At 43.6% G+C, this 72,089-nt stretch overlaps 1 protein-coding gene across 1 annotated transcript; it reads right to left on the bottom strand.

Annotated features, from left to right (window-relative positions):
- Positions 1–37,992: 37,992 nt before the first annotated feature.
- Positions 37,993–68,468, bottom strand: LOC128903220 (amyloid-beta A4 precursor protein-binding family A member 1-like; the record flags this gene model as incomplete). Its single annotated transcript, XM_054187230.1, has 8 exons — positions 37,993–38,206; positions 39,479–39,619; positions 40,256–40,375; positions 42,999–43,211; positions 43,985–44,164; positions 58,635–58,820; positions 59,461–59,547; positions 68,386–68,468. Coding segments are annotated over 8 exons (1,082 nt in total), but the record flags the coding sequence as incomplete, so codon positions are not given.
- Positions 68,469–72,089: the final 3,621 nt, after the last annotated feature.

The following is a 72,089-nucleotide window of genomic DNA, read 5'->3' as shown; positions in this document are numbered from 1 at the left end:
GTCCAAGATGTTGTCAAGAGGGTACCACAACTTGTCAAGAGCACGGATATATTCTTATTCTTTCACGTGGACATGAATTACACTACAAGCCAGAACCCGGGCAGAATCAAGGAAGACTATAAAGTCCTAAGGGTGCAAGTGAAAAAAAATTGGTGCCCAAGTTGTTTCCTCCATTTTACCAGTTAGAGGAAAGGGAGCAGCCAGAAATGGACGGATAATGCATATCGATTCCTGGCTACATGGCTGGTGCCGTTGTGAGGGTTTTGGTTTTCGACAATGGGACATTCTTTGATGAATATAACCTGTCAGAGAGGGATGGAATCCAACTGTCTAGAAGAGGCAAAGGAATCTTTGGCAGCAGGCTGGCCAACTTGGTGAGGCAGGATTTAAACTGAAGGACTTGGAGGGCGGGGTCCAAAATGGCAGTGCTCACACCATCGCATCCAACTGGGGAATAAGCCAGGCCAACCAGAGCAGCGATAAATGTTCCTTAGCTGACTCCCAAGATGATAATCAGAAGGCCAACCACCTCAAGGGTGTGAATAGCTGTGGTGGATCCTCTTGCACCCCTCCAGGGAAACTTGCATGCTCGATTACCTCTCTGAAATGCCTGTACACCAATGCATGCAGCATGGGGAATAAGAATGAAGAACTAGAGATCTGTGTGCGGTCGCAGGGCCGTGATCTCATTGTAATTACAGAGACATGGTGGGATAGCTCACAGGACTGGAATGTTGTCATGGATGGCTATGTCCTTTTTAGGAAGACAGGCCAGTGGGGCGAGGTGGTGGAGTTGCTCTCTATGCAAGAGTGCAACTGGAATGTATCAAGCTCTGTCTAGGGGTGGATGAAGAACGTGTTGAGAGCTTATGGGTAAGAATTAAGGGGCAGGCTAATATGGGTGACACTGTTGTGAGTGTTTACTAGAGACCACTAGATCAGGAAGAGGAAGTCAATGAGGCCTTCTACAGACAGCTGGAAATAGCCTCACGATCACAGGCCCTGGTTCTCATGGGGGACTTCAATCACCCTGACATTTGCTGGGAAGACCACACAGCCAGGCACGCACAGCGCAGGAGGTTTCTGCAGAGCATTGACAATAACTTCTTGATACAGGTGGTGGAGAAGCCAACAAGGAGAGGTGCGCTGCTGAACCTTGTGCTGACAAACAAAGAAGGACTAGTTGGGGATGTGAAGGTTGCGGGTAGCTTTGGCTGCAGTGACCATGAGATGGTGGAGTTAACGATCCCGCATGGAAGAAGCAGGGCAATAAGTAGAATTACAACCCTGGACTTCAGGAGAGCTGACTTTGGCCTCTTCAAATACCTACCTGGAGGAATCCCATGGGGCTAAGGCTCTAGAAGGTAGGGGGGTCCAAGAGAGCTGGTTAATATACACTTCCTCCAAACTCAACATCGGTGCATCCCTATGAGTAAGAAATCAAGCAAAGGAGGCAGGAGACCTGCATGGATGACCAAGGAAGGAGATTCTGGAAAAACTCAGATGGAAGAAGGAAGTTCACAGAATGTGGAAAAACGGACTGGCCACTTGGGAGGAATATAGGAACATTGTCAGAGTATGCAGGGATGCAATGAGGAAGGCTAAGGCCTACTTGGAATTAAACCTGGCAAGGGATGTCAAAGACAATATGAAGGGCTTCTTCAAGTACATCAGTAGAAAAAGGAAGACTAGGGAAAATGTGGTCCCGCTGCTGCATGAGGTAGGTGCCCTGGTGACGGAGGATGCAGAGAAGGTGGAGTTACTGAATGCCTTCTTTGCTTCAGTCTTTACTGCTAAGGCTTGCCCTCAGGAATCCCAGACCCTGGAGGTAAGAGACAGAAAGTCCGGAGAAAGGAAGACTTTCCCTTGGTCGAGGACAATCGGGTAAGAGATATCGTTTAGGCAAACTCGACATCCAGAAATCCATGGGCCCTGATGGGATGCACTCACAAGTGCTGAGGGAGAGGGCCAATGTTATTGTAAAGCCACTATCCATCATCTTTGAAAGGTCCTGGAGAACAGGAGAGGTGCCTGAGGACTGGAGGAAAGCCAACGTCACTCCAGTCTTCAAAAAGGACAAGAAGGACGACCCAGGAAACTACAGGCCAGTCAGCCTCACCTCTATCCCTGGAAAGGTGATGGAAAAGCTCATCCTGGATGTCATCTCTAAGCATGTAGAGGAAATGAAGGCTATCAGGAGTGGTCAACATGGATTCACCAAGGGGAAATCATGCTCGACCAACCTGATAGCCTTCTATGATGGAACGACTGGCTGGGTAGATGCGGGGAGAACAGTGGACGTTGTCTACCTTGACTTCAACAAGGCTTTTGACACAGTCTCCCATAACATCCTGATAGGTAAGCTTAGGAAGTGTGGGTTAGATGAGTGGACAGGGAGGTGGGATTGAGAACTGGCTGAATGGCAGAGCTCAGAGGGTTGTGATCAGCAGCACAGAATCTAGTTGGAGGCCTGTAGCTAGCGGTGTTCCCCAGGGGTCAGTACTGGGTCTGGTCTTGTTCAACATATTCATCATTGGCCTGGATGAAGGGACAGAATGCACCCTCAGCAAGTTTGCTGATGACACAAAACTGGGAGGAGTGGCTTACGCACCAGAAGGCTGTGCCGTCATTCAGCAAGACCTGGAGAGGCTGGAGAGTTGGGTGGAGAGGAGCCTAATGAAATTCAACAGGGGCAAGTGGACCAAAGTTCTGCACCTAGGGAGGAATAACCCCATGCACCGGTACAGGATAGGGGTTAACCTGCTGGAAAGCAGCTCTGCAGAGAGGGACCTTGGAGTCCTGGTAGAAAACAAGTTGACCATGAGGAAGCAATGTGCCCTTGTGGCCAAGAAGGCCAATGGTCTCCTGGGGTGCATTAAAAAGAATGGGGCCAGCAGGTTGAGGGAGGTCATCCTCCCCCTCTACTCTGCCCTGGTGAGGCCACACCTGGAGTACTGTGTCCAGTTCTGGGCTCCCCAGTTCAAGAAGGACATGGAACTGCTGGAGAGAGTCCAGCGGAGGGCTACAAAGATGATCAAGGGACTGGAGCATCTCTCTTATGAGGAAAGGCTGAGAGACCTGGGTCTGTTTAGCCTGGAGAAGAGAAGACTGAGAGAGGATCTCATCAATGCTTATAAATATCTAAAGGGTGGGTGTCAAGAGAATGGGGCCAGACTCTTTTCAGTGGTGCCCAGCGACAGGACAAGGGGCAACGGACACAAACTGGAACACAGGAAATTCCATCTCAACATGACAAAAGTGGCTCAGGTGGATCTGGACTGGCAACATAAGGGTGAACTATTCACACATCAGTGGGCCCATGACATCTCAGCCCATCAAGGAAGAGATGCGACATATAGATGGGCTCGTGACCAAGGGGTGGACTTGACCATGGACACTATTGCACAGGTCATCCATGAATGTGAGAGATGCACTGCAATCAAACAAGCCAAGCGTTTGAAGCCTCTTTTGTACGGAGGACTGTTGGAGTGGGAGACGGACCCGGAGTAACGATGGAGTCTCAATATGAGTATGATCGTTCTCCCTTTATTCAAGTTTTCACAGAGTATATATAGACAGGCAATAAGAGCACGCGCTAGCGGCAGCTATATGATTGGCTTACAGTCTCTGTTCACGCGCTGTCCATGCAGTTCATTCACAGATCAGATTGGTTACAAGAATTCACATAGTAAATTGCTTAGTCATTAGCACAACATGTTTTCTACCTTCTCAGTTCCCGTTTTTCCCATGTACTAATTCCATCTTCTACCACCTGTTTTGCTCTTAATCTAATCTCTCATAGTAGGGAGGCTGGCTCACGTGACCATTTTCTCTCAGACACATTCCTACAATACCCCCTTTTTCTTCTTGAGCCAGCCAGACCTTATGCATGGCATTTTCTATCATGTCAGTCACTTTGCGGAGAACACACGAGGCTACCATAATCAATAATAATATAACCAACAGTAGCATGAGCCCTTGTTTTAGGAAGTCTGATAACCATCCCGTTGTTATACCCCATGAGCTTAACCAATCATCGAAACCATTTTTGACCACTTTTAATTTGGACATGTTATCCTTCAGCTCCCGTAACTGCTTATGAATGGATGATGAGTGTTCGGAAAGGTTCATACAACACATACCTTCAAAATCTTCACACCCATGACCCTGAGCTAACAGCAAAAAGTCAATAGCCGCTCGATTTTGCAACGTAGCATGCCGAATGCTATCAGCATCAGTAAGCAAGCTAGATATGATTTTAGTTGTAAGGTTTATCTGTTTACTTGCCCAACACCCTGTCTTATTCAACATATTTAATGCCGTTGCTGTTCCTAGCGAAGGAAGAATACTTATCCCTATTCTTTGTCCGAGATTTGAAAATGTTATATGGTCGTCACAGGATGGAGCGAAGGTATGAACTGTTCTCTTGGCTCTGTGGTTACTGTGTGCTCTGCTCACTGTGTCTTTGGCCGTACGCAGGCCTCTGCTCGTAGATCTGCCACATCTCCCCCTTTTTTGTTTAACACCAGACCATTTATTAACAAGGTCACCGTGACTTGTGCTTCTACTCGTTGTGACGCTCTTAGCAGGTTATATACTAAACACAATTAAAAACAGAATCAAAAAGAACCCTGCTAAGGCAATAAATACCCAGATTCCTAAATTTAGCCCAGAAAGCCAATTTCTTTGGATTTACCCACGAGAAATCCTTTTGTAATATTTCAAATACATTGTGGTTCATTAAGTTTTGAATCTTTAGTATTTGAGCTTTTAGCTGATCATGTAAAGGACGAATATTTTTTTGCAACGACATGTCAAGTTGTGATAACCAAGAGTCAAGGTCATCCTTTTTGATGGGGACACGTATGTGGCTTGGATCCATTCCAGAAAGCTGGTGACAGCACAAACGACCCTGGAAAAACAATCGTGGTAACATTTCAATCATCATAGTTACTGGTTTTGAAAAGGTATGTGGCAAAAATACCCACTCTAATGCAGTCAGGCTCTTTGCGAGTGCATCATCCCACTGTCCTATCAGGGCATAAAGTTGAAATTCTTGTAGGAAGGTGTTCAATGCGTCTTGCAGCAGTAGTAGACTATATCTTATCTTGCAACATGCTGTAATGCTTTCTGAGCTGTTGGGGTTAATGAACATAGAACTTATGGGGGGGGGGGGGGGCGGGGGCAGACACAGTGCTTCAGGGCATCCCCTGTACCTTCAAAGTGTGCTCATGTCTCTCTCCCCCTCTCTGACCCGAGACAGCCCCCCTACATCCTGCACTGGATTGAGTGGAGAAGTACAGGCTAGAGTCACTGCATGCATGGCCAGTGCATGCAGCAAGTCCCACCAGACTCTCCTGCACTGGACTGAGTAGAAAAGTACAGGCCAGAGTCGCTGCACACGTGGCCAGCGTATGCAGCGAGTCTCACCAAACTCATGATCCAGCTTTGCTAACAGCGGCTGTCTGATACGTGACTACATTGTTGTAATCCCTTCTTGTTATCTTCTTCTGTGAAGGTCGGGTTCTCATGGATACACACATAGTTTTTAGAGCAACATATTCTACAACTCGTACAAGGGTACGATGCAAAGCGGCATCTACAACTGATCGTATAATGCTTATTAAACACGGCAAACAGCATACTAAACATAACAGACAAATTCCTTCCACACAGGCAATGAGTATATTTTGCTTCAACCAACCCCATCCCCAAGTCCATCCAGCAAAGAGATTTCACCCAGTGGTCTCCACAAGTTGCTGGTTCGGTCGGTGCAGTTCTTGCAACTGGGCATGGATGGATTTGGAGTGCTCACTTAGATTCATACAATACAGTCCTTTAAAATCTTGACAACCATGTCTGTGAGCTGAAAGCAAAAAATCAGTAGCAGCTCTGTTTTGCAGCGTTGCATGTCGAATACTATCTACATCTAGCAATAACTCAGAAATAGCGGTACTAGTAGCATTGTTAAACTTATCCTTGGCAGCAAGAGAGTCCTTGTTATCACAAATCCTTGGCAGCAAAAGAGTCCTCGTTAGCAAGAGCGCATGCGGACTCCCTGTTCTTGCTGGTACTGTGCTTTGATCTTCTTCCACAACAGGCCAAGATTCTCAAGCAGCTAGATAAGGTGTCTGTGAGTCCATTACAGGCTTATGTCATCCAAATGTTTTTCTTGCCAGCACCCGAGACTGAATAACAATTGGTGTGATATATGTTTTCCAGCACCCAGGTGCGAGTCCCTTGAGTGTATTTACAATCCTCCTCGCCAATCTTCCGTTGCTTTCCCATATTCCACCCCCCCTGCTCAAGAGACCGCTTCCGCTGGGGTTCATTTTAGTCTTGCAGGGTATAACACAGAGCAATCTACTAAGGCATGCAATAACATATACGCATATAGGAAAAAACCAAAAACATATCTCTATGGTACTGCTTTGAATCAGGTGTCCTATTTCTCTTTTTCTGATGCTTTCTCGTAATGCGTATGGCATACTTTTGTGCTAACGTGGCACATTTCCCATCTAATTGTTCCTGTTTGGTTTTTTTTCCTCCCCTTTCCTCCCCTTTCCTCCCCTTTCCTCCCCTTTCCTTTTTCTTCCATCACTTATGACTGACATAAAAGTCTGCCTTTGCAACAAGAGCTCAGTTTCTCATTTTTCCTTAAGTTTCCATTTTCCTACAGAGTATCCTATAGATTTTGGCTCAACTCCTTTTCCCAATCAACCATGACCTTATAGACAAACAACAAACAACCAGCGATACGCCCTGCACGGGCGAGCCGTTCCCGAGAGTGTAAACGTGTCGGCTCGTGAAAACTCCCCCAATATTTCAGGACTTCCATCGGTTCTACAGCCCATCCTGGTGTATCTGCCTGGGGCGCGCTCGCCTTACGTCTAAACATTGTGTATATACAAACTTCTTCACTTGACGGAGTGTCAGCCCTAGTTGCATACGAGAACAGTACCACACCGGGCAGAACACCTGCTCAAGGGGAGTCACCTAACGACACTGCACACAACAAAAAGCAAACAGTAGCACACATGCTGACCAGCAGGTATAAGCTGGCGCCCGCACACGCTTACACAGCAGACATACAAAAACCAGCACTTCTATCTCAGGGAGACGACTGGGGAGGGGAGGGGGCGAGGCGGGCAATGGCAGGAGCAAACAGCTCCGGCTCTGTCCTTCTCTGCTGACATTCTGCCTCCTCCCTCGGCCTCAGGTGGAGCAGAGGGGATCAGCAGGGGATCGTCCCAGACCTTCAGACCTGGCCTGTTCAATCCCCCTCCCGTGGGTTGTAACGCTGCAAAAGCCCCGGCCGCCGTGGCTCGCTCCGCCTTCATATCTTGTAAGGTCGATAACACCAACCACCATGTCGTCGCTAACGGTGATGCCTCTTTGTCTCCTTTACTTATCACTTCCCACAGGTTTCTCCCAACAGCCTCCCATATTTCTGGTTTAAAAGCTGTCTGGGGCTCTGGTGCGAATCCGTTCCCTCTGCACCAGGTTAACAACCTTCGGAGCATACGCTCATCGTATTTCACCCCTCTCTTAGAGAGGATATGCAGGAGAAGTCTTAATATAGCCCCTTCTTTTGTTACTTGTTGCCCCATCTCCTGCCCAATTTAATCAGTTTGAGCAACGTTTTCGCTGGTGTTTCAATCCCTCTCTTAGAGAGGATCCCAGCGAGTAGCGTGGCCGCAGCTTCTGTTTCCATAGCTGCGCCTGGGAGGTGAGGAGCGACCTCACGCCGTTGTCTGCTCCCGCTGATGCGCCCAAGCAGCACGTCTCCCAGCCGAAGTTTCCCACTCCCCTCCTCTAGCTGCTTACCGCAGTCTCGGAGAACTCAGTCGCGCTGAACCATCCTCTGCTACCAGATGTTGGAGTGGGAGACGGACCCGGAGTAACGATGGAGTCTCAATATGAGTATGATCGTTCTCCCTTTATTCAAGTTTTCACAGAGTATATATAGACAGGCAATAAGAGTACACACTAGCAGCAGCTATACGATTGGCTTACAGTCTCTGTTCACGCGCTGTCCATGCAGTTCATTCACAGATCAGATTGGTTACAAGAATTCACATAGTAAATTGCTTAGTCATTAGCACAACATGTTTTCTACCTTCTCAGTTCCTGTTTTTCCCATGTACTAATTCCATCTTCTACCACCTGTTTTGCTCTTAATCTAATCTCTCATAGTAGGGAGGCTGGCTCACGTGACCATTTTCTCTCAGACACATTCCTACAGAGGACGATGGCTGAAGTATAAATATGGGGAGGCCTGGCAGATTGATTATATCACACTGCCACAGATCCGTCAAGGCAAGCGCTATGTGCTTACAATGGTGGAAGCAACCACTGGATGGCTGGAAACATACCCTGTGCCCCATGCCACCACCCAGAACACTGTCCTGGGCCTTGAAAAGCAAGTCCTGTGATGACATGGCAGCCCAGAGAGAACTGAGTCAGACAACGGGACTCATTTCCGAAGCAGCCTCATAGACACCTGGGCCAAAGAGCATGGTATCGAGTGGGTATATCACATCCCCTGTCATGCACCAGCCTCTGGGAAGATAGAACGATACAATGGACTGTTAAAAACTACACTGAGAGCAATGGGTGGTGGGACTTTAAAACATTGGGATGCACATCTAGCAAAAGCTACCTGGCTAGTTAACACCAGGGGATCTAACAATCGGGCTGGCCCTGCCCAATCAAAACTTCCATGTACCGTAGAAGGGGTTAACGTCCCCGTAGTGCACATGAAGAATATGCTAGGGAAGACAGTCTGGGTTAGTCCTGCCTCAGGCAAAGGCAAACCCATCCGTGGGATTGCTTTTGCCCAAGGACCTGGGTGCACTTGGTGGGTGATGCGGAAGGATGGGGAGGTCCGATGTGTGCCTCATGGGGATCTGATTTTGGGCGAGAATAGCCAATGAATCAAATTGTATGATGTTAATTGCTAAATAACTGTATGTCATCATTACTATAATTGCTATATGCCATATCAATGGTACTACAGCAAGAATTGTCCAAACTAATGACAGGTGGACTTTGATGAAACCGAGTAAAGTGCAGCAGTGATGGGACCAGAACTGACTTCAGCAACTGGTGCCCAGCAACTTCCTTGAGATCGACATCTTCAACCCGCAGACCTTGGGCATGGGCCATGCCAGATACACCAGCCATGAGCTCCGAATACAGCATGCAGCAGTCCATACACAGATTAGACCTCTGCCAGCTGATGAGAACTCTGACACCGACCACACGTGGAGACACCAGTGCATATCCACATTTGGACACTGACAATCTGGACATGAATCCCACCCACCGTGTCCTTCTAAGTAACTTCCCAGGATGGAAATCCTCACCAGGGTGCTGGATCAGGACCACCATGGGAAGTCCTGCCTTCTCAGCCTCCCCTAAACTTTTCTGATCTTATCCTCAGCTATTTTCTGCTTTCCATTGGTACCCTCTCCTCTTTCAGTTTGGCACACTTAAAGGTGAAGAGCAGTTTTCAGGTGAAAGTCCTATTATTTTTTCCCTGCAAACCAACGGGGAACACACCTTGCCTATGGATCTCAACACCGATGGCCTGAGAGGTATGGACCAAAAGAAATCCCTTTGCGAGAAGAGCTGAGATGGCAGGAAGTTGACTTTCTCCAAGGTACCATTGATGCCTTCCCTTTACTGGAAGAAGCCCAGAAATACATAACGCCTATTGGCACTTGCCCATTCCTAGGATATTTCTCAGTGCTGCAGAAAAAGGTACTCGGGCATCATCCTCCACTTCAAGCACCTGGAATATCGTTCTCCAAAGCATGTGTTGAAGTCCTTGGCAAGCCTGTGCTCCCTCAAAGGACAGCTCAGATTCATTTGCTGTCTCTCCGAGTGCCAGGAACAGAGGTGAGAGGTAGTAGATACATCATCACACACCTTTGGGGCACATTAGCTCGGGTCACCCGAGATGCACAGTGCAAGTTTAGGTCATTTTTTCTCTCTCTTGTTTGCACACAAATCCAGGTTAATCCTCATGTGAATTATGGCCTGTAACTGTGGTGGCCAAATTTCAGACAAGAGGTGGGTCCACACTGTGCACTTTTCCTCTCTGAGCTTGGAAGTTTGCAATTAAATAAAGAAATTAACCGCCACAATCAATATTTCAAAGCTCCGAAATCTGCTCTGTGGCTTTTATCTCTACAGTATTTGCCTTCAGCGGTGAGGAATGAGAGACCACGAGGCAGAGATGGGTCACCATGCCCTAGTACTGTGACACATGGCCCTGCCTGCCCTCCACCTCGGAAAGATTTGTGAGTTCCTCCTTCATCTCATCATCCTTCATTTTCGCCTCGTAACCTCCCCTGAACCCGCTATGAGTCAGCAGGACTTGTTTGTTAAGGCAAGATTGATGCATGGCTTCGGAGCAGATAGAGCATGTTCCTAGGTCAGCTAAAAGGCATTTAGGCGATATTAACCATCTCTTCTCTCATCCCCATATCCCAGAAGAGGGAGGGAGGGAGTTCAGGACCTGCACAAGGATGCTCCAGATGCCATTGCCTCGCTAACCCTTCCCCAGCCAGGCTGAGGTCACAGTGCGACTGCGCTGCAGAAAACCAAGAGCATCTTCCAGCCCCTTTGCACAAATCCTGTGTCCCACCCCTGTATTTTTTGGCTGCTGGAGAAATTTTCTTCCAAATAGGAGAAAAACAAACACTGGCGATTGGCGCCTATTAGGGATCGCATGGCTGGCAAAAATATTTACCCTGGGGTCCTGGCCAAACCCTTCCCACATGGTCACGTCCTGCCTCCCAAAGCTCTCCCAGAAAAAAAACATACCTAAAGTTGGTGCTGGAGTTTGCTTTAGAGGTGGGTATGTGTCAGGAATGAGAGATGTCTGAGAGCAAGCACTCCCATTTGCTGCAAAAAAAAGGCTGAGAGCTTGATATGGGAAATCAAATCCGTCAGCTTAAATCACTTTATTTCTTAAAAGTTGCCACTCTCGACGAATATATCATGGCCTTCATCTAAAAGAGGTGCTGCCTGCGAATGCCATTGCATCAGATGTGGATTGCAGTGTCTTTCACCTCCAGCAGAGGAGGGCTGCAGGCTGAGGTTTGAAAAGATACTTTTCTTTGGAGATGCCAACAGTTTCCTCAGCAGATTTCTCCCCCTCAGCCCCTCCCCTCCCACCCCAACCTACTTTCACAAAAGGGGAAAAAAAAACAAAACACAACCCCAAACCATAAATGGATCCTGTAGTGCCTGCAATGTAAAGAATTAGCTGAATGGGAAGAAATGAACCATAGTCTTTATGTCCTAGTTACAGTCAGTGCAAACATCACCGCTAATCCCTGTTGTTGGAGGGGACTGGGGAAGAGACATAGATAGATCCCACTTGGAACATTTTTGTCTCTCTCAATCTGCACTTGAGATCACATTTTTTGTGTGTAATAAGACTGAGTTGTATTAAGAGGCCTGTGGACAACATAAAGCTGGGGAGGGATATTGTTCGCCATCTCTTCCACGGAGGGTAGCACCTACAGTCTTCATATGCAGGGAGGTCTTAGCAACCCATTCATTTCAGGGGAGAAAAAGAAAGCTATTCATTCCCAACAAATCCCATTTTGCCATGGCAACCCCCCCTTCCTGCCCCTTGCACACAACAGTTGTTCACAGGGGCTGTTTAAAACAAGACAACAAAACCAAACTATCGCCCATCCAGCCCTGGCATTTTTCTGCTTGGAATTTCCTGGTGGCGTTCAGAACTCTGCACCATCACCTTGCCTTGTCCCCTGCCCTCCCCTGTGGCATCACACCCTGTGTCCCTCAACAGGACCCATCTCAGAGATGGGGTGTCCTGTACCCCTGGAGCTCCCCCGTGGGACAGCGAGGGTGACTGTGCCATGGGAAGAGTGGACAACATGGGGCACTTCTTTTCTACTGTATTTTTCCATAATACAATCATATAAGAACAGAAGGAACTATTGGGTAGCAAAATTTTCCATTTCTCTTTTGAACTTTGAACTCTACCATGCAACAGTTACTTCCCCAGGAAATAACCATCCAACAAATTAGCATCAACAGAACTTTTTTTTTCCATTTTGTTTTGATTTTTGGTGTGCCAGAGTCCTTGCAGGGGCTGGGGAAGGGAAAAACAGGAGAATTCCCATCTCTTCCCCCAACCTGGCAGGACCAGCCCTGTTTTCTGCTCTCCCTTCCATGGGCAACATGTCCATGGTCTCATCCCATCCCAGTTTGGGAGCCTCCAGCTGTCCTGGCCCCCTCCAGCCGTCCTTGGGCACAAGCCCCACAGCTCATAGCCCACAGCCACCAACAGAAAACTCCAGTTTGTGGTGCCCATGGAGCATTTGGGGGTTACTAAAGCTGTGTTCAAACTGCTGGGGAAGCCACAGGAGATGCAGGGCCTCTCTCAGCAGAACATATTCAGCTCAAGATCTGCCCCCCATCTCTCTCCCTTCCTGATGTCCCATGCAGGGAGGGTTGGGGTACAGAGATGGCACCCCACATGGCTGAGGGGTTTTGGGACACTAAGACCCAAGCCATTTTGATCTTGCACTCAAACCACATCTCAAATTACAATGTCAACCAGAGCAACCAAGACCACTGTGACCTGTCTACTGCCTCTTCCATCAAGACGTGATTCCTTGATGTAGGTATTACCTAAACAGAGACTGATGTCACGTTACAGGAGACTCATCTGGAAAGCAACGACACAGAGAAATACCATCCAAAATACAGCCGAGCAGCGTTGGGAAGACACGACCTCCTCAGCGTGTGCTCTGTGGGCTTTAAATCTGCAGCATTCCCTCTGCCCACAGCAGGACTTCCCACAGCTAAAAATCACATAAATTTTTGGTTAACCTAAATTCACATTTAAGAGCAAATAAGGGATTCCTGGATAAATATAATTTCAGTTAAAAAAATAGAATTAAGAACTGGTTTTGATTAAGAATTAACAGGTCGTTTTATTTTCATAAATGCAGAGAGAATGCAAAATGTCAGGAAATAAAAAGAAGTGTTTGTACCAGGTGTTTTTAGAATAAATCACAGCAATACCACAGATTTTTATCCTGCACTTTATGGTTGACTGAGGTAAATGAAGCCCTTCTGGTGACCCAAACTTTTCCCTGCTATGTCCTGGAAATAAAACCCTCCCTCTCCACAGGTAAACAGGGTTAGTCAGTTGGTCACACCACAGCCTATTAATATGTAGATATTTTAAACACCCTCCAGATCCTTTGGCAAATTGCTCTGTGTGGTTTCTTCAAAGTACACAACTAATTTCCTGATTTTTAGTGCCACTTCTCCTTCAAAAGTTTCTCATCTCCCCACAACACCTTCCCCTTCCCAGAAGATATGGAATTTATCACCAATTCTGCAGCCAAAAAAAAAGACGACTCCTGCCTTCAGAAAGCAAATTGTCTTTCTCTAAAACCAATAGCTAATTCAGCTGAACTGACCATTCCTGGATGCTATTCCTCTCCACTCACCAGAATGAGTATTTGACTTGCTCAGATATTTAAAATAAGTTGCAGTGAATCCCACCAAAAAGTCTCCCTAGAAATAAATCCCTTAACGACAGAGTTTGCCTCACACCGTACTCACGGCAATTGTGGGGTAGGGGGTGAGAAAAGGGAGGAAAATAAATCCAAAGGCTTCTCCATTCTCAAATTTTCCCTCAAAAGGCTCTGACATGAGCAAAAGCAGATTATAACTAAGCAGCTGGAGAAATGACAGCTCTCAGCTGTCTGTCCTGCCTCTTTCCCCTCCAGTGTCCCCATATATGTGACACAGACAGCCTGGCTCAAGCAACAGCTGTTAAACCACTGGGAATTTCACACAGATTTGGGGTTTCTTTCATATGTGAAGTGTAACCTGCAGCTGTTGGGCAGCTGCTCTGCAGGAGCTTAACCACCCGTGCAGCAGAGATGGGGATCCCGATCGAGGGGGAGGACAAGTACCTGGGGGCAACCAGAGCACCCACGTTTGATCTGCATCCATAAATCAGAGCTTGGCCCTTGGTCCACCTCAGAGCTTCATTTTGGCTCGGGAGGGTGCTTTTGGGGTCTCTGAAAGATCCCCGCTCCCTTGGTTTGGTTCCCAGAAGGGATTTGGCTCCGGGTGCACAAACCAGCTCAAACCCAACTGGAAGGTGTGTTGAAGAAGTGCTCTAACCTTGCAAACATGGACCCAGCCTCTGCATCCTAGGAGTCCTCAAAACATTCAACCATGTAATATTTAGATTGAAAGATCTGCATGACAAGGAAATAATAGGATGGATCTAGGAGAAGTTAAGAGCCAAACTCTCTGCTAGTTGACTTTTTTGCTTGGTGAGAACCATTTCTCATACCTTGGCTATGCCAAAGCCTTACACACTGATGGCTGCTTGGCTTTGCTAGACTCCTCCGGACTGAGTACTTAAAGAGGGCCTACAGAGAAGGTCCCTCTTGATCAGGGAGTGGAGCAATAGGACGAGGGGGAACAGTTTTGAACTGAAAGAGAGGAGATTTAGATGAGATATTAGGAAGAAGTTTTCCTGTGAGGGTGGTGAGACCCTGGCCCAGGTTGCCCAGAGAAGCTGTGGCTGCCCCATCCCTGGAGGTGTTCAAGGCCAAGTTGGACAGGGCTTGGAGCAACCTGGGCTGGTGGGAGGTGTCCCTGCCCAGGGCAGGGGGTTGGATCTAGATGATCTTTAAATTCCCTTCCAACCCAAACCAGTGTGTGATTCTATGAAGTCAGCCCTGGATTCAGCACAGGGTGTTCAGGAATGACATTGCGCAGCTACATGGGCACTGCAAGGACCCCGTTTGCTCCTTTAAGCCTCATTAAAAGCAAAGGTAGCTTTAGTATCCGGGGAACGCTGCCTTTAGACTTCAAAGGCCAGGCTGAAACAAAAGGTTGCATTGTTAAGCCGAAGGGCCACAGCCACACTGGGAATACAACGATTCAAGTGCCCCTCAACCAAACCAGAATGTCCACCACTGTGGCAGTGTTTGTAGCTCCCGAACCACCCGAGTGGCCAGCAAAGACCAGGAGCTACCCTGGGGGCTGCTGTTTCCACAACCTTGGCCACACTTGTGTCTTTGAGCTAGCCTTTTCCTACCCTCCTCTCTACACATTTCTCTAAGGCAGTGAGAAGATGCTCAGATGAGACTGTCCTAGGATCCTATGTTAACTTTAACAGATTAAGTATGCCCATCAATTTATAATATCAGACTCTTGATCAAGAACTCCCAATTTGCCACCATTCCCAGAAAAACATCTTCATTTCACCGTGGTTTCCTCAACCACTCTAGACAAGCAAAGAAAATGAAGCAGAACATCGGCAAAATGTCTCCTTAGAAAAAGCAATCAAGTAATTTCTGTATCCTGTCCATAGAGAGTGAGTTCTGGTTGATCCCATCCCATTCCCTATGTTTCCCATCGGAATGATCTTGTCCTCTCACCAGTCTCAAAAAGGAACTGCAGAAAAGCTTAAGACAAAATCAGATTGCTCATTGCTTCCGCTGTGTTTTCTTGATAATTACAAGTCATTCTTTTATTGATAACTACAAGTGAATTTATTTAACCTGTTGGTAGTATTTAAGAAATACTTAGGAGAAATGCTCCATGATCATTCCAGTGGTGTTTCACCAGTGGTTCCTGATGAGACAGACAAAACTGTACTGTCCACTGTCTGAAGCAAAGGGGCAAAACAATGAGGATTGTAGAATATTATTCTATATCCACTCTCTTGTGGGCTGTGTTTTTGCCGCACGCACTCATGTTGCAAATGCTTTCCTAATTTATTTGCGTGACATTAATAAAGAGTGAAATTCAGGCTGTACATTTTAAGCAGTCACATGCCCCACAACAGTTTCATTGAGGGTGTACATTAAATATAAATAAAACATTTGCCCTGGTTTGTTATTTCATACCAGCTTTGGACAAAAGACATCCTACTATCTGTAGGAATGTATCTGAGAGAAAATGGCCACGTGAGCCAGCCTCCCTACTGTGAGAGATTAGATTAAGGGCAAAACAGGTGGTAGAAGATGGAATTAGTACATGGGAAAAACGGGAACTGAGAAGGTAGAAAACATGTTGTGCTAATGACTAAGCAATTTACTATGTGAATTCTTGTAACCAATCTGATGTGTGAATGAACTGCATGGACAGCGCGTGGACAGTGTAACTAGCTAATCAGAAATAAGCGAGTCGCATGTACGGCTACAACACAGGGTATAAAAGATGACGATCTGTGCTTAATAAACGGCTTCTGTTGATTCACATTGGATCGTCTGGAGTCCAGTTATTTCTCCTCAGATGGTGACCCCGACGTGATACCGATCGGCGCTTGGCTTGAGCAACGGAATGCGAGGGGCGGAAGACCCAGAAGGAGATCCACCGGCTGGAGGACGGCTCAGCTGGACTCAGACCGGGCGGATTGGCCGTCAGTCCGGAATAAACAGACGACATGGCCACAGACACCCAGAGAGAGGTGAGCAGCCGGGGCAGGAGATGGGGCAACAAGTAACAAAAGAAGAAGGGGCTATATTAAGACTTCTCCTGCATATCCTCTCTAAGAGAGGGGTGAAATACGATGAGCGTATGCTCCGAAGGTTGTTAACCTGGTGCAGAGAGAACGGATTCGCACCAGAGCCCCAGACAGCTTTTAAACCAGAAATATGGGAGGCTGTTGGGGAAAAAACTGTGGGAAGTGATAAGTAAAGGAGACAAAGAGGCATCACCGTTGGCGACGACATGGTGGTTGGTGTTATCGACCTTACAAGATATGAAGGCGGAGCGAGCCACGGCAGCCGGGGCTTTTGCAGCATTACAACCCACGGGAGGGGGATCGAACAGGCCAGGTCCAAAGGTCTGGGACAATCCCCTGCTGATCCCCTCTGCTCCACCTGAGGCCGAGGGAGGAGGCAGAATGTCAGCAGAGAAGGACAGAGCCGGAGCTGTTTGCTCCTGCCATTGCCCGCCTCGCCCCCTCCCCTCCCCAGTCGTCTCCCTGAGATAGAAGTGCTGGTTTTGTATGTCTGCTGTGTAAGTGTGTGCGGGCGCCAGCTTATACCTGCTGGTCAGCATGTGTGCTACTGTTTGCTTTTTGTTGTGTGCAGTGTCGTTAGGTGACTCCCCTTGAGCAGGTGTTCTGCCCGGTGTGGTACTGTTCTCGTATGCAACTAGGGCTGACACTCCGTCAAGTGAAGAAGTTTGTATATACACAATGTTTAGACGTAAGGCGAGCGCGCCCCAGGTAGATACACCAGGATGGGCTGTAGAACCGATGGAAGTCCTGAAATATTGGGGGAGTTTTCACGAGCCGACACGTTTACACTCTCGGGAACGGCTCGCCCGTGCAGGGCGTATCGCTGGTTGTTTGTTGTTTGTCTATAAGGTCATGGTTGATTGGGAAAAGGAGTTGAGCCAAAATCTATAGGATACTCTGTAGGAAAATGGAAACTTAAGGAAAAATGAGAAACTGAGCTCTTGTTGCAAAGGCAGACTTTTATGTCAGTCATAAGTGATGGAAGAAAAAGGAAAGGGGAGGAAAGGGGAGGAAAGGGGAGGAAAGGGGAGGAAAGGGGAGGAAAAAAAACCAAACAGGAACGATTAGATGGGAAATGTGCCACGTTAGCACAAAAGTATGCCATACGCATTACGAGAAAGCATCAGAAAAAGAGAAATAGGACACCTGATTCAAAGCAGTACCATAGAGATATGTTTTTGGTTTTTTCCTATATGCGTATATGTTATTGCATGCCTTAGTAGATTGCTCTGTGTTATACCCTGCAAGACTAAAATGAACCCCAGCGGAAGCGGTCTCTTGAGCAGGGGGGGTGGAATATGGGAAAGCAACGGAAGATTGGCGAGGAGGATTGTAAATACACTCAAGGGACTCGCACCTGGGTGCTGGAAAACATATATCACACCAATTGTTATTCAGTCTCGGGTGCTGGCAAGAAAAACATTTGGATGACATAAGCCTGTAATGGACTCACAGACACCTTATCTAGCTGCTTGAGAATCTTGGCCTGTTGTGGAAGAAGATCAAAGCACAGTACCAGCAAGAACAGGGAGTCCGCATGCGCTCTTGCTAACAAGGACTCTCTTGCTGCCAAGGATTCTTGATAACAAGGACTCTCTTGCTGCCAAGGATAAGTTTAACAATGCTACTAGTACCGCTATTTCTGAGTTATTGCTAGATGTAGATAGTATTCGACATGCAACGCTGCAAAACAGAGCTGCTACTGATTTTTTGCTTTCAGCTCACAGACATGGTTGTCAAGATTTTAAAGGACTGTATTGTATGAATCTAAGTGAGCACTCCAAATCCATCCATGCCCAGTTGCAAGAACTGCACCGACCGAACCAGCAACTTGTGGAGACCACTGGGTGAAATCTCTTTGCTGGATGGACTTGGGGATGGGGTTGGTTGAAGCAAAATATACTCATTGCCTGTGTGGAAGGAATTTGTCTGTTATGTTTAGTATGCTGTTTGCCGTGTTTAATAAGCATTATACGATCAGTTGTAGATGCCGCTTTGCATCGTACCCTTGTACGAGTTGTAGAATATGTTGCTCTAAAAACTATGTGTGTATCCATGAGAACCCGACCTTCACAGAAGAAGATAACAAGAAGGGATTACAACAATGTAGTCACGTATCAGACAGCCGCTGTTAGCAAAGCTGGATCATGAGTTTGGTGAGACTCGCTGCATACGCTGGCCACGTGTGCAGCGACTCTGGCCTGTACTTTTCTACTCAGTCCAGTGCAGGAGAGTCTGGTGGGACTTGCTGCATGCACTGGCCATGCATGCAGTGACTCTAGCCTGTACTTCTCCACTCAATCCAGTGCAGGATGTAGGGGGGCTGTCTCGGGTCAGAGAGGGGGAGAGAGACATGAGCACACTTTGAAGGTACAGGGGATGCCCTGAAGCACTGTGTCTGGCCCCGCCCCCCCCCCCCCATAAGTTCTATGTTCATTAACCCCAACAGCTCAGAAAGCATTACAGCATGTTGCAAGATATAGTCTACTACTGCTGCAAGACGCATTGAACACCTTCCTACAAGAATTTCAACTTTATGCCCTGATAGGACAGTGGGATGATGCACTCGCAAAGAGCCTGACTGCATTAGAGTGGGTATTTTTGCCACATACCTTTTCAAAACCAGTAACTATGATGATTGAAATGTTACCACGATTGTTTTTCCAGGGTCGTTTGTGCTGTCACCAGCTTTCTGGAATGGATCCAAGCCACATACGTGTCCCCATCAAAAAGGATGACCTTGACTCTTGGTTATCACAACTTGACATGTCGTTGCAAAAAAATATTCGTCCTTTACATGATCAGCTAAAAGCTCAAATACTAAAGATTCAAAACTTAATGAACCACAATGTATTTGAAATATTACAAAAGGATTTCTCGTGGGTAAATCCAAAGAAATTGGCTTTCTGGGCTAAATTTAGGAATCTGGGTATTTATTGCCTTAGCAGGGTTCTTTTTGATTCTGTTTTTAATTGTGTTTAGTATATAACCTGCTAAGAGCGTCGCAACGAGTAGACGCACAAGTCATGGCGACCTTGTTAATAAATGGTCTGGTGATAAACAAAAAAGGGGGAGATGTGGCAGATCTACGAGCAGAGGCCTGCATACGGCCAAAGACACAGTGAGCAGAGCACACAGTAACCACAGAGCCAAGAGAACAGTTCATACCTTCGCTCCATCCTGTGACGACCATATAACATTTTCAAATCTCGGACAAAGAATAGGGATAAGTATTCTTCCTTCGCTAGGAACAGCAACGGCATTAAATACATTGAATAAGATAGGGTGTTGGGCAAGTAAACAGATAAACCTTACAACTAAAATCATATCTAGCTTGCTTACTGATGCTGATAGCATTCGGCATGCTACGTTGCAAAATCGAGCGGCTATTGACTTTTTGCTGTTAGCTCAGGGTCATGGATGTGAAGATTTTGAAGGTATGTGTTGTATGAACCTTTCCGAACACTCATCATCCATTCATAAGCAGTTACGGGAGCTGAAGGATAACATGTCCAAATTAAAAGTGGTCAAAAATGGTTTCGATGATTGGTTAAGCTCATGGGGTATAACAACGGGATGGTTATCAGACTTCCTAAAAGAAGGGCTCATGCTACTGTTGGTTATATTTTTATTGGTTATGGTAGCCTCGTGTGTTCTCTGCAAAGTGACTGACATGATAGAAAATGCCATGCATAAGGTCTGACTGGCTCAAGAAGAAAAAGGGGGTACTGTAGGAATGTATCTGAGAGAAAATGGCCATGTGAGCCAGCCTCCCTACTGTGAGAGATTAGATTAAGAGCAAAACAGGTGGTAGAAGATGGAATTAGTACATGGGAAAAACGGGAACTGAGAAGGTAGAAAACATGTTGTGCTAATGACTAAGCAATTTACTATGTGAATTCTTGTAACCAATCTGATGTGTGAATGAACTGCATGGACAGCGCGTGGACAGTGTAACTAGCTAATCAGAAATAAGCGAGTCGCGTGTATGGCTACAACACAGGGTATAAAAGATGATGATCTGTGCTTACTAAACAGCTTCTGTTGATTCACATTGGATCGTCTGGAGTCCAATTATTTCTCCTCAACTATCAACACTGAACTCCCAGGGTGGAAAATACTACTACTGACAGCATGACCCCTGCGAGACCACCCAAGCCTTGCACACATGCTTTGGGGTGGTAGATGAGAAGAGTTTCCAAAGAGAAGCAGTGGCAGTGCTGTTGGATGGACTGTTTCAATTTAGGGATGAAGCCAGGGCAGAACCTCAGATCTACCCGCCCTTGAATTTCCTGGAGTTTTTGTGTCTGTGTTATGACATGAGTTTGTCTGTTCTTGCCCTCTGACACACTCTCAAAACCAACAAGGCTGTTGAACTCCCACTGAGGAGCACTTACAGAGGCTGGCATGTTTTTCCCCTGAAAAAAAAACAAAAATCCTCCAGAAAAGAAACACCGCAACCAAAACATCCTCATCCCCAGGTACATCTACCCCCACAGGTACTGTGATGGGAGAGAATATACCCGTAGGTATATTCAGTGTGGGCAGAAATGATAAAAATTTCCCACTCAGGAGGCAATTTCCTTCATGCAGCATTCTCTCTCCACTCCTTTTAAAGAAAGGCTCACAGCTTCGGAATCTCAAGAATTGGGAATCAACTCCGATTATTTTTTTTTAGGTAGGAAATATTGCAATGCTAATTGACCTTTTTAATCAATGATCCTGAAATGAGTCTACATGACACCACTAATAAAATCTGCGGGTAATATTAGCGTTGGCAGGATGGCAACTATCATGGAGGGGAGGGCAGTTGCACAGGATGATGGGGATCCTTCAGCCAACCAAACATATTCAGACAAATCTCACTTCCACCAAGTTGTACAGAAAGTTGCAGTTGTAGTTGTTATCTACATGCTGGGAAAAGGTGTCCTGGAAGGTTTCAGCTGGAAAAGATGCAGATGCAATGGTATTGCATTGATGATGCATTGTAGATGCATCTGCAATGATACTGAAAAAGCCAGTAGTGATGGAAAAAAAAAAAAAAAAAAAGGATGAGAGAAATTATTTGAAGGTGGCAGAAATAATTTCAGGTCTCTACGCCAAAAGGAAGGACAAAAAACAAATGTAGCTGCATATTCATCCACCTTGGTGGGGGTTCACAGCTCTGGCTGGGGCTCCATTGTCCCCACAGCAGAGAGGCAGGGACAGAATCATAGAATGGTTAGAGTCAGAAGGGAACTTAAAGGTCATCAAGATCCAACCCCCTGCCATGGGCAGGGACACCTCCCACTAGACCACATTGCTCCAAGCCCTGTCCAGCCTGGCCTTGAACACCTCCAGGGATGGGGCAGTCACAGCTTCTCTGGGCAACCGTCTCACCACCCAGGTATGGTGAGACAAGCCTGGCTCCCGAGCATGACGGGGTGAGCTGCGGGTGCTGAAGCATGGGAGACTCCTTGCCAAAAAAAACACACAGGCACTGACCCAAACTGCCTCTACAGCTGTCACCCCAGACCTGCCATTTGAGGAGAGTGGGATGAAGGTCTCTCCTGAGCTGCCCACAGTCAGGACTGCTCAGAGTTGAAGCAGGATAGCCATGCATGCCCTCTAAGCTAACTGTTTTGCTCTAGGCTAACCAGCTAGCTAAGGAAAGGGGTTATTAAATTGACACCTGAGCTGGTAAGAGTTTTAGATATTGCACCGAGCTATAGGCGTTTGCAGGCCGAGATCTTTGCCCACTGGAAGGTCTCCCAGCAGATTCCATCCACCTTGGGGTCCAAGGGCACCCTCCTCTCTGGTTTAGCAAGAGGAGGGTTGAAGGGTGTCTTGATCACTGTGTATGAGAGCCTGGGTTGGGAAAAAAAAGTAAACGGGTACTCATGGATGCCCAGCAGCTGAAGCAAGACAACTGCAAATTAAGAATAAAGTGCCTTTTTGCAGAGTGTTTGATTAACCACATGGGGCAACTGTCATGGGATACTATAGATCTGCATTTCTTGATATCTTCATCTCCAGACAGTGCCTTTCTCAAATGTGCTTTAGCCAAATACAAGTTATTGTGAATAATGGGGGGAAAACAAGGAGGAACTGGATAATTTCCCTTTGCTTAAGAAGCCTTTGGCACCACAAATCAGCCTTTCAGTGGGAAGCACATCTAAAGGTTGAGCAAGTGAGAGAGCAGCCTTAGGGGGAGGAGAAAAGCCACTGAAAAACACTTAGCCCTCAAAAACAGTAGAAATGCACTTAACTGGAATAATCTGCCAGGGGTGCTCGGCAGGACTCAGGTTGATCAGCAGGGAGTCTCTGTGCCAAGGACAACCCATGGTGGTTCTAAGGTGGCCTCCAGCCACTCCTCAAAACAAGGGGTGCAGCCCACAGAGATGAAGGCTCCCAGCCTACAACCCTCCCTCTGCAAAGACTCCAGATGCCCCCAAGAAAAGAGAAGCAGAAAGTTGAGAAATTAAATCCATTTGGATAGGGGGCTCAAATTAGAGTCATATCTCTCAGGGTTTAGAAAAACAACGTGTCCGTGTCCTTACAGCCTCACCACTGTGGCCAGCTGCTAACGGCCATCACACCGGAGAGGGATGATCCATGCTGGAAGGTGTTTACTTGTTAGTAAATCCTTGGAGAAATTCGGGACAATTGATTTGCTCTATGTACAACACGATGTTTTCTCTCTAGCTCCTGGTAATGATAAACTGAGAAAGTTGAAGGGAAGCACCAACTTTGGATGTTGTGGGTTTTTTTTGTTTGTTTTGTTTTTTTTTTTTTTTAATTTTTTCCATTCTTAGAATTGTACAGTGTAAAGCTCATTTGCTCAACAGCCTGCATCGCAGGGTTGCCCTTCCGTCTGAAGGCTCCTCGTAGACACCTCTCAATAATTTTATGCTTATGAAATTGTTCCAACCTCTGCAGCTCGGCTCTCCTTTGAACAGTGCATTCTCTGTGAGGCCCTGAATAGAAAACATCAGCCCATATGATAGAGCTCCAGTTAGCACCCAGCCCTAGACATGGGATAAGAGTGCTTTTCAATGTGTACTTGGGGAAAAAAAAAATAAAAACATCTTTTAATGCTCACACAATACTCCTTTTAAAATGCTAATGCCACTTACAGCTATTGATAGGAAGAAGTTGGACTAATCTTAGCAAGAGGTTCCCATGACCTTTCAGTATCTGCAATACAGCAACTTTTCTTAAAATTATCTTTGCAGGGAAAACAATGTAAAATATACCAAAGGGTTTCTAGCAGACAAATGACTACTTGTTAAGAAGCCAAAATATTATAAGAAGAGATTTTTGGTGTCTTTATGGTACCGAGGCGAGCAAAATTTACAGTGATCAAGTAGGAACATTGAAGAGGAAAATAAAAGGGAGTCAAAGGGTTCAGCAGTGATTTCATACACCGTGGAACATAGCTGGGGAACTCCCTGCTCTGGGATATCATCTCAAATCAGACGTTAAAAATGAAGCAACGGGGATGAAAGATTGTGACCCCCCCCTTCACTTTCTTAACAACAATAAAAAACCCTCAGAAAAAAAAAGTTTCAAACCCCCTTTTGTTAGGAAGCAAACCCATGAAAGGTTGGAAGAATCAGCGGATTAGAGATGGTAAAATGAATCTTTAAACAAATTCACATCAAGCAGCGGCACTGGGATACCAGATCTAAAGGAAGAAGGAAAAAAAAAAAGACACACAGAAGGAAATTTCTCCTCCCTTATGTATTTGTGTACAGTAAACTGTGCTCACCAAGAAGATATTCAACACCTCTGCCAAACAAAGCTTTTATTCTGGCCTCTACATGTTGTAGCTTGTCAGGCTGACCAAAATCCTAAAGAAATATGACAGCTGGAATAAAACCAAAATCCTGGCAGAGCAAATACATCAAGATGATACAAAATGGTAACAGGGAGAAAAAAGAAACTTTGAGGGACCGGGAAATGATCAGAGGCCAGAATCAAAAAAAAATAAATAATGAAGTGCAAATAGGTTTTGTGGTGCAGGAAAAAAAAAATAATAAAAAAAAAAAATCACACTCTCGAAGTGTGTCATCTCATGACATGTTTTGGAGGAGTAATACTGAAAACCATCAAGCTGTAAAACAGTCATCTGTTTCCAAGTGGGAAGTGCACAATTTCAGAACCAGACCTTTTCCATATATACATGATGGGAGAAACACTTAATTCTTTTTATAGCACGGACCAAAAGAACAAACTCACCAAAAAATGAGAGTATCTTTGACTGCAATTGAAATCTGGTGATCAGAAGCATGCTCGTATCAGCCCGGCTCTGCTGGGACCCCTGATAATGACTCTGTACGGGCCAGTGCACGCATCCTGATGTGATCTCTGGGTTTTGCATTTCACAAGTGAACCTCCAGTGCTTAACTCAAAAACTAAAAGCCAGATTAGCTCCATTAGTTGGGGGTTTTCAGCACAGAAGTTTGCCACGGTGCAGGTATGGTTACTCCTGGGGGGATTGCAGTGGTACCCTTTGGAAAACCGTCCATAAACCTATGGTTTTTGCATGTATTTAAATATTTTTAAAGACAAACAAGCTGCTTTTTATGCAAGTGTGCAAATATATGCACAAATTGAAATAGATTCCTTCATTTCCATCAGGCCTTGGAGACAACACCACTACCTCTTTACAGGCTGTCCTTTTAAGATTTTTTTTTTTATATATATAGCTATGAGGAGACAGGCCCTGCAGTTTCTACTCAAGTAAAGCTCTTTCTGCTGTCAGTGAGTAGTTTTTTCCTAGTAAAAACAATCATTATTTTTACTAGCAACAGCTGTTGTCCTGGACTCAGCTCAGCAGCACCCATTCTCCTCATTAGATGTGGCTGATAAACCCTTCAATCTGTGAAACACCAACCTAAAATCCGACCTTTTTTCTTTAAAATCAGGTGCAGCTTTGCTTGCCCAGCCCTCAACCAGGGACAAGTGGGGCATGAGTCTGGCCCCTTGCTCTCAGTAACAGCTCAGTGACATTTGGCACCGCAGCATCGCTTTGTCAGCGGAAGAACCTGGGGGGGATGCAGATGGGTAGCAGTGCTCATGGCCAGGCACCGGAAATGGCCAGCCTACAGAGATGAGGTCTACAAAGCTGAACCAGACCATAACACCTCAGTGATGTTTGGCACCACAGCATTGCATTGGCAGCAGCAGAACCTGGGGGGATGCAGATGGGTAGTGGTGCTCATGGCTGGGCACTGGACATGGCCAACCTACGGAGATGAGGTCTACAAAGCTGAGCCAAACCAAAGAGCGCTGCTTGGGTGCCTTGAATATTTGCACGCGGAGCATTCTCTGTGTCCACACCACCCTCCCCGCTGAGCATCAATGGGATTTGGGTTCCTAAACCCCTTGGCATCACTGGGAAACTCTGAAAGAGAGAAAAAGGATCCTTTCCCTGCCGTTCGGTGTGTTGAAAGTTCGCAATGCCAGACATTTTGGCTTCCTACATTCAGCCTAAAGGCTTCTTTGTCTAATGTGACTTATTCATAATTACTCAAGCTGCTAATTTTACTCTTATGTAAATGATGTCAGGAGGCAAAGCATGAAGGCAGCTAGGCACGTACGGGATAATAGATGTCAGGAGGAAAGAACGAAGCTAGCACAACATGAGAGAGGCTCTGGGTGCTGAGCAGATTCCAGCAAACAGAAATTCTTTTGGGAATTCCCTAGAAATTCAGGTGGTACAAACAAGTTCCTTTTTCAGATTAACGACCAAAAAATTTGAAGGGTATAACGCTCCCTCTCATCTGGGGAAAAAAAAAATAAATAAAATCAGTTCTAGTGCCATGGTCCTCCCCAAATCAGCCCCACCACTGTTTATTTTAGTTCTGGGGTCTTTGGTTCAGCCATCCCAAAGGCACAGCCCTTGGAGATGGCTGGGGCAAGACTTCCGAGGGCATCCTGTCTTCATTTACTCTACTGGCAAAACTTCAAGTGAGGCTTTATAAACAAGCACATATTTTTTCACAGCATCTCCACCTGACAGCTGAGCAGCCATCTCCAGGGAATACACAGCATTTAGCACACAGCCATCAAGTGCTCACTTGCTTTTGGATGCAAAGTAAACACAAGGAAGATGCACACAGTAATTATCAGGAGGCTGTCCTAGGCACTTCTATTTCAGCACTGGTATTTACCTGAATAACCAGCACTTGTTTTCCATCTTAAACCTCATTACTCTTTTGTAAAAGGAGTTTACACTCATAGCACATGCCTTAGCTATCTGACTGGCTGCACCATATATTTTGCAAGCCATGAAGATGTCAAGAGAGGACAAGACTGGATTTCCACGGAACGCTGATGTTACTTGTCTCACATAATGCGGAGAAGTGCTGAAAAGCAAAGCTCAACCTTTAAGAGACCTACCAGAAGTTCAGCAAATTCAATGAGTCAATAGACTTCAGCACTAATCTGTTCAACTGTAAGCCTTCAGTTACGAACCACAGACATGGGCTGAGGTTTTCACATGTCTCTTAATTTTTAACATAATGGGTCTGGACCCTACAGCCAGCATTTTCAACTCTTATTATTTCCTGGGCCTCTGACTTTTTCCCATGGAAGGTTTGGCCTTGTGTACAGGAACACCTATTGCCAGCATGTTTCTTTTTCTTGGCTACCTTGCACAGACTCCCAATAAAGCACCCATGGACTTTGTCATATAGTGCTTCTAGGGAAGAAAAAATAGTTAAACTCAACTAACAAAGTCAGTATATTCTCAAGATATAGATAGTTTCATTGATATTACTGAACAGAGAAAGCAGCCAGAGACCCATGAAGTGCTAAGATGCAAACATTCACAGAAGGCTTCAGAAGGACTTCACCTCTCCCAAGTCTGTGTTCTGTCCCACTGCCCAGTCATGGAGAACAAGGCAGAGACACACACAACTAGCAGCGCTTGGGCTTGTTAAATGGAAGGGAACTTTGCTCTTGACCGTTTCCCCTTCCAGAGGAAAGGAAACAAAGATGCAGGATCTGTCTTAGTTACTGGAGGAAAGAGATGATTCCAGCTGCTTCTTTCCAGGACAAAGAGCAGTACGTGCCAGCCAAAGCACTGAGCCAGCTAAGCACCATCTCTGTAATTAAGCAAAACCTTAAGAAGGTACTTTCTTGTTTTATCTTCTTTTATCTTTGTTCCTTTACTCCAAATCTATGGGTTTAGCCTCACGTACTCTTTCATCTGTCTTGTCTAGTGGTACAGCTGAGTGAGCTGAGATACCACAAGATATTCTCCTCTCCTGAGGGTGATGACTCTTCAAACTGGGATACAGGGACATGATCCCCCAGTGCTACCTCCCCAAAGCTCTGCTTTGATGGGCACTGAGGTTTGATCAGACACGACTTGGGTCACAAGCTGCTGATGGTCAGGTGCGGGAGGGGGGAAAAAAAGTGTTCCCAGTGACCAAAAAAACCTCAAGAAGTGTCTCTGACCTGTAGCAAGATAGTTGTGTAATACTACTACAAATACTTGGTGTATTTGTAAAGCTCTTTTGCTTCCTTTTTTGTCTACTCCAGTTCTCGGGGCTTTATGCAGTGTTATAAATCAGCAACGGTCTCCAGTTAGTGAGCTTGGGGTATCAACAACAAAAGTAGACACGCAGGCAGATTTTATACTTGACTCCATGACAAGATGAGCCTCCCATTGGTTTTCTTCGCCCTCTCCTTTGCCATATGGAGCTGCTCTACTTTTAATGGGATGCAAACCCCTTTTGAGGGAGCCCACAGGTGCCCGTGCAACCCACACAGTAGCACCAAACCTGCTAAAGTGGGCCTGAAGATTTGACTCTGCTTCTAAAAAAACCCACCACAATAAAAAAAGCCAAATAATGAAAACAGGAAACCACAAGTGGTTTCACCCATAGTAAGTTAAGCTGTTAAAAAAACCCAACAAACAAACAACAAACCCCAAAATAAGAACCTAAAACATACAGAGTTGCATTTTCTTAAACAGGCTGTCCTGACCACCCTCTCATTCCTGGCTGTTTTCTGTCTCCCACCGTGCCCCCAAGGTATCACCCTGCTTTTCAGAGCATCACCATATCAGTACCCAAGTAGTAATTTTGCTCACAGTGAAGAATTCTTCTCATTTCGCTGTTATTGGCAACCCTACCCTGCAGCCAAACCTCCCTCCAAGGAGTCTTGCTAATAGACAGGAGAAGAGGAACTTCTCAGGGACTTTCACCCCAAGGGGATTTGGGCTAACCACCCCAGGAGTCCTGGGAGCTCTGAAGTCTCCCTGGTGCCCCTGAGAAGTCAATGCCTATCCCACCAGTGGAGAGACTGCATTGCTCCCATGCCCTGCTCCCAACCCACTCCAGTCCTCTGTGTCCATCCTTCCTTCCTCCCTGAGGTCTACCAGCCACATGCCCATGAAGGAAGATGGCAGTGGAAAACATTCTTGTGCAAGGAAGTTTGTTTTCACACTGGGGATTTAAAACCAACAAACAAGCTAGCATCCCCTCCCCAGCACAGAAAGTCTACCAAGAGGAACTTTCCAAACACCAAAAGGAGGAGAAAGAAGTAGCAAATTCTTGCTTCTGCCCAAAAAACAGAGGCAGAACACACATTGTCAGATATAACCCAGCAGAGAAAATCACGGGGCTTTAGGAGGTGACTGTCCTGCTTCCTTTGCCCCATCTCTCAGGTCATGTCAAAGGTCTCACGACCCTCTCCCTCCCCATGGAAATCCTTGCGTGATCAGGCAAGTGCTGGAGGGCACCTGACCCACATCCAGCTCCTTGGCCAGCAACCATTTACCCAACCAACACCGCCCAGTCTCAACTCAGGTTTGTACATAAAAGGCACAACTAGATCAAAATACAATAACGAGAAAGCACTGGTCCAAGTGATGCAGTCCAAGAAGGGAGGATGAAGAGATCATCCCTTAGCAGCCCCCTCCTGGTTCTCCACTTGCTGCCCCATTTAATGATTGCATTCCCTTTCTCCCCTAGCGTGCTGCCCTCTTCCTCATCACCACCTCCTCTCACCCTGCCTTCCTCCAGGAAAACATAGGACAAGGTCATCCAGTCAAAGAAATCATGTCAGCTCCATATGTAGAGCTCCAGGCATTAACACCGTGGTCTGAAGAAGACACTGATGAAAGTGGTGTTTCATCTCGCTCCAGCCATCGCCATAGGAAGCATCTCATCTACGGCCAGTAGGAGAGGAGCATTTCCAGAAGAGGGATGATCCCAACATAAAAAGCTACGTGTAAGAACATACAGGGGCAAATGACTTTAAGAAGTTGTGTCCCCACATAAAAAAAAATACAAGGAAACACCAAAAAAACCCAGCACAGTTGGGCTGGTCACTTCCTGAAGTTGTCTCTCTCCAGCAACTATAGAGAGAGATGGGATTACTAACTCCCCTCCTTCAGCAGCCAAGTGCGACAGTGAGACACAGCTCACCTTCACAATAGAGACCAGATCAAAGATTATTTTATCTTAAATACAATTTGTATCTAATAAAACAATGCTGCAAAATAGGAAAGGAAAACACGCAAAGGATTTCACGCAAGAGCGTGCCTTTACTCCCCAAATACCCAGGGATAGATTATTTGTACACAGAATGCTGCACATCAAGAGACTCAGTAACGTACAGCACTTCCAGGACCCCAAATAAGGAAATAACTTCATCTTTTTCTCTTCAAAAAAATCCCAGCTCTTCAGTTCTGTAAAGCTTCTGGAATTTGTTGTCTTCATTCCCTACCCTAGTGAGAAGAAAATTCTGCTTTTGCAAATACATTTAAATGGAGAAATCCATCAAATTGTAATTCTGTTAAAACTGAGCTCCAAATGGATGTTAATTTTATCAATACATTCACATAATTTAAAGAACTGATTTCAAAATTGAATATATATATCCATTATACATTCTGAGTATATTTAAACTGACAATAGCTATAATTTTAAATGATAATGGGAAACTTTGACAAAGTAACCATATGCTCAAAGATTAGAAGCGTTCATGGCGTATTAATGAATGTTATTTTTTCCCAAAAGTTTACTTAAAATTAAGAACTATCCCTTATTTTTCCACATGGTTCTTCCATATAAGAAAAATAATTATACCGTATCCTCTGACAATAACAACATGTAGATACATAAAATGAAAATGCTATTTTTAAGAGAATAGGTAAACAATAAAAATAAGAAAGCCAAGTTATGAATAATTCACGGTAGCTTGTTTTCCAAACATTATACTTTCCATGTCCATTACCATTCCAGTAGTTATACTGGACCTTTAGCCAGGAAACATTTCTCAAATGAGTCTGGTAACTGAGTAGAAAAGTGTCTCCAAAAAGAAAAAATCCCCTGATTCATTTGTCAATGTAAAACACTCTAAAGTCCCTAGAAAGGGGGAAAAAAATACAGCAATATCTTTGTTCACTAGTTTGCAGCCACAGCCTGTCAGAAACAGATGAAACGCAAAAAAGCCTAATTAACAGAGCTAGGGATACAGTATCCTTAGCTACACAAAGCTAATATCCAACAGCACACTTGTACAAAGGAAAGAGGAGAACACCCACCACAACCAAACAAGGGAACATCCACACGGCTGCTTGCACATCCATCCACGCCAGCATATCCTCCTCCCTTCCAAAATAGCCATCCCCAGCTAACCACAGCAACACTCATAAAGAAAATCAATAGAAATAAAACGCTTATCTTCCTTTGAAGTGAATGCCTCAGATAGAAATAAAGGTGATAGACCATCCTCTAAGCCATTGTAGGGTTTGAAGACACTACTGCTCTACTACCCATCCTTCTCCCGCTCTAACCTTGCTACCCAGCTCTATACAAAATTACCAAGGCAAGGACAACCTAACTTATTACCCCTCCCAGCTGATGGGGTAATTAGCAGCAGGGATGATTGCACTCTCTGCCAGCAGCAAGAGCACGTGTCCTTGCGGCCAAAGCCCCCTGAGAAACCATCTGTGCAGAAACCAATGCAAGTTTGTTGAATTTGGGCAGTGGTTTTGCTACAGAGTTCTCTTGACCTCCCATTCCCATTTTCCACCTGCGTACCTGAACCCTGGATGAACACATCGCTATGAGCTTGGGGAGCTCAGTGACATGCCCATCTGTAGGGACGTGTGATGGGGTGGATGTGCCACATCTCAAGCGAGGCTTTTTTTCCTGAGCTGTTTGATTGCATTTGGATTTCTGAAACAAAGCCGCATATCCCCTGCTGACAGAGAGAGACACTCCTCACTTGGCAGACTTTTTGGCAATTAATCGTAGATGTGGTCAGAAACAACCCACTGGTGTTTCTCCTTACAGGGGAGTTGCATCTTCTGGTGCTAATTCTGAAGATGTTCTCAGTGACAGAGGACACCTGCAGACAGACTGAGCTGAAAGGAGAGGGGAGCTACTTTACCCCGAGATAAGAGTGAATTTCTTGGCTGCGTAGCTCTGATGTGGGAACCAGCAGTGATTTATGGGCTGCTGAGACTGTCCAGATTTGTGTTAGTTCAGAGAGTTCCAGCAACTGGTGTTCCTCCTCCTATAGGAGGAAACACACAGGTAATTAATTACTCCAAGTTCTTGCAGGCACCTGCAGCAGCTTTGTCATTGCATAAATTGGTTGATAAGGAGAATTAGCTTCCAGGTGAAAGTGAAAACTCTGACTAATTCCTCTGAGTTAATTGATAACTGAAGTAATCCACCTGGAACTAACTGGTAGCTGGCTTCCTGTGGTTATTAGATGATTTTCATCAAAAAAATAAAGAATCTCCATTAAAAAATTGGACAGACTTTTTGAGTCCATCCCTCTGGCCAAAACCAGAACAGGTAGTACGTAAAGCCACGCTTCAGCTCTGCCCCAAACGGTCTCATGATGACTGAAATGAGTAAAAAGGTTTCCTCGTATCCTGCATATTTAACTTTTTCCCTTATGCAATATGGTATGATGTCCACTGCTTTCGCAATGGAAAATCTAAGAGGGTTTTGATCTACAATGCATCTTTGAAGAGCGCTTGGAAGTTCAGAACATTTCCTAATATCAAAGTATGTTTTTCTTCCCACCAGATTTTTAAACACAAATCAGTGTTGATACACACTGACCTCACTTTAAATTCATTCAAAAATGAATGATTTACGTTCTGCAGAAGCACAAAGGTTTGATCTTTTTGCTTGCACAAAGTGACTGGGAAGAAGGTGAAACAGGATGACACTAATTTTAGATGTTGCATTTTTTCAAAATCAGAGCATCATTCACATTTGACAGTAATAAACTAAAACCATCTTTGTTTCAGCCTTTAAAAAAAGCTAGAACAAGTGGAGTCGGTGGTAATCCCATGGGAAGAAAATACAACTCTTTCCAGATTTGTTAGGTTTAAAGATATAAATCATCCATCCAGCACAGGACTGTGAGGGGTGAACACACAGCTCTGAATCTGACAACATATTTCCCCTGTCCTTATTAGTGAACATCAGATGAATATGTCAGTATGAGCATGCATTCTCCAAAATCTCCAACATACCTTTATTTTGAAAAATAGCATCTTTTGACCTGCCCTCCCTGGCAGGAAAACTCATCAAGACAACGACTATATTAACGTCACGTGGCTTTGGTGAGCAGTCCCCAGAACTGTTCCTGGGATGAGCAGATCAAGTGTCCTGTGTATTTTTGGTGAATAATGGTCAGCAGAACCAAGGTGTCAGCATGAGTAGCAACGAGATTCAACCCAAGATGAGAGACACCTGAATTGAGGTGTCTCTGTGTGTGTGCTAAACACCTGAGCTCCCACCAGAGTCATCTGAAATATGATTGATGCAGGTGATCTGAGATACTGTTCTAAGAGATGGAGCCCAAAGTCATGGATTAAATGAACTCAACAGAGGGATGGCCCATAGACTAAGGGAACAATATCTGTGTGTATGCGTGTGTGTGAATATATATATATATATCAAAGACAGGGAGAAGTGGTGGTGATTCATTGGAAAGTGTAAGATCTGGGCATGATGTAGATGTTATAGAATAAGGGGTGGATAATATCCTGATTCCAGTGAGGATAGGATTAATTTTCACAGGAGGGAGGATGGGACACAGGAGGGTACTGCCAGGTTGGTATTTGATACCATGTGATGCCATGCCTGGTATATAGCTGGGAGAGGTAGCTGCAGGGGCCTTGCCTTGTGGCGTCAGGTTCCAGTTGGTGAGTGGCTGTACATTAATTGTGCTTTGTATATTCCTCTATCAGTATTATTGTCATTTTTCTCTTTCCTTTGCTGTTCTGTTAAGCTGCCTTTATCTCAACCCATGAGTTTTGCCTTTTTCTTCTGATTCTCCCCCTACAGTGGAGGGGTGAGCGAGTGACTGTGTGGTTCTCTGTTGCTAGCTGAGGCTAAATTATGACAATAGCCAATTCCTTATCCATCTAACAGTCCATCCATCAAACCAATATCTTGCTAGTGTAGCAACAAGAATGTTGTGGGGATCAGTGTCAAAGGCCTTACAGAACTCCAGGTAAATGACATCTGTAGCTCTTCCCTTGTCCTCTGATGCAGTCACCCCATCATAGAAAGCTACTAGATTAGTGATTAGTAATAGGAAAGAAGCTGTTTGTACTGGGTCTATATGGGACTGAGTTAACTTTCTTCATAGCAGCCTGTATGGTGCTATGCTTTGCATTTGTGGCTAAACCAGTGTTGATAACGCAGCAGTATTTTGGCTATTGTTGATCAATGCTTGTACAGAATCAAGGTTTTCTCTCTTTTTCTCCCCCCCCGCTCCTAGCAGGCAGACCGGGAGTGAGCAAGAGATGGGGAGGGAACACAGCTGGGACAGCTGACCCAAACTGACCAAAAGGCTATTCCATACCATAGGATGTCATGCTCAGCAATAAAATCTCAGGGAAGAAGGGACATTTGTGGTTATAGCATTTGTCTTCCCGAGCAATTGTTACATGTACTGAGGCCCTGCTTTCCAGGAAGTGGCTGGACATCTGCCTGCTGAAGGGAAGTAGTGAATGAATTCCTCTATTTGCTTTGCTTGCATGTGCAGCTCTTGCTTTCCCTATTAAATTGTTATTATCTCAATCCCTGAGTCTTCTTGACTTCCTTCTGTTTTCTCCCTATCCCGCAGGAGTGGGGAATGAGCGAGAGCCTGGGTGGGTGTTTTGCTGCTGGCCGGGGTCAACTCACCACACTGTTTTATAAGTGGAAAAACACGTTTAAAGTTAGACAGTGAAATAACACTTCTGCCATATGCATTGTGTATTTAGTGAATGTATTTATGGAAAGATCCACATATGGCAAGAATTATAAATGAAAGCTGGGACATAACCTTAGCTAAGTAATTGATATAATTTAGGAGCAGTTGTGTCACTGATTACTCTAAAACAATGCTGTTTTAAATACATAGTTAATATTATGTGTTTGATTCTGCAGATGCACGTATACATTACTGCAAATTAAATGACAGAAGAGAAATTTGGACACCTTCTTAGCATACGTTCATTCCGTTTTGGCAAGCCACTTCCTAAATTATTATCAGCAAACTCTCAGCCTTGTCTGAAGTATTTTTGTTCTGTATTTTATTGTTGTAATTCTTATAGACACTAGTGCTCTGCTAAATAAAGGAATGTAGCACAGTAAACAGATCACAACAAAATAGATAGCAACTCCCCCTCAACCCAAACTCTCCCCCCCCCCTCCCCGAAACCATTGCAGCTCCATTACAGAGAAAGGGTCAAAGACATGTGACAAAAAACATCAGAGGAATTACATTCAGATGTGCAGACTCACATTCTAGGCTCATTTATATATATAAAGAGAGAGATCACCAAGTTCAGTGTTTACAAAGAACAATATTGTTACAAATACAATACTATACTTTTCCCAATACTTTATAATAATTCCTATTCAACCTTTTTACAGAACAATAATACAAGAGAGTCTAGGCACTGCACAAAATATGTACAAGAGATCTCATGCACATTGCCATCTTCAGAAGCTGATCTCATTTAGAAAATTAATGAAACAACACACAAAAAACCCCAAATCTGGAAATTCCAACCAAATGTCAAATCAAAACAAGATTCAAAACAAGTGGGGAACTTGCTAATAAAAAGGATTTTTCATTCTTTATGTAAACATTGAAGCATTAATAAAAATGTATGAAATAGTGAAGAAGGAATGTAAAATGGCAGTTCATTCTGTTGAATTCATGGAGAATTCACACATCTAATCTAATAAACTACTGCACTACTGTACTGTACTATTCCTTTTGAGCTCATTTTTCTTGCAACTATCTTTACTTTTGCAAACTGAAATGGTGGGATTGTTTACAAGACTTATCAGGAGTGCACACTGTAAACTTCCCAGTGTAGAAAGCTTATACGCATATTAAAATTAATTGGAACAATGAAGATTCTTCACTAGGCTCCAATCCTACAAGCATTCGCATGCTTAGTTTTAAGCATCTGTTCACCATGAAGTCAGTGGGTTAGGTACTCAGGTGCTTAGAACTAGGTATAAGCTTGATTGCAGGAAAACAGCCTTGTTTTTAATGATTCAATTTTTTGCGTGCTTAGGTTTTCTTCATCTCCTGCTGAAGTCAATGGGAAGACTCCTCAACATGAGTTGGACAGAACCACAAAAACAACATGTGAAGTTGAGGGTGTAAAACACACCAGTAATCAGAAGTGTGATTGTCTTCAAGACTGTTGGGTTTCCTCAGGCAACTTATGGAAAGGCTTCACTGTATATAACCTATTAAATAGTATGTGGTTATATACCATATTTAGATAGATTACTATATTTATAAGAAGTTATGAAAAATTTCAAATTATCTCCATAAGCCAGATGTCTACAATTAAAAACTCTAATCACAAGTCATTCACAATTTATTTACATCAGTCTGATAGCAGAGGTAAATACTAACCTGGAATACTAACACCGTTTGCTTTCAAAATCTTCTATTTCAGAGATCAAGATTAAATTATGCAACAAGAACTGCAATAAATCAAGTCATTGTACGCTACTTTCAAACTAAAATGCATTCACTTACTACAATAGCTTATGCTCAGTTCCATTATCTCCCTTACTGCCCATTGAAATATAAAGCTTATTTTCTCTCTCTCTGTTCAGCTCATGTATGTCCGTGGTTTCTGAAAGGCAAAATAAACCTCTGACCACAGATGGAAACCAAGTTCTCAGATAAAAACAGTTTTCATGGGTCTCATCAACAGAAGTGTACATGTGTACACACACATCCATGAAATCTCTGGAATAAAGTCCAGGTATCATTACTAGTTTCCAAACACAATGCACTGCACGGTCCATTCCACAGTAATTGAGAAACTAATGGCTATAAGCATCACACCATTTTCAAACAAAAAGGACGGGCTTTTTTTTTTTCCCCATACATGTTCCAGTCTTGTTTTTAATCACACCGAGCCTTATGTCATAATAAGACACCAGAGAAATTGTTGCTTTGAGAAAATTTGAGGCATAAGTCTGGCCTAAATATATGGTTCAAATTCAGTGTAAACAGCAGTATGCAGTATGGACAGAATGTAGCTACACAAAATGGAATGTTTTCTTCTTGAGTAAAAAGAGCCATCAGCTACTTTATTCTTTTACTGTTTTTCCCCTTTGTTCCTGATATAAGTTATAGACCAATCAAATCCTGCATTTCATGCATCTATACATTTCTTCTTCATACAAATCCATGTAGTACTTACACATCCTCTGTCATATGAAAAAACAAATCACAAATTAACTTATATAACAAAATAAATAATTTTTTTCCCACCTTACCTTTACTTCTCCCATTTATCTATGTCTAAAGAAAAATGTCAATAATACTAGACATCTTTCAACAAAAAATACTTTTAAACTGGCTCAGTGTAACAAAATTACTTAGAACAGTGCGCAGACCTATTATTTTCAAGATTCATAAATATCAAGCACAATTTAAAAATGTCAGTATACACAAGCACACAGTTGTGTGCACCAAATCTGTAATTAAGAGCTTAGAATGTATAGCTTCTCAGCAGAGCCCCTCAATATTACTCTTGCTGGATATTTAGAGATCACTCCCCTCCTCCCTCATTTAACCTCTGAAATGGGCATATAAAAGACACATTGCATTTGAAAAATAAGTATTTTAAAAATTAGAAACCTGGGGGGACCTAACTGCAAAATAATCACATCTCCTGAATTATTTGCTGAAACATGTCAAAATTGCATTGTCTGTACCAACTCATGTAGCACCTTTTGGGGTGAAGAACAGAAATTAAAGGGTGTGCATTTGAACAATGGGGTTTATGACAGCATCAGTTACTCATTCTTGATAGGCATGTAAGTCGTCTTTTTGTGAATCTTACCAAGGACACTGCTGCTGCTATTTACTCTGTGTGTGGAATTGCATAAAGCTTTACTTGTATAGAGATGCAACCAAAAAGACTCATGGCTATATTTTCCCTCCCCCTCTATACACAGCAAATGTTGGGAAGAGAGAAATGTATCTGCAGACACAAATGTAGTACTAGAAACAGAAGCAGTAATGAAGAAAACTATCCTTCATGCATGTTGTGAAGGTGAGGTGTCAGCCTTAGATATAAACTGGTTGTTCTTGCGCAGTCAACAGTCTGTACATAGCAGCTGGCATGGTCTTCATATGAATCTAGAAGGTAATACAACATGTTAATCAATACTCCTATTAGGCATGCTACCAAAAACATGAGTGTCCATAGACATCCAGAGGGACCTGGACAGGCTTGAGAGGTGGGCCCATGCCAACCTCATGAAGTTCAACCAGGCCAAGTGCAACGTCCTGCACCTGGGTCATGGCAATCCCAAGCACAAACACAGGCTGGGCAGAGAATGGATTGAGAACAGCCCTGCAGAGAAGGACTTGGGGGTGTTGGTGGACGAGAAGCTCAACATGAGCCAGCAATGCACGCTCACAGCCCAGAAGTCCAACTGCATCCTGGGCTGCATCAAGAGAAGCATGGCCAGCAGGTCGAGGGAGGTGATTCTGTCCCTCTGCTCTGCTCTTGTGAGACCCCACCTGGAGTACTGTGTCCAACTTTGGAGTCCTCAGCACAGGAAGGACATGGACCTGTTGGAATGGGTCCAGAGGAGGGCCACGAAGATGATCAGAGGGCTGGAGCAACCCTCCTATGAAGACAGGCTGAGAGAGTTGGGGATGTTCAGCCTGGAGAGGGGAAGGCTCCGGGCAGACCTTATAAGCAGCCTTCCAGTACCTAAAGGGGGCCTACAGGAGAGATGGGGAGGGACTCTTTATGAGGGAGTGGAGTGATAGGACGAGGGGTAATGGCATCAAACTGAAAGAGGGTAGATTTAGATTGGATATTAGGAAGAAATTCTTTATTGTGAGGGTGGTGAGGCACTGGAACAGGTTGCCCAGGGAAGTTGTGGATGCCCCTTCCCTGGAGGTGTTCAAGACCAGGCTGGATGGGGTTTTGAGCAATCTGGTCTAGTGGGAGGTGTCCCTGTCCACGGCAGGGGGGTTGGAACAAGATGATCTTTAAGGTCCCTTCCAACCCAAACTGTTCTATGATTCTATGATTCTGTGATAGCCTAGGGAGTACTAGGGAAGAAACTAGCTGAGGTAACATAGGAGAGAAGCGAAAGGGAAAGACTGAGAATTCATATCCACTGGGGAAAAAGGTTTCTCTAAGCTGTTGAGTATCTATCAACCATCTCAATTTTATCTGAAGTTGTGGGCGCTTCAATAATAAGAAAAACCTTGGTGGATCTCACTCTCACTTCTAGTATTAGAATATAGTATATACTATATATATATAGTATATACTATATATTAGAATATAGTATATATAGAATATAGTAAATATGTTTGAACAGTAACAACCCAAAAGAGGCAATGATGATAAAATATGCAATACTGTCTAGGCACACTGTTTGCTCCTACCTCACCAACAGCATTTGAGAGAATGTGAACAATTTTCTCGTGAGATGTTGCTACAACACTCTGCCCATTGATTTCAATGATACGATGGCCAACTCGTACTCCTCCTCGCTCTGCTATACCTCCTCTCATAAGGCTACAGATCTGGAAGGGAAAGGACAAAATTATCACAGTTTTGATATGGAACAGAGGCTTTTGACCACAAATGATAATTCAGTATTTAAATACATGTGTTTGCAACAAAGTCTAAAATGTAGTGGATCACTGATTAAAAGTAATATTTATTAGCAATCGAGTACTACACATTCTCTTCCAAAAGCAAAAGAAAACATCCACCAAAAGCTATCTGTATTATACTTGTTACTTCATGGTTTGAAAATTTAAGAGTGTATGAAGAACCATAGTTTACAAAAAGTTCAAAGTGCATAAGCCTTGCATTAAGAGAGAATCAAAGACAGACTCTTTCTTTTGAGACCGTATACAATGGTGTGGTCAGAGACACAAATGATACAGACTGAAAGCAGCCTTCTCCATACACTTTTGTTTAACCTAAACCAGCCTTTTTGCTCCTCTGGTTCTGATGCTATGAAATAAAGTTTATTTTCCTACTTTTAACTGGGGAAAAATTCAGATGAATAACTTTGACCAGTTCAGCTTTTATATCTTAGACTTAAAATGTGTACTGAGCCCCTGCTGCAGTGAGGGAAAAAATACAATTCAGCACATATGTAAACTTTAACATATGTAAAAGCATCACCAGAAGGTCTGGAAGCTACTTACAATCCCATTCTGTACACTGAAGCCTAACTGGTATCTGAGGTCAGGTCTCCTGATCAAGACTGTGGTTACCGGAGGACATCTAACTACATTCAGTTTAACTTGGGCTTGATTTTTCAAACCCTGCAAAAAATAACCATCACCATGAAAAATGCTGACAAAGATGGGGTGAAAAAATTTAACATGAGCACTAGGAAAAACAATGCTTAGAATGTTAATATGGGAATAGCCCTAAATAAGCAGTTCTTTGAATGTATCATTATGAAACAGGATTCCTGAATACCAGACACAAGCAACAGGATGCTCAGTGAATTGAACAATGCAGTATAAACCTCTTCTTGTCAAGAAGCTGATGTGGTTGTTTTAAGAAATCTAGCTTCCTGTTGGCAATTTCTTCATTTGAGAACAGAAATTATTGTTCTTAAGGAAGCAAAGGAAATAAAAAGCAGGTCTATGCAGTTGACCAGAAAACTGCCAAGCATTCTGTCTGGGAAATGAAATTTAAAATATGCAGCTAAGAATAGATAGTTACACATAAGTGGTTTTCCTGGCGTAGTTATATTAAATTCTGTAATGCAAACGTCAAGTCCATGTATAAGCAATATTCACATTTATGTTACCCCTCCCTTCTAAACTGGATTTATCACATTCACCATTAAATCTTTGCTACCAGAAGAACTAAATGAAGAAGGAAAACCCAAACATAAAAGTGGAGATAAATGTAGAGTCTGACTGTTACACATATTCAAGCGTTCAGAGCTGTGTCTTGCAGATAAAACCAACTCCAATGTTACATTACTTTTTTCCATACAACATATAGAACTGAACACACATTACTCTGAAATGTTGGATTTACACACATTTAATGTTCAATAAACAGAACCCATATGGGAAAGAGATGCTATGTAGAGAGTATGGTAGCTTCAAGCTTCAATCATGTTAACATTTATCAATTTCAATGCCTGCTTTTGAATTTCTTCCATATGAACAAGGTCAAATATGGGTCCCATTGAAAACAATGGGTTGCCTGCCACTGACTTCAACAAGATTAGGATTTCATTCAGAAAAATAACTCCTATTACAGCTAAGGTAATATACTGGTGTCTCTATATGCAGTTTACTGCTGCTGATTTTGTTGAGCTTAACTCTAGACTTGGTACTGACTTGAAACTGACATTCTGCTAGGATGAAAAGTCAATGCTTCTAACTGCCTTCTAATTCCCTGAATCTGTTTCTGATAGTAGTTAGCACAAGATGCTTCAGAAAAAGACATAAGTAGCATAATACAATTAGGGAATAACTATCACATATGGAAAGTTTCTTCCTAGACCTGTCAGTTTGTAAATGGTTTATAGTCAATTAGCAGCAAGGCTTACATCTCTAATTTAAAAATAACCTTATGTGAAGTAATCGCAAGATATTCTCCTCATCTATATAAAATGCTTTTTTTTTCATAGGAGTCCTTATAGCACACGAAAAGTTTACAATCTTAGGATATTTCTGTAACACTGAAATATATACTTGGGTGACTGATATTTTATTTGGGAGTTCATTTGTGTTATCCAAAAATGTTACATAAAAAGTTCTAGAAGCATGGCTATAAAGACTACCTTCTTAACAGAAAGATAAATGGATAGCAGCCTCATGTATCCATGAAAAAGGAGTATAAAGGCCTCGTAAAGGCAGGAGACAGCAAAGCTAGATTTTTTATTGTTTTCATTTTCAGAAAGTACAGAAGATTCTTAATGCATCACAGCAAAAGTCCATCTATATGAGAAAAGTATACATCAGTTTTAGAAATAAAACTGATATGGAACTAAAACCAAGTATGACAAAGCTGATAACATGAAGGATGGTGAGCTTTGTTCCACTGAAGTTGGCACAGAGATATATAAGGGATTTTCCTGTTTCAGGAAAAAATAAAAAAGAGTGATGTTACCAAAGTTTTAATACACTGCATTCACAAGATATCATTTGAATTCACTGAATCCAGAATGGCTGGTCTCAGAGACTTAAATATCTATTACTTGTCAGTGCACGGTGTTTACATTTTCAGAAACCAGAATATCAGATCTTTATAGCAAATTTTTTAGTTCAAGCATTAAGAAAGGAATCCATGGGCAACAAAGACATACTTATTTATTTTGTGAATTACTAAACAAACATTTTTTTACTGCAGAACACCACTACCCAGCAGGGACACAGAAGGATTTCTATAGTCATATATAGTATTACATTGCATGTGTACATGCTACAATATGCAGCAGTTCTGTGGTGATTGACTTTTTCAATAGGTAACCCAGAAGACAATTTAGCTGAATTTGCAACATTCTCAAAGGTTGCATCTTTCCCCCTCCTGAAACACTGATGTTTAAATACACATTCTGTTGTATGTTGCATCTACCCCAGAGACTCTTCATTTCCAGTTGACTTGCTTGCTTTTTGCATTTACATGCTCTCATGTCAATTAAAAGAAAGTTCTTCCAATTAAAAAAAATCCCACCATTTAGCCAAGTTCAAAGAAACAATATACTTTCCAATACACTCAAGTTGCATAGCTCCCTTCTTAGGTCTCAGAAAATATGTAAAACAGAATTTGCCCTCTCCTTTAAGGTCATCAAAAGGAAACTGCTATAAAATGCACAAGATCAGAGTTAACAAACAACAAATAGTTCTATACTTTTTGCTCTCCCACTACTCCAATAAAGGTTTTAAAACATGTAATATCCAGGAATATTCTCTGTACCTTTATAATGCTCTGGCATGTTGAGAGTGGTAAGCCAACCAAACTGGTCCCATTAATTGACATGATCTGGTCCCCTATATTTAGTTTCCCAGACTTCTCTGATGGTCCTCCATGCATCATGTTGGCTATAATAACTGTAGGCAAAATGGATCCCCATCCAGATTCCACAATCACTACACCTAGAATTTCTCCCTTTTGCTTTTCAATGTAAACCTGAATCATAAGAAAGAGAGTTTCAAACAAAATCTTTTTTCTCATCTATGAAACTGATGAACACCCCCCTCTATGTTTCCATATAAACAAACACAGGCTTCTCATTTGCAAAATGCCTTTCTTATTCGAAGGGAAAACACAATAGGGTATATAGTTTAACACAGTTTAAATGCCTTCAACCATCAAATAACATTAAAACTAGAGATTTTTTTAAATTCAGAATCCCGCCCAAATAGAACTCATCTGTTCATATGGCTGGAGGGAGCTGGTACAGAAGAAACCCTGGCATGATGGACTTTGGTGGACAGAACTATATGTCAGGGAGGGATTTAAAGTACTTGTGACTGTGTTTTCGGAAACAATTACCCATGTGTTGCAGTGTTACACTACTTCATCTTTAGTAATAAAACCAGCATCAAATATATAGCCTTTTAAAATCTGGGGCCAACCACTCTTATCAACCTCAGTGCCTCCAAAATTTTTATACTGTCTACTGTATATTCACTTCACTGACATGTAATGTCTCAAATGTGAAAATTTTTTGGTAAAAAGAACACACAGAGTCAGTAAATCATTCAACTATTGATAAATTTAGGGTTCACTGCTTGCTTTTAAAACAGAATTGCCCACAGGATAAACCTACTGGGAAGGACAGAATTTACCTCATTGAGGTTATTTATTGGAAGCACTAATAGCTTTCTAATTGTTGCCAGTACAGGTCTGAACTCAGGATACATGAGCTTAATGGTGTTATGGAAAAAAAGCAGACATACATCTTTGCAGTTTTCAGATTTGGAAAAATGAATCAGGTCATCATTGTACATGTCCTGGGTATTGAGCAAGTCACTATATTCCTTCTGGCTTAGGTCTTCTGGATTGATTCCATTTGCCCTCAGAAATTCCTGGTAGGCCACACTAAATGCTTGACCTATAGACTGTGCAATCAGCTGTGCCTGTAATAATTCCCAAAGAAGAAAAGAACATCAAACATTCCAATGGTTTCATTCACTGACAATTTCTCTGTTATAAACATGCTACAAAATGGTTCATGCCTACAAGTTAAGGAACTGTCATAAATTTTTTAAAAAGTGAACCTAAAGAAATAATTAAAAAGCAAAACAGAATGTCAACATATTCATCCACACAGTGAACCCTGCTGAACAAGTAACTACACATAAGAAACACAAGTAAAGTTTTCCTTTCACAGCTAACTACTGCTAACATAAAGGTATACCCATTGCATTACTTGAAACTGAGACTCCAGAGGGAGAACTTGAGCTCTCACCTGTGATAGTTTTCTCTTCTGGCACAAAGGCAAGCCATCAATAAAAAGCCTTCTAGAAAACACATGACAGCATTTTAAAAGATGATGATGAGGCCTTTAAAAGAAGGCAAAAGTATCTTGGGCTGCATTAAGAGGAGTGCTGACAGCAGGTCGAGGGAGGTGATCCTTCCTCTCTACTCAACACTGGAGTCCTGTGTCCAGTTCTGGGCTCCCCAGTACGAGAGAGACATGGACTGGAGAGACTCCAGAGAAGGGCCACAAAGATGATTCGGGGACTGGAACATCTGACATGTGTGGAGAGGCTGAGAGAGCTGTGACTGTTCATCCTAGAGAAGAGAAGACTCATGAGGGATCTTACAGAAACATATAAATACCTGATGGGAGGGTGTAAAGAAGATGGAGCCGGGCTCTTTTCAGTGATGCCCAGTGACAGGACAAGAGGCAATGGGGACAAACAGAAACACAGAAAATTACACTTAAACCTAAGAACACACTTTTTTACTGTGAGGGTGTGGTTGAATACCGGAACAGGTTGCCCAGAGAGGTTTTGGAGTCTCCATCCTTGGAGGTATTCAAAACCCAACTGGACATAGTCCTGGATAAATTGTTCTAGTGGACCTTGCTTGAGCGGGGGGGGGGTTCAACTAGACAGTCTCTAGAGGTGCTGTCCCACCCCAGCTATGCTATGATGCTATGGTATTTCCTACTCTTTCTTCTTGTCCATGCTTTCCTTTAAAATTCTCACAACCGTGTTTGAAGTTACTCTCAGATAAAATATGTAAAGGGTGGAAACAACTGGCCCATTGATCAAATCCAGCCCTTAATGTGACTGGAAGCAGCCCACGATCATAGAATCATTCTGGTTGGAAGGGACCTCAAAGGGTCTCTAGTCCAACTTCCTGTTCAAAGCAATCAGCTATGAGGTCAGACCAGGTTATTCAGGGTTTTTAGTCAGGTATTGAAAAATCTTCAAGGATGGACTATATAACCTCTCTGGACAGCCTGTTCCAATACTTGACTGTCCTCATGATGAAAAAGTTTTTCCTTGTATCCATTCCTTTCTTGTTTCAATGTATGGCCGTTAGCTCTCATACTCCCACCATACACCACTGTGAGGAGCCTGGCTCCATCTTCTTGATCTCCTCATGGATATTGGAAGGCTGCTGTTAGGGCCCCCTGAAGCCTTGTCTTCTCCAGGCTGAACAAGCCCTTGTCCCTCAGCCTCTCCTCATAGGGCAAGTGCTCCAGCCCCCTGACCATCTTGATGGCCTTCTGTTGAACTCACTCCAGTTTGTCAATGCCTTTCTTGTACTGGGAGGAGACTGGGGACCCAAAATTGGATGTGGTATTCTAGAGGTGGTCTAATGAGCGTTGAGCAGAGAGGAAGAATCATTTCCTGCAATTTACTGCTTATGCTCCTTTTAATCCAGCCCAGGACGATGTTGTCTGTCTTTGCTTGCCAGGGCACACTGCTGGCTCATGTTCAGCATTGCTGTCTGCCAAGCCCCCCCAGGGCCTTTTCAGCAGAGCTCCTCTCCAGCTAGTCAGTCCCCAGCCTGCTTTGTTGCCAGGGTTTCTTACTCCCTAGGTGCAAGACTTGTCATTGGTCCTTGCTGAATTTCATGAATGAAGTTCAATGGGCTTCCAGCCCACTCTGCCTAGTCTATATGGCTCTCTCATATGTCTGTAGCTTGCTCTTGGCTGCTCTGCTCCTAAAGCTACTGGATGCTCCATAGCTTTCACTCATTGCTGCATTACTCCCTGTGAGCTGTTCTAGTGACTGGAGAAAAGGGAATATTGCACCCATTTTTAAAAATGGTAGAAAGGAGGGCCCTGGGAACTACCAACCAATCAGCCTCACCTCTGTGCCCAGTAAGATCATGGAACAGATCCTCCTGGAAGTTATGTTGAAACATATGGAAGACAGGGAGGCGATTAGAGACAGCCAACATGGCTTCACCAAGGGCAAATCATGCCTGACTAATCCAGTGGCCTTCTACAATGGAGGGACTGGATCAGTGGACAAGGGAAGACCTACGAATGTCATCTACCTGGACTTCTGTAAGGCTTTGATGCTGTCCCCCACAACATGCTTGCTGCTAAATTGGAGAGATATGGGTTTGATGGATGGACTGTTAGATGAATAAGGAGTTGTCTGGATAGCCATGTCCAAAGAGTTACAGTCAATGGTTCAATGTCCAAGTGGAAACCAGTACTGAGTGGTGTCCCTCAAGGGTCCATATTGGGACCAATACTGTTTAATATCTTCATTAATGACATAGACAGTGGGATCAAGTGTACCCTCAGCAAGTTTGCAGATGACACCAAGCTGAGTGGTGCTGTTGATAAACTAGAGGGAAGGGATGCCATCCAGAGGGACCTGGACAGGCTTGAGGAGTGGACCCATGTGAACCTCATGAGGTTCAACAAAGCCAAGCGCAGGGTCCTGCACCTGGGTCAGGGTAATCCCCAGTATCAGTACAGACTGGCTGCTGAACGGATTGAGAGCGGCCCTGCAGAGAAGGACTTGGGGATACTGGTGGGTGAAAAATCGGACATGAGCTGGCAATGTGCGCTTGCAGCCCAGAAAGCCAACCGTATCCTGGGCTGCATCAAAAGAAGTGTGGCTAGCAGGTTGAAGAAGGCGATTCTGCCCCTCTATTCCGCTCTGGTGAGATCCCACCTGGAGTACTGCATCCAGATCTGGGGTCCCCAGCACAAGGCGAACATGGACCTGTTAGAGCGGGTCCCAGAGGAGGGCTATGAAAATGATCAGAGGGGTGGAGCACCTCTCCTATGCTATGAAGACAGGCTGATAGAGTTGGGGTTGTTCAGCCTGAAGAAGAGAAGGCTTTGGGGAGACCTTATTGCAGCCTTTCAATATTTAAAGGGGGCTTATAAAAAAGATGGAGAGAGACTTTTTACCAAGGCCTGTAGTGTCAGGACAGGGGGAAACAGTTTTAAACTGAGAGAGGGTAGATTTAGATTAGATATAAGGAAGAAATGTTTTATGATGAGGGTGGTGAGACACTGGAACAGGTTGCCCAGAGAAGTTGTGGATGCCTGTGACGCAAATGGTAATGCAGTCTGACAACATGTTATAAAACATAGCTTTGCTGAGGCAGTAGGAAAGATGAACAACAATGCATCATTACAGAGACTCAGCTGATCACTAATAGCAAACACAGGATCATAAGTGATGCCATGGCTCTGGTGGACTGCCAGGGACACTTGGTGTCCAGGTCATCTGACAGCAACAGCCAATTGTGCAAATGCCTTTTGAATGTAAGAGTTGTGCTGTCCCATGGCTCCACCAATGGTAGTGTGATTTGAGAGAATCATACCTTACGTAAATAATGCGGGTGGCATTCTGCCTATGCTGCCAATGTCAGTCAGGGGGCAGGGTGTCGGCAGTCTGTCTACACTGCTGATATTGGTCAAGGGGCAGGGTGTCAGGAGGCAGAGTGTCAATCATTGAAAGTGTTCAAAGTCAGGTTGGAAGGGGCTTTGAGCAAGCTAATCTACTGAAAGATGTCCCTTCCCATGGCAGGGGGGTTGGACTAGGTGATCTTTAAAGGTCCCTTCCAACCCAAACCATTCTATGATTCTAGCTCCTACCACCTGCTACTGGTGGTAGAGGCGGGGATGGGTAGAAAAACAAAGGCATGTAAAGAGAAAGCTCTGATCTCTGTGCCATGCAAGGCAAGGAAGCAGCTGAAAATAGCAGACTAGCGGAATCCTTTGTTGTGAGGTGATTGAGGTAAACTTGGAATGATATACATATTGTTTACAAGTGGAAAGCAACATGGCATGAGGGCAGAGCTGATGGGAGCAGCGCAGGAACCTGTGTGGAACAGTGCTGTGTATAACCAGAGTGCTGGGTGCAGGAAGCACTGTGGGGTGTAGGGGCACTGGTCACAGTGCAGAATGAAACTGCCCTCTGGTGTGTAGTTCTGGTTAGGGGGGAGGGAAAGAGGATGGGAGGACTCCGTAGCCTACAGTGTGGGGATGTGCTGGGGATGTAGGAACACAGCTAAGCTGTTTTTTCACACGTAGTCCAATTCAGGCCCCAGTAAGGAAAAGGTTCCCAATCCCCCCAAAAAACCTTTTTGTATCTTGTATCTACTCAAGCTAGCTCTAAACCTGTTGATGACAAAAACATGATCTCTGGCACTGAAAAGGTCAACAGCACACAGAGTCTGTACTTCCATTATTTTGCAAACTTTCAAATCAAAACAATTTGATGGCAAGAACAATATGGCAAGAAGATAAGTGCAGTGCAATTCATTAGCTCAGCACGCTATCTGCAAGAGAGGAGATAAATATGGACTTGTACATTCAGGTGCATACACCAAGATGGACATCCAAGAAGAGATCAACTGCCATTTAGACACCCAGCATTTGGCCATGTTTTAGGAGTTGAGCTGTTCTGAATATTCAGTGACAACTATACTTGGAAAATCTGTTGTCATCGCGGTTTTTTTTAAGATAAGGACAGTTCCAAGCAGGGACACATTTTGGCTATCACTCATTTGAAGGCTTAAGACGTATCACAATCAGCTTAATTAGATAAATTCTGCTAGATACCCAGTTGTCCCAGAAGAAGAAAAGATGACAGTGAAATATGAGAGATTTATATATAAAAGAGACTCTACTACTCCATTGGATTTACAAGCTCTTTAGAGTGGAAATCTCTTTGCTGCTAACAGATATATTTCTATCTGAACTCTTTCCGAGTTATATTTTTTCCTACTAATTTGGATTTTTTAGAATGTTTATTTTTTTAACTACTCTATGACTGAGGAATGCTCATGTCCTGAAAATCCTCAGAATATATTCAGACTATTAAGTGATCAATGCTTTTTTTTAGACCTATAGACATGTTGTACTTTCCAAGATAATATTTTCTGGCACAGGAAGGATCGTGTCCGACACAAATATGAAATCATCTGACCAAACCACAGAAAGTAATGACAACAATCCTCTAATGGAAGCACACATTTTGAATAGCCAAGAAAATACTGAGAAATAGATCCAGGAAAGCTCTCATATTCTGAAAGAAAAGAAACCACTGCCTCTGGCATCTGACAATTTGATCTTTGCTTTTTGAACTGGCCAGTGAGAGAGAGTCCAGTAACATACAAAATGTGTGATTTGAAATACAGAAGCAACAGCCTCAAACTAGGCAGTACATCAGGTGATGTGATCACTAGTGATGTGCCCGCCCCCCCGGAAAGAAAAAACAGCAAACAAAACCCAAAACACCCCAAAACAACAAAATTTCATGAATACCAATACCAATTTCATTAAGGGCATTACAAGAAGAGTGGGTTATATGCTACTTTGCATAAAAATCAATCTTTAAGGTTTTCTGGCAAATTTGGTTTGGTAGAGGACTACCTCTAAAAAGGTAAAGCAAAAACACTGAGAATCCCAGCAGTAGGTTGCATATGTACCTGCAACCATAGAATTTATATGAACATGGTGCCTTCAGAACAGGCTCCCAAATACATAAACCCAGACACTTCTTAAAGGAAACTTTCCCATCTGGAATCCCTTACAAATATTTTTTAAGGCATTTAAGGTATTAGCGAGAAATTAATATTTTCACTTAAATTTTTATTAATTAGTTTAATATACTTTGAATTGTACTGCAAAGTCTTTTTGAAGCTTAAGTGAGGTGCAAGGCACAAGAATCATAGAAGTAGAAATAGGCTATTACCTCACCATCTGTAATTTGGGCAGGATGCCTTAACTGGCATGACTGCTGTACTCTTAAGCATTAATTTTCACATGGGAGTGATTCCTCTCCCTCTATAAGAGCCATCTTATGGGCATAAACATGGTGGTCACCATGGAGACATAATATCCTGTTATTTGGAGGGCTGAGCAATAAATGAGATTTGCTGGCTTGTCAATTAGCACTCTGCGAGATCATTTTATTTGGGACTAACCTGATTATAAGACTGACAACTCTATATCAGGCTGGGTGGAGAATGGATTGAGAACAGCCATGAGGAGAAGGACTTGGGGGTGTTGGTGGATGAGAAGCTCAACATGAGCCAGCAATGCATGCTCACAGCCCAGAAGGCCAACCGTATCCTGGGCTGCATCAAAAGAAGCATGGCTAGCAGGGCGAGGGAGGTGATTCTGCCCCTCTACTCTGCTCTCGTGAGACCCCACCTGGAGTACTGTGTGCAGATCTGGAGTCCTCAGCACAAGAAGGACATGGACCTGTTGGAGAGGGTCCAGAGGAGGGCCAGGAGTATGATCAGAGGACAGGCTGAGAGAGTTGGGGACCGCGGAGACCAGCTTCAGGGCAGGTAAGACTGCGCTGGGGAAGGGATCTGCAGCGAAAAGGGCCAACAAAAAGCTCTTTTTGGGGCTTTTGGAAGCCGGCAAAAGCCCTCGGCCTGTGCTGAGGGCTGTCAGCTAGTGAGCGGGCTGCTGAGTGAGCCTGGGGGCGGAGCCAGCACCTCCCCCAGTTGATCAAGCCACCAGGTTGTAAGAAGCCTCCGGAAGGGCAGGGACTAGTCCCTGACCACAGAGTGAGCAACCAGTGCTCACCCCAACTGACCTTCGAGTCACAAGGTGTCACTTGCGTGTAGAGATCCAGCCATGGTTGCTACCCGGTTGAAGGCTGCTGTTAAAAGAACTGTGGGCACCCAGACAGAGGCCCCACGCAAACATATGGGCGTCCAGGCCTCTGGCTGCAGAGAGTGCCGGAGCCTGGCACTTGCGATGGAGGGCAGCAGAGACAACACCTGTGCCAGATGTGAACAGGTAAATGATCTGCTCATTCTGGTGGCTGAGCTAAAGGAAGAAGTGGAGAGGTTGAGGAGTATCAGAGAATGTGAGAGGGAGAGTGACTGGTGGACCCACTCCCTGAGAGAAAGGGAACAGGTTGAGGCCCCACACAAATCAGAGGACCCCCTCCCCTCTCGTCACCAGGCAATAGGAGGGGATCGCAGAGAAGAGGGGGAATGGAAACAGGTCCCTGCTCGGGGAAGCAGGCGAATCCCCTCCCGGCCCCTCCCACCTTCCCAGTTACCCTTGCAGAACAGATATGAAGTCCTGCAGGAGGAACTGGCTGTTGGAGAGGAGGATGATACACCCAGGCCAGAAATGTTAGAAAAACAAAGTCCCCATGGACCCAGCATCACCACTGGCTCCAAAAGGAAAAGCAGACGGGTCATTGTTGTGGGTGACTCTCTACTGAGGGGGGCGGAGGGGCCAATATGCCGTCCTGACCCACTTCACAGGGAAGTCTGCTGCCTCCCTGGGGCATGGGTCAGGGATGTGTTGGACAAACTTCCGGCCCTAGTAAACTCCTCTGACTATTACCCCCTCTTAGTATTTCAGGTGGGTAGTGATGAAGTGGGTAGAAGGAGCCCAAAATCAATTAAAAGAGATTTTAGAGCCTTGGGGCGGCGGCTTAAGGGATCAGGAACGCAAGTTGTGTTCTCCTCTATCCCTTCAGTGGCAATCACGAATGAGGAAATTAACAGGAAGAGGCATCAGGTCAACTCGTGGCTCTGGGAATGGTGTTATTAGCAGGGCTTTGGGTTTTTTGATCATAGGCTGCTATACGAGACACCTGACCTGCTGGTGGCAGGTGGGATGCACCTGTCCCAGAAGGGGAAAAGAATTTGGGGGCAGGAGTTAGCAAGGCTCATTGACAGGGCTTTAAACTAGATATGAGGGGGGGAAGGGGAGATAACTGGGCCTGTCAGGAATAAACCCAAGGGAGGCATGCCAGGGCTTGAAGGATGGTTGACTAGCGAGGACTCTCACTCTGCCATTTCATTTGAGAGAAGGGAGAGACATTTAGAAATCATGGAAGCACCTGAGAGGGGTCTGGTAGGAAATGGGGCCCACACTCACAAAAAGGTGTTGGAATCGTTAGCGCATCTGAAGTGCATCTATACCAATGCACGCAGTATGCGCAATAAACAGGGGGAGCTTGAAGCCATGATGCACCAGGAAAACTACGACATAGTGGCTATCACAGAAACGTGGTGGGATGCCTCTCACAACTGGAGTGCCACAATCAATGGCTACAAGCTCTTCAGGAGGGACAGACAGGAAAGGAGAGGCGGTGGAGTGGCCCTGTATGTTAGAGAATGCTATGAGAGCTCAGAAATCAAGTATACTGATGATGGGGTGGAGAGTGTTTGGATTAGGTTAAGGGCCGATAAAGCTGATATCGCTGTGGGAGTCTGCTATAGACCTCCCAACCAAAGCAGTGAGGCGGATGAAGCTTTCTATAAGCAGCTGGGGGAAATCTCGCGGTCACTTGCCGTTGTTCTTGTGGGGGACTTTAACCTCCCGGATATCTGCTGGGAATACAACACAGCAGAGAGGGAACAATCCAGGAGGTTCCTGGAATGTGTGGAAGATAACTTCCTCACACAGCTGGTAAGTGAGCCGACAAGGGAAGGTGCCCTCCTGGACCTGCTTCTTGTGAACAGGGAAGAACTTGTGGGGCAAGTAAAGGTTGGTGGCCGTCTAGGGCACAGTGATCATGAGATGATCGAATTTCTGATTCTTGGAGAAACAAGGAGAGGGGTTAGTAAAACTGCCACCTTAGACTTCCGGAGGGCAAACTTTGACCTGTTCGGAAGACTGCTGGACAAAAGCCCTTGGGAGGCTGCCCTGAAGGATATAGGAGCCCAGGAAGGCTGGACATACTTCAAGAGAGAAGTCTTAAAGGCACAGGAGGAGGCTGTCCCCGTGTGCCGAAAAACAAGTAGGCAGGGAAGGAGACCGGCCTGGCTAAATAGGGACCTTTGGCTGGACCTCAAGAACAAAAGGAGAGTCTATGACCTTTGGAAGAGGGGGCAGGTCTCTCATGAAGACTATAAGGATATAGCGAAGCTATGCAGGGAGAAAATTAGGAGAGCCAAAGTGCAGCTAGAGCTCAACCTAGCTACAGCTGTTAAGGATAACAAAAAATGTTTCTATAAATCCATTAACAACAAAAGGAGGGTTAGGGAAAATCTCCCTCCCTTATTGGATGCAGAGGGAAACATAGTCACAAAGGATGAGGAAAAGGCTGAGGTGCTCAACGCCTACTTTGCCTCAGTCTTTAGCAGTGGAACTAGCTGTTCCCTGGGCACCCAGCCTCATGAGCTAGGAGACAGGGAGGGGAAGCTGAACGAGGTCATCACAATGAAAGAGGAAGCGATCAGTGACCTGCTACACTGCTTGGATGCACACAAGTCTATGGGACCGGATGGGTTACATCCAAGAGTGCTGAAAGAGTTGGCAGACGTGCTCGCCAAGCCACTTTCCATGATCTACCTGAAGTCATGGCTAACTGGGGAGGTCCCAATGGACTGGAGGGTAGCAAATGTAGCACCCATCTACAAGAAAGGCAGAAAGGAGGATCCGGGAAACTATAGACCTGTCAGTCTGACCTTGGTAGCAGGGAAGGTCATGGAGCAGATCATCCTGAGTGCCATTACAAGTCATATAATGGACAAGCAGGGGATCAGGCCTAGTCAGCATGGGTTTATGAAAGGCAGGTCCTGCCTGACGAACCTGATCTCCTTCTATGACAAGATGACCCGATTATTGGACGAGGGAAAGGCTGTGGATATTGTCTACCTAGACTTTCGAAAAGCATTTGACACTGTTCCCCATAGAATTCTCATGGAAAAACTGGCTGCTCATGGCCTGGATGAGCATACGATCTGCTGGATCAAGCACTGGCTGGATGGGCGGTCCCAAAGAGTGGTGGGGTTAAATCCAGCTGGCGGCCGGTCACAAGTGGTGTCCCTCAGGGCTCGGTGTTGGGACCATTTCTGTTTAACATCTTTATTGATGACCTTGATAAGGACACAGAGGGTATCATCAGCAAGTTTGCAGATGACACGAAGCTAAGCGGGAGTGTTGATCTGCATGAGGATAGGGAGGCTCTACAGAGAGACTTGGATAGATTGGACCGATGGGCCAATGCTAATGGAATGTGCTTCAACAAGGCCAAGTGCCGGGTCCTGCACTTGGGCCACAACAACCCCATGCATCGCTACAGGCTTGGGGAAGTGTGGCTGGAGAGCTGCCTGGCAGAAAAGGACCTGGGGGTTCTAATTGACAAATGGCTGAACGTGAGCCAGCAGTGTGCCCAGGTGGCCAAGAAAGCCAATGCCATCCTGGCTTGTATTAGAAATAGTGTGACCAGCAGAAGGAGGGAGGTGATTGTCCCCCTGTACTCAGCACTGGTGAGGCCACACCTTGAGTATTGTGTCCAGTTCTGGGCACCTCAATACGAGAGAGATATCGAGGTGCTGGAGCGAGTGCAGAGGAGGGCAACGAAGCTGGTGAAGGGCCTGGAGAATAAACCACAGAAAGAGCGGTTAGACACTGGAATAGGCTGCCCAGGGAGGTGGTGGAGTCACCATCCGTGAATGTGTTTAAGACTCGTTTAGATGTGGTGTTAAGGGATATGGTGTAAGGGAGAACTTTGTAGAGTGGAGTTGATGGTTGGACTCAGTGATCCCAAGGGTCTTTTCCAACCTAAATGATTCTATGATTCTATGTTCAGCGTGGAGAAGAGAAGGCTCCAGGGAGACCTTATAGCGGCCCTCCAGTATCTGAAGGGGGCCTACAAGAATGCTGGAGAGGGACTTTTTACAAGGGCCTGTAGTGATAGGAGGAGGAGTAATGGCTTCAAACTGTAAGAGTGTAGATTTAGATTAGATATTAGGAAGAAATTCTTTCCTGTGAGGGTGGTGAGGCACTGGAACAGGTTGCCCAGGGAAGTTGTGGATGCCCCATCCCTGGAAGTGTTCAAGGCCAGGCTGGATGGGGCTTTGAGCAGCCTGGTCTAGTGGGAGGTGTCCCTGCCTAGGGCAGGGGGGTTGGAACAAGATGATCTTTAAGGTCCCTTCCAACCTAAACCATTCTATGATTCTATGATCTCCCAACTTCATTTTGATGTATTCGTGTATGATTTTTCCCCTTGCTAATTTAGTTTAGTTTTTTTAAAAAATCAAACTACATAAACAAGTTACGTGGATTGATATTTCTTTCTTAAAATATTTGGGTTTTAATTAGTGAGGACAGGACATCAGGTTTGATAACAGACAACTTAGTCTTGTGCACCCACGCTTGGTAAAATGGCCTGGGTAAGAACAGACGATAAGATGCTAATGTGAGTAGGTGTATTTGGTCTGGCTGGGATGGAGTTAACTCTCCCCATAGAAGCCCTCGTAGCACTGTGCTTTGTATTTGTAGCTAGAAAGGTGTTGATAACACACCGGTGTTTTGGATACTGCTGAGCAGTGCTCCCACAGCATCAAGGCTGTCTCTCCAACCCTCCCTGCCCCCAAAGGCCATTAGGCTGGGGGTGGGCAAGAGATTGGGAGGGGACATAGCTGACACAAACTGACCAAAGGGCTATTCCATACCATATAACGTTATGCTCAGCAATAAAAGCTGAGAGAAAGGAGGAGGAGGGGAGGCATTCATTATTCAGGCATTTGTCTTCCGAAGCAACCACTACACATACACAGCCCTACTTCCCAGGAAGTGGCTGGACATTGCCTGCTGATAGGAAGTAGAGAATAAATTTGCTTTGCTTTGCTTCTGCGTGCGACCTTTGCTTTTCTTCACTAAACTGCCTTTATCTCAACACATGATTTTTTCATCTTTTATTCTCCCTCTGTTCTGCCGAGGAGGGAAAGTGAGAGAGTGGGTTGGTGAGCACCTGGCAGTCAGTCAAGGTGAACCCACCACAGTGGGTGAGTGTAATAGTGGGTGTGAATGGGACACCCACAACTGTCTGAGAGGGCATTTGCCCTAAATTGACAACAATGAAGAGGAAGATGACCATCACCTGATTTAAACAGCAACCAAGGAGTTATAAAGAGACTTTGTAATTACAAAGGACACTCTATTGGAATTCCCAACGATATTCCTTGGGCTTTTTTTTGGGAGGGAAATAATTTCAGCTACTCCTTCTGAACTCCATCATCATATCCAAAGGAAACCCAAACAAATGAAAAAAGCCCCAAATACCCCTTTATGGCATATATCACCAATCCTCATGGCAACATTAGGGAATGGAAGCTCCCTATGAAAATAAGTTTCAGTAGGTAAGCCAAGGGTTGGCATGGCATTGCCTGAGGGTGGAAATGCTTGTACACTAATGCACGCAGTATGAGAAACAAACAGGATGAACTGGAAGCATTGGTCAGCTCCCAGAGCTACGATATCATTGGTGTCAGTGAAACTTGGTGGAATGAGTCCCACAGTTGGAGTGCTGGGATGGAGGGCTACAGGCTGTTCAGGAGGGGTAGGCAGGGCAGGTGAGGTGGAGGTGTTGCACTATACGTAAGGGAGAGGTTTGACTGTACAGCCCTTACAGTTAGTGATGATGTGGTGGAGAGCCTCTGGGTGAGGATTAGGGGGATGGAAAAGAAAGGAGATGATGTAGTGGGTGTCTACTATCAATTGCCCAGCCAGGATGTAAGCACTGATGAGTTATTCTATAAGTAATTAGGAGAAATTTCAGAATTGGTAGGCCTTCTCCTTATGGGAGATTTCAACTTCCCAGGCATCATCTGGGAATATCACGTTGCTGTGATGAGCAGGTCCTGGAAATTCTTGAAGTTTGTGGAGGATAACTTCTTGTCACAAGTACTCAGTGAGACAACTTGGAAAGATGCCCTCCTAGACTTGCTATTTGTGAATAGAGAAGGACTCATGGGGGATGTGATGGCAGGTGGCTGTCTTGACCACAGTGATCATGAAACGGTTTAGTTTAGAATTTTCAGTGTAATGACAAAAAAGGAAAGCAGAGTTGCTACCCTGGACTTCAGGAGAATAAACTTTAAGCTGTTTAGGGAGCTATTTAGCAGAGTACCTGGGGAATCTGCTTTTGAGGGCTTAGGAGTTCACAAGTGCTGGCCAGTCTTTAAGAACCACCATTTAGAAGCACAGGAGCAGGCAATTCCACTGTGTCATAAGTCAAGTAAGCGGAGCAGAAGACCAGCTTGGCTGAACAGGGAACTCCTCTTGGAACTCAGGAGGAAAAATAAATTGCAGGATCTCTGGAAGCAAGGTCAAGCTTCGCAGGAAGATTACAGAGCTGTGGTTCGCATATGCAGGGAAAAGACACAAAAGTCCAAAGCTCATTTAGAGTTGAAACTGGCCAGTGTTGTGTCAGACAATAAGAAAGGCTTTTTAAAGTATGTTAATAGCAAGAGGAGGTCTAAAGAAAACATTGGACTGATACTTGTTGAAGATGGTCACCTGACTAATAGGGATGAAGAAAAGGCAGAGGCATTCAATGCTTTAATAATACTGATAGACCTTGGGCTGCCCAGCCCTCTGAGTTGGAGGACTACGACTGCGGGAACAGTGACTTTCCATTTGTGGACACTGAAATTGTAAGGGACCGGTTGTATCAGCTGAATGTTCATAAGTCCATGGGGCCTGATGGGATTCATCCCAGAGTGCTGAAGGAGTTGGCAGAAGCTACAGCAGGACCCCTCTCAATCGGCTACCAAAGGTCTTGGGAGTCTGGGGAGGTCCCCACTGACTGGAAGCTAGTCAACATTATTCCAATTTACAAGAAGAGAGTGAAGGAAGACCCAGGAAACTACAGACCTATTAGTCTAACCTTAGTACCTGGACAAATTATGGAGAAGATCATACTGTGTGGGGGGGGATAATTTCAGCTACTCCTTCTGAACTCCATCATCATATCAAAAGGAAACCCAAACAAACAAAAAAAGCCCAAAATGGCATATATCAGCGATCCTTGTGGCAACGCTAGGGAATGGAAGCTCCCTATGAAAACAAACTTCTTTGATGGATGTTCACTTTCACCGATCTTGAACTGGTATACGTAAACTGTGGCAACAGTGTTCTTTTAGAATTTGCCCCTCCCTGTCTCTAGGAAAGTATTAAATTTACTTGAAAAAAAGGAAGTTCTATAAATACTGACTTTGCAAGCAAAACACAGGGTTCCATCATGCAAAGAGAAAGCAAGTTCTACTTCGATGAAATATTTTTATGCAATTAACAAACAAGCCAAATAGGACCATTGGCTATAGACTTTCAAGTCTGTCAAGATGTGCTCACATTTTACCTCCTAGAAAAATCAGAACATTAAAAAAAAAATTCCTTACATCCTCAGACTCAAAGACATGGCAAATCATTTTGTATTGCTTTTTTCCATCTTGGGAGGGGTGAGATGCTTCCACATTGTCCCGGGAATTTGATCGCGGCATTCGTCTACGAGCCATCAGAACAACTATATTCCCTATATCCGCAATGTAAGAAATGGTCCTCAGAGGATGATCCATCATAGTTTCCTGTAGGATATAAAAAAAGGTATCAGATGATGTTTTAAGCAAATTTTTATTACACTTTTGGTGTTTTATAAAGAGATTAATGACAGTATGACACCTTTATTAAGAAAATGCCTACAAAAAGGAATAAATCTCCTTTATGAAAGGAGGTGCCAAGAGGAACCAACAGTCTCACTTTCAAAAAAAGTAAACCAAAAAAAAGCACATTTTGAAAATGAAAGTTACTGTGGAAAAGAACACAAAGACTTGGGTATCTTGGCCTGAACACACACAACATGCTGAGGACTAAGGACTTCAAATTAGTTATCACAACCAAATACTTTAGGCTTGTCTGGGGACAATTGATACTTATCATATTATGATACTAGACTGCCTAGAATGATGTATAATGTGAACAAAGCTTCTTATCTTTTGGGCTGACTGCAATTAGCATACCTGCCAAATCAGTCAGACAACTCTGATTAATTCCATGCGTGACATGGTTCTTCAGCATAGATTTCTGACCAGGAAGTCTTGGAGGGAACTATAAGAGCCAGCACTCCCTGAAAGTCAAATTTTGGCAGGTAGACAAAGTCTGTTTCAAATGACTATTATTGTAACACTGACAAGGCCTGACCTGGCAAAGGTGCTTCTTTGTCCATACCTGTGTGTCTGCATTCAATACTTTTATTCTCTGTGTAGAAATGAAGAGGTCCACTTCAGTCACAGGTTGAGATTCAACTTCTGGAGCCTGCAAATAAATGGAATAGGGTCAATAACATTAGGTAACACCCTTAATAATGATATTAGATCACAAACAAGACATAGTCACCAGAACAGCAATTCAAAACAAAGTATTAGATTGCAGAAGCTAAAGATAAACAAAAAAATATGGAAACACTGTACTAGATATGGAAGTCGGTTAGATGCAATTTGTAAAATTTTTAATCCCATAAAAGCCACTCTTACCTCCCTTCCCATACAGGGGCTTAACAACAGTGACTGCTCAGAATAATGGAAAACTGTGTATCACGGGTGCAGTTTTAAATAACTTAGAGTGCGGTTCTGGCAAGAGGGTCTTCACTGTCAGACAACATACTATTAACGTGCTAACTCCCTCCAGAAGCTGTACCTTTGTAAACAAAAAGCAAATGCTTGCAATTTTAAGTGCCTTTTAAAAAATCTGATAACTTTTAAGAACTCCATAATCATAACATATTACTAAAATATAGGTCAGTCAGCATATAATTGTGTGTCTATACTTTTTTCCTCTATTTGACACAGCTGTGAATGAAGCAAAACTCTCTATAGAGGAATAAAAAGTACTTTTTTTTTACAGTTTACAGAATAAAACCTTTGACACATCAGTCCTATTTCTTTGGTATGCATTTCCAGTACTACCTGTATCCCTTTGATAAGTCCAATCTTTATCCTATTTCTAACACAAAATGTCTAATGATAAGCAACGGATAGTGACGGCCAAACAGGCAATTGATTTCTGAGAAATGTTAACTGATATGGTAGCTCAGAAATAATCCTAAAAAAACTTGCTGGATGCAGAAAAGCAAAGCACCAAATAAAAAGGCAAAAAAATCCAACAAAGTAAACAAAAGAACAGACATAACATCAAGCTGATGGTGGTTGTACTGCACCTTCTTCCTGCCTTTGGCTATCTGGGCCATCTGTTTAGCATGCAATAAACAGAGATGAAAAATAGTTAGAGAATAACTTGCAAATACTCTTAAGTCAAACAGGAATCTATACACTAATGCCAGGGCTCAATCTATTAGCTGTTCTTGATTAGTCTCTGCTTAGATTAATTTCCTCCTCTTCTTTTTGGATAAAGAAAAAAAAAAAGCTTCACGTTTAACAGTTTTTAAAAAATGAAGAGAGATCTGCACCAGAAGAGTATATAAAAGGATTTTTTTCCCCATTTAAACATTACTCTGAAGAAACAGTTTCCTCCCCCACTCTCCAAGAGCCTTTCCTCATTTACAGCAGTACAAATTGAGAGTGGCTCCTCCAAAGTAAAGTCAGTATAAGATGGAAGAAAAGAATCCCACCCATTCTTATGCCAACTTTCTAAGATTTAAAGAATTTAAATACAAATTGCTTAATGGTTTCACACACACATGGAATCATAAATCCCAAAGCTTGCGATCTTTAATCCCGAACACAGAAATATGTTAAATTTTCTGGGAAAAAAAAATGGAAGTTATATCTGACTGAACCCTTCTGCCCCCAACTACATCTCCTCCTATGCAAATACACCCATGCATTTGGAGACCAGATTTTTCTGTGACACCTTCATAAGGATGTTTCGTCACATTCTTCCAAGAATGGGGAAGATAATATACTTCATAAACACGTGAAATTTTCTCTTATCATGAAGCAGTATTAGTGTAACTCTAACTGCTCTATACTGAAAGATATTTCATCCTAATCCCATGAAAACCTCTTATGTACTATTACTGTGACAACAATGATTGAAAATAAGCATCATTGCCATTCTATTGCTTTGCAATTGGTTTAAATATAAACCCAAGGAATCTAAAGACCTGAACTTATGGACCTGCTTATTGAAGAAATGCAAAATTCACCCTACTGGCAGATATCCTTTTTACTTCCAAGATGAATATCTTTTCTTAGATAATTAAGTTAACAGGTGTTCTGTGAGGGGGCAAGGGCCTATTATGCTAAGGTCTTTTATGCTCAAAATATTGTTTATAGTCAAAGAGGAAGCACACCTTTTTAAAAAATATATATATTCAAGAATTTATTGTTGGTATAATTGAAGTCTTAACAGTCTAACCATTATTAGTCCAGATCTAATTATTACAGAAAAAGAAAGAATAATAGTAAAGTTGAAATTGTTATACACCCACTCCTTAGTTTCTACCCCTGTTCCTGGTGTTGTGTTCACCCTTCCACTGCTCCTCTTGGGCCTAAAGTTTGTGGTTTCATTCTGGTGTGGGGGGGAAGGGGTGTGCTACAGCAATTTGTCAGCATCTGGAGTCCCTTCACCAGGAAGAATATGATATTCATGTTGGTGGCGTCTTCTTCACTCCAGGATCCACTTGGAGTAATACGTATATGTTTGCTAACATGCGTTTACAGTCTTTGCTCTTTCTTCATTCGTCTGCAGCTCCAGGTTACATCCGAATTTACTATATATGGTGGCTTTTTACAGATGCTAGGTACTATTTCAATATTCTCTGTTACCTATAAAATCAATTTTGTCCAGCTCCAGGTCTGCATTTCTTTAATTGACCACTGGTGAGTTTATAGCCATGGGGTATCCAGTGCCAAAAGTCTGTGCATTCTTATCATCCCATGCCTGTACTCCTCTACACTGCATCCTATGTCTCCAATTCTCAAGCCCCCTGCTACCATACCAGGCCTGTATTTCTCTACACTACATTATTATGCTAGAATCATAAAACCCATTATTATGCTAGAATCATAAAACCATGGTGGCACCGTACAAAGATAAACAAAATAAAATAATATTATCCATAGACACCTGATCAATTTTACTTTTCCGATTGTCTCCCCCATTCCACCAGGGGGGAGTGAGCAAGCAGCTGTGTGGTCCTAGTTGCTGGCTGGGGTTAAACCATGACACAGCTAAACCAAGTTAAACAAAGCTATGGGAAGATCAAGAAAAGTTCAGACAGAGCAGGTCCGACAAACTTCAGTCCTGAGGCCTTGCAAACTCAACACAAAACTGCCAATGGAAATACAGTATTAGAGGACTACAGGATAACACTTTATAGATAAAGATTTAAAACTAATTAGTATTAGGAACTGCAAACAAAAAGCCTGAATCATGGATGCATTCAACATTTTATGTTCGTGCTCACAACTTAAGTCTGCCAGATTTACTTTAAACCAGTGTGAAAGCAGCCACTGAAACATTAGATTCTGTTTCTTATTTACAAATAAAACCAAGCATTTTCATATTTCTAATAATCTTTTTCAAATAGAGAAATATGCTATAGTTTGCTATCACCAGGCTATTGCAAAAGCAATTGGAACTGGCTCATACTGAAGGCTCTCCATTAAATTAATTGACAATGACATTAAGAAATAACATACATATCCTGAACAACAGCTTCTGCACACACTGGTGTGGGATAATTGATTCCCATTTGACCACTGGTTAAAACTGAAACTGCTGTTGACAGCGATGATGAGATTCACACCACTGTGTGTACAATTCTGTGGTCACCGGCAGAATTGGAAAAATTACAGAAGAAATTCTTCAGGCGGTCAGGGGAATCGGAAGTTGAGTATGTGTGGCGAATTTCTCTTGCGGGGGGAGACAGAATTATGTTAAGTGAGGAGGAAGCCGGAGGCTATTGGAGACCAGGAGTACTTTTAATCACCATGCCAGGAGATCATAATTATTCCTTAACTGCATGAGCAGCATACTGGGCAGGTGGTATAAATCCCCAGGAGAGAGGGGAACTGCTGGAGATTAAAGCTACAGGCTACTCCGATCTGACCGAGGCAGTACAGAAAGCAGCCTGCATACAAGTGATGTATGACAGAGATGCGTTAAGGAAATCCCCAATGCTAGCTCCCATCAACCCAGCACGATTAACCCCTCTTATTTGCGGTCTTCCTGATTGTCTTAAGATGTTTGTAGCAAATGCTCAGGACCGCATACAAGCTGCTTGTGAAAATGCTGGTCATGGTCGTAGACAAGATCAGCAAGCCCCTATACCCACCTGGAGCGAGTTTGTACAAGAAATAGATAGGTATGGATGCCAAATGGGCTGGGTCAGTTCATCCAGTGGAAAAACCCCGGATCTTGCCTGGCAGGTACTAGCAATTCAATGGCTCTCTAATAAATGCTCTGAACCTACTATTACCATTCCCGTTAGACCCTGAAAAATATTGGTAAATTTTCTCATTGATACTGCGGCCCAAATCACTAAAGAAACAGCACAAGCCCTTGGCATAAAACCTGGCCAATGCAGGGTTAAAGTCACAGGAATCGAGGGAGCAGTGAAGGAATTCCCCACTGCAAAAGTAACTCTCTGGTTTCCAGGGGAGCGGAGATTAACCAGAGCAGAAGTATTAGTCGGTGCCACGAACACTGACATTCTAGGATTTGATATACTGTGTGGACGAATGTGGAAACTCCCAGATGGAACTGTGTGGAGTATTGCAGGAAATAAAAAAGAATTGGGCACAATGAAATTGAGACTGTTAGAAACATCTATACCCTTATCCCCCTCTAAAATCACTGATGCTTGGCAATATCCATTGCCAGCAGCAGCACTCATGGGGATTGACAGTGGTGACAGAATTGGAAAAAAGAGATATCATTAAAAGGACTCATTTGTCTTACAGTTCAATGGTGTGGCCAGTAAAGAAACCAACCAGGCAATGGCATTTCACAGTGGATTATCGACAGTTAAATGCTAACACTGCACCTTTAACTGCTGCAGTTCCAAACATCGCTGAGATAGTAACATTAATATAGGGAGCTGCTCATCCTTGGATGGCTGCCTTAGATGTTAAAGACATGTTTTTCATGATTCCTCTCATTGAGCAGGATAAAGCGCAGTTTGCTTTTACGTGGAGGGGGATCCAGTATAATTTTAACAGGCTCCCGCAAGGATATAAACATTCCGCCACTATGACTCACAATGCTTTGGCTAAGGTTTTAGTGGAGATTCCTGTTCCACCTGACAGTACAGTATACCAGTATATCAATGACATCCTGATAGGGGGGAAAAGCCAAGAAAGTGTAAAAGACACAATGGAAAACATTCAAGGAGCACTAATCAAATTAGGATTGGAAATTCCAGACTCAAAATGTCAGGGACCAGCACAGGAGATTAAATTCCTGGGAGTCTGGTGGATTAAAGGAGCTGCCTCTATTCCCCAGGACACCCTAGAAAAAATAGAACAGGGACAAAGTCCATCTAGTGTAAAGGAGTTACAGCAAGTTTTAGGAGCCTTAAGTTATTGGTGTAAACATATTCCTGTTTTTTCCATTATTGCTCGTCCCCTATACAATTTGCTCAAAAAACGAAAATCACAGGAATGGACTGAACAGCATACAAATGCACTAGAATTGTTGATAAAAGAATTAAGGCTATTCCAACAGCTTGGTCCTATACATACGACCAACCCTATCCACGTAGAATGGGGATTTAGTGAGCATGGTTCTCATTGCAACCTATGGCAAAAGGGGCCAGAAGGGTTGGAGAGACCGCTAGAATTTAGTTCCCACTCTTTCAGTGATACTGAAATGAGATATTCAGATTTGGGAAAAGGTTTACTGTCCCTAGTCAGAGCAGTGCAACAGGCAGAACGAATAAGGAGAGAACAGAGCGTGATCATTCGGGGACCCTTCCGTCTCCTGGATGTAGTCTGTAAAGGCACGGCACCGCCAGCTGACATTGCCCAAAAACCCATGGTTCGTAAGTGGTGTGCATATCTAGAAGGCATTAATGAAATTATGCCAATTACCAAGGGTAATGTTAAGATGTCTAAACTGCAAAAGGACATAGACAGTACTCTGTTGTTCCAACCTGCACCGAGAAAACTATCTCCCATTCAGGAAGCGCCTCTTCTGGAGGAAGACAGTGATCTCACTGGAGTCCGGTTTACTGATGCATCATCTCATAGGGAGAACAATGAGTGGAAATACAAGGCTGTAGCACTGGAAGTAGCAACGGGAGAAAGAGTGACCAAGACAGGTGAAGGTAGTGCACAGGTAGGGGAGCTTAGAGCAGTCCTGTTAGCCACACAACATGGTGCTAGCTATATTTATACTGACTCATATGCTGTCTTTAAAAGAGCCACCGAATGGATAGGCCACTGGGCAGACAATGATTGGCCAGTGAACAGAGTCCCAGTTTGTCAAACCAACAGTTGGGAGCAACTGTTAGAGATCGGAGAACAAAGGGTACTACACATTGGTTGGGTAAAAGGACATGATCATTCAAGCTCAATCACTGCCTAGTTCAAACAGTCACACGGCTGTGACAAATTGATGTCATGAATGATGACCAAGAATGGGAACGCTGACTCAAATGGCTACATGTTAAGCACGGCCACACCGGACGAGCCGATTTATATCAGGAAGGCATATCCTGAGGATGGCCTGTATCAGTCAAGCTATGTGAGCAAGTAGTGACTGCCTGTTCACAATGTCATTTACGACTTAATAAAGACCATCCAAGTAAAGTGCCTCCCCTACACATTCAGGATAAGAAAACATTGTGGCATTCCTGGCAGATAGATTATATTGGTCTGTTGCGACCATCAGGTGGGAGTAGAAGTTATATCTGGTCTCACCATGGCCACTGACTTTACATCGGCCACTGGGGAAAACACAGTAAAAGGCCTTAAAGGATGGTTCAGTACACTTCCCCTTCCAGAGGAAATTCAAAGTGACAACAGCTCATGCATTACAGCTACCATGGTACAAGACTGGGCCAAGGAAGAAGGGATTTGTTGGATATTCCACGCTCCCTATTATCCTCAGGCTAACAGCATCATCGAATGCAACAACGGATTGGTTAAGCGTTTTGCAAAAACTCGTGAATCTGGGTGGCATTTGCGATTGTATAATGCCATCTACCAGTTAAATAACAGATGGAGCAGAGATGGCTGCCCTAAAATGAAGCCTTTTGTGTATCTGCTAATACAATCACCCAAAAGTTCATACCAAGTCAGGACAATATCCTACAGGATTTTACACCGGACAACCTGTACTGGTGAAAATGCCTCAGATTGGAATGGTACCCATGGTGTTAACTACACCTAAAAATCCCTATACATGGGAAGCCAGAGATTTCCCAGGAAAAGTACACCGGATTAGCACCTGGTGGATCTCACCTTCTTTTTAACCCTGCCAGTTAAGTAAGACCGAGCACGTTTTCTTTCCTTTTCTGTTCACAGGAATCCTGAATTAACTGCACGTGGATGGATGGATTAGCCTATGCCAACCTTGAATGCATCCAGGGAATCTTGTTGCTTATTCTAGCAATAATATTATTTTTAATGTGTATGAGTATCTGGAGACCCAAGTTTTAAGATGACAAACAAACAGGTTGAATTAATGATATGGTATTTCACCCTGATCCTAATACAGTTTCCTTTGATTTGTAGCCAGAAGGACACGGAATGGCCGTGGTCCCAAGTTTATGTTAAATACATCGGGATTATGGGACCATACTCCATCAATGAAAACTTAAACTTAGCTACTGTGGTAATACATAGAGCTGAACTGTATTCAAAACACGAGTAGAGCTGGGATAAGGACAGTTGGCTTCCACTCCTGAGGGGAAACGCGGGAGAAGAAATCCAGATAGGGTGTAGATTGATCAACAGATCCACACATGAAAAGGTCACACAAATTATAATATCCAATACACTCTCAGTCCCAGTAACAACAAAGGATTGTGTCACTGACAAGTGGGACTGTTGGTACAACTTTGCTCTGGTGAAACCCACTATTGTGACTTGTCTTTGGCAACAGAAGCAAATACCTATCCACCACAGTAGAGGGCTATCGTTTAAGTTCAAAATAGATAGATATGATTGAACCTGATCCAACTACACAACCTAACGCAATCACACACACTCCATCTGAAACGCCTGTCAGTTACCACACAGAAAGGACTTTTATCACACTAGAATGTGGAGTTAGGAATATGCCCATTTTCACCATGGTGCCTGATGATGACCCTTGGGACCATACACTGTCAAGATACCCTGCAAGTGCCGGAACACCACAAAGCAAAAGGGACTTAAATCTCTTCACTCTAGTGTTACATGGAAACAATATTTACTTAAAAGATGAATGGAGTTGGAATGACTCTCTTCGGCTGGTTAGACTCCAAGCCATTCCAGGAGAGAAAATGCAAATCGGTTGCCAAGTAATTAATGGGTCTACCTACCATAGGCCAACCGAAATTAAAACAGTTTACGCTGATTCTTCCAAACTGGAAGACAGTAATAGTGAGTGTCACAAAATAACAGAATCAAATTCAGATTGCTGGTATAATTTCACCTTCACCAAGCCTATAATTGTGTATTGTATTTGGGGCTATAGAGGCACAGAATTACTATTTGAATTTATGATTGATACAGCAACATCTGCGCCAATTGTAAAGGATGAGAAACCTCTGTCTCCACAAATTTCTGAAAATGTACCAACTCAGCCTCCTATTAGTCTAACTCCTTACATCTTCAACACCAGTCCTTACATAATTAAAAATACAGGTCAACAGCAGATGCTGTTTAATCCATCATATTCCCTCAAATGAGTGGAATTATCAGTGCAGATTAATATCTCTGTGGTCAAACCTACCTGTTGGCCATTCCTGAGTACATCTTACGCAGGATGGTCAGCATGGTTACACAGATGGACTCTCATCTCTCCAAAATGATCAGACCAGTATCTTAGAAACTGGACTAGGCCTCTTAAACAGCACGGATGCTGAAGTACTCACAAATAAACTAACCACAATTACCTGTGACCTAAATAGATTGAAACACCCTCTACAATCTTCTCTTTCAGCTCTGGGAACTAACCAATGGCTTTTATCAGATATATTACCTCAGTGGGGAAAAATTGATGAAAAAGACCATCAGCTGATTGTAGATGCACTTGATGTGGTCCAAAACAATGTTTCTCTAGCTCTTAGTTGTATCCAAGCTCAGCTGTGGATGCAATCAATGGCAGCTGCAATTATAAGGGAAGGTGAAGAAGGCACCTTACGTATTGAAATTCAGAAAGTAATTTGGGATAACGCAATCAAATTCGAGAAGAAATTTAAGTCTTGGTGATGTCTAGTTAATTTCACTTCTGACCCCACTGACGGTAAAGCCACAGCTTTTGTTTTGACAATATGCAATGCTTCGGTATACACCATATACACAATCATTGCGCTGGGGTTGAATCGCCATGGAACTATACTCTGTCCCATAGAGCATAGAGTATGGGCCCAGCAGAACAGAAATAAATGGCAAACTGTCGATGTTGATGCATGCATGATATGAGAACAACAAGGATTCATTTGTGAAAGTAATACCATCAAAACCCAAGACATTTGTCTTGACACCGAACAAAAAGTTTGTCATTTCGAAATACATCCCAACGAAACCCCAGAAACGGTACTTGTATATACTGGAAAACGATGCGTCTGTATGAGAACCTGTTGTGATTCTATAGTCATAGATAATACCACTGTAAATACCAGTGATCACTCTAATATTTGTAATTTTGTCAAGATTATAGGATGCGATTTTAGTTACTCAACTCCTGTAACCTCTTATGAACTGTTATGGTCTAACTGCACACTAATCCATGACCTGCTGCTTGCCCCTATTGGAATGAATCTCACTTTGGTGAGAAGACTGCTACAACATGAAGACCTAAAGCAGCTGCTGTAGCGAGTTCAAAAAAATGCACAAAAAACTTTGATTATTGTCCATCACGATGTTGAAGAAATACATCGTGTCTTCGAAAGAGTGAAGAAAGATGGAAAAGATGAATGGTGAGACATTTTTTTTGGATGGTCACCAACTGCTGCAGGAGTCTTCAACAAGGTGCTTCATCCTGTTGTTTTATTAATACTCACTGTATTGTGCTTTGTTTTAACAATTACCTTGTATGTTAGACTTTGGATTATGATGAAATGCTTAACTCACCTGTTATGCCCACAAGATGTATATGTATTCGATAATACCACAGGAATGCATGTGATGTCCCCAATTCCTTCTAAATATCGTGAAGCTTGAGTGACTATAGTCATGGGGTGGATTATGTGGGATAATTGCTGGAGGTGACTTAGAAACTAAAGTTATGTTCACATTTTAAGAAAAGGTACAGCGTTGAAGATACTTCCAGGGTGGAGTGCAGCTGATATGCAAGGAATGTATTCCACCGTAGTTCCCTAGGCCGCATAACCTGCAATCTTAGAGTCATCAGATTCTAAGATGGTAAAAAAAGGCATGGAGAGTGGGGTGGTGTGAAGATACCGTAACCAAACTCTGTGCATCAGTGCAGGGAATGGGAACTTATGGTACTATGAATACTGATAAGCTGCATAGGTGTTACCCTGAGCCAACAGTTTTTTATTTTTTGTAAAAATCACACCCTTAAGTTGAACTTTGCTCATTTATAATGTCATTATAATATCAAAACACACCTCCATCCTAAAGGCTACCTGCCTCCAAGGTGCGACCACCCCTCACTGGGTCTGTGCTCTGAATTTCTGCTAGTCTATACCTTTAAACGTGAAGCACGGAAATTTTACACCAATCATAACAAAGGTATGTATGACTGTAGTCATTCAAGCTCCACCTGAAAGATAAAAAATAGTATAAAGATGGCCTAAGAACAGAGAGATGTTAGGGAAGATACCATCGCAGACAAGTCAGGAAGACACCATCACGAACCATCGCTAACTTCTGGGACCAGTTGATGAGCTGAGCCTCTCTTCCCCTCATAGGGATGCCTATTGGGTGAGATTCGAACACTCAGCTATACCGAGCGCTTCCCCGGGAAACTTAGAAATCTCTATATAGAGTTGTTTTATGGTGATATATTACTCGAGTTGTTTTATGGTGATATATTACTTGCACGTGCTTTGCAGACAGTGTATTATCACTGGCAATCCAAAAGAATCTGCAATTCTGTTGCCTCAATAAACCGCACTATTCATTAATCTAGTCGAGAGAGTTCTCATTGAATGCGACCAAACTCTTTGAATCTGGTCATGCTAGTTCATTGAACACGACTAAACCAAAAGTGCATCACGCTATTGTGCATCCGTAATCATGGTAGTTCAATACATTGAACGTGACTGGAACTATAGTGCCAAATTGGGCATCACTCAGAATCTAAGCCCAGCCACCCCCAGCTCCTCTGATATCTGAGGACAAGATGGAATGCAAGATGGTTTATTTTCTGCCAAATTCCTTTACCCTTTAACACAACAACTGGTAGGATTTATTTTTATTGTTTTAAACTGCACAGATAAGCAATTCTAACTGTTCCCCAAAATCAGATTCTTTTCCAGACAAAACTAGAAACTATACACTATACAATGATGGGTCTCACACATGAAAAAAGAAAAGCACATGTCAAAAACAGAAAGGAAAAAAATCTTGAGCTAGAACTCCACAATGCAGACATCATGTCAAAGGTGACTCAAAATACCCTATTATGCACTTCATTCAGGGCTCTGCACTCAAATTCAATGGGAACAGCATCAGACTGCAGATTTACTTCAGCTTCTTAGTGAATGATTTTCTAATATTTCATAAAATTAATGTAATGGTATGGAACAGCTACTCATGTTTAAGAATGTCTTGGGTTGAGCGACACAGGACTAATTTCTCTTCTAACGCTGGAGAAAACTCCACTTTTGGAAGACTCTAGTGTCTGAATTTGGGAAAATATTTACTTTATAGCCAGCTAGGCTATGTAGGATTCAAGGTCTCAGTGTTTTCAAGCCTTGCCAGGTACAGGAATGAGGAGGAGCAAGGCCTGGGCATTTGACCCAGGCTGGCCAACAGGATTATTTCATACCATAAACGTCACATTCAATATAAATTAGGAAGTTTGCTGCATAGTTTCTCTCTCCCTTGATGGTGGCAGTCCAGAGAAACTCCTTGCCCCGGTGCCGGACCCCTGAGCCCTTCCCTTCCTCCTGAAGCCGTTGTACTCGCAGTGTCCGACATTTGCTGTCCACTGCTGGGAGTGCACAGCTTCCTACTGATATAATTGGTTGAGTATAATTCTTGTATATCTTATATTAGTATTGGGATTAATACTGATTCTTTAGTATTATTGTTAATTATTTAGTCTTATCCTATTAAATCTATTTATATTTCAACCCTTGTGTTTCCTTGCTTTCCCTGATTCCCCTTTCCAGGTGGGGAGGGGTCATCAGGTGATAGAATAATTGTCTAAATGACAATAAATTGTTATGGGTTTTCTCAAACCATAACAAAGAAATAATTCATGCTGCAAAGAAATGTCATTAATGAAGTCGACATTTGTAACCATCTAACAAAGGAAAGTAAGCCGTGAAAGCAACTGTCTATGCAAAAGGCATGATCCGGCAAATCTTACCACACCATCATTTTTGCTTTAAAATCAGAATCATAGAATCAGGGAATATCTCAAGTTGGAAGGTACCCATAAGGATCATTGAGTCCAACTCTATGCTCCTCACAGGACTACCTAAGCACATACTCTCAAACCACAGTAAATCTGTTATGATAAACTAAGTTTACATCATTGTGGAAGGT

Source organism: Rissa tridactyla (genome assembly GCF_028500815.1).
Source record: "Rissa tridactyla isolate bRisTri1 chromosome W unlocalized genomic scaffold, bRisTri1.patW.cur.20221130 SUPER_W_unloc_1, whole genome shotgun sequence".
NCBI lineage: Eukaryota > Metazoa > Chordata > Aves > Charadriiformes > Laridae > Rissa > Rissa tridactyla.
This window is presented reverse-complemented; position numbering and strand designations above follow the sequence as displayed.